At 48.2% G+C, this 71,933-nt stretch overlaps 1 long non-coding RNA gene across 6 annotated transcripts; it reads right to left on the bottom strand.

Moving 5' to 3' along the window:
* Positions 1 to 25,745: 25,745 nt before the first annotated feature.
* Positions 25,746 to 68,219, bottom strand: LOC307190772. 6 transcript variants are annotated; one of them, XR_013829536.1, is made up of 7 exons: positions 67,647 to 68,219; positions 36,168 to 36,714; positions 34,472 to 36,051; positions 34,296 to 34,387; positions 30,758 to 30,914; positions 27,087 to 27,175; positions 25,746 to 26,444 (listed from the first exon to the last, which is right to left on the bottom strand). It is a non-coding gene; the product is annotated as an uncharacterized lncRNA (long non-coding RNA). The 6 variants fall into 6 exon arrangements; XR_013829537.1 differs by having other exon boundaries at positions 34,472 to 36,304; positions 36,566 to 36,714; XR_013829535.1 differs by having other exon boundaries at positions 34,472 to 36,714.
* Positions 68,220 to 71,933: the final 3,714 nt, after the last annotated feature.

The following is a 71,933-nucleotide window of genomic DNA, read 5'->3' as shown; positions in this document are numbered from 1 at the left end:
CAGACACACATAGAGGAGAGACCACGTGGAGACACAGAGACAAGACGGCCACCTATGAGCCAGGGAGAGAGGCTACGGAAGAAAAAGGCTGTGGACACTTTGATCTCAGACTTCTAGCCTCCAGAGCTGTGAGTAAAGCAATTTCTATTGTTTAAGCCACACAGCCTGTGGTACTTTGTTAAGGCAGTCCCAGCAAACACACAGCAGAACAACACCAGGGGCAAATCAGAGGGAAAATGAGATGCATACTCTAAGAGTTCCCAGTGGCAGACTTGGATGGACGTGGTTAAAATACTTCCAGCTCTGAAACTGTGACTGGGCTGCAGAGTTCACCCTTTCCTCGCCCTCACACAGGCTCCTGGCTCCTTTGTTCAACCCCAGCTAGCCTGCCCCACCCACCCCTGCCTGCATCCCTGCTCTCAAGAGCCATCCATCACTACCAAGGGGGTCACATGCCAGCCACAGAAGGAGAAAAGATGGGACCAAGTATACTGTTGTCAAGGCTGCACTGTCTGATTTCCAGACATTCAGGACAGCTGAAGGCAGCACAGCTTGGGTCTGGAAATTTACTTCTCTCTTCCCTTCTTCTTAGTCCGTCAGGCAAGCAGGTTCTGGTCCTTAAGGGCCAAGGAGAGTCCAACTGAAGAGAAGGGATGTTCATTTATGTGTGTCTTTGTGTGTTTGTTTCATTACTGTCTTTTTAAGAGCAGTTTTGGGTTCGTAGCGAAATTGAAGGGACCTTGCAGGGATTTCCCACATACCCATTGTCCCCACGCATGCATAGCCTTCCCGGTAACCAACACCTGCCTCCAGAGTGGGACGTTTGTCAATTTCTTTTTTTTTTTTTTTCTGTTTTTGGCCATATCGCGGGGCTTGTGGGATCTTCGTTCCCCAACCAGATATTGACTTCCGACAGCAGTGAAAGCTCAGAGTCCTAACCAATGGACTACCAGGAACTTTCCAGCTCAATTTCCTTCTAGCGGTTGAAACACCATCAGTTTTTTCCCTTCAAGTGTCCACAAGCTCAGAAAAACTAATAATAGTTGGTAGCATTTTTTGAAAACCTATTATGTGCCAAGCACTGTACTAGCCAATTCATTTACATGACTTCTGATCCTCCCAATCACACGTATGTGGGGAAGACCACTCCCTTCCTTCTTTTTTTTAATATTTTCAAAATATTTAGTTTATTAAAAAATTATCGTACATTAAAATTGACCTTTCTTGGCATGGAGATCTATGAACATTTCTTGAAGTACAGTTGATTTACAATATTGTGTTAGTTTTAGGTGTACAGCATAGTGATTCAGTTTGTTTGGGTTTTGTTTGTTTGGTTTGCAAATTATATTCCATTATAGGTTATTGTAAAATACTGCATATAATTCCCTGTGCTATATAGTATATCCCTGTTGCTTATCTCTTCTATGTGTAATAGTTTGTATCTGCTAATCCCAAACTCCTAGTTTTTCCCTCCCCACCTCCCTGTCCCATTTGGTAGCCATTAGTTTGTTTTCTATGTCTGTGAGTCTGTTTCTGTTTTGTATATAGATTCATTTGTATTATTTCTTAGATTCCATATATGTGATATCATATGGTATTTGTCATTCTCTGTCTGACTTATTTTACTAAGTGTAATATTCTCTAAGTCCATCCATGTTGCTGGAAATGGCAATACGTCATTCTTTTCTATGGCTGAGTAATATTCCATTGTATATGCATACCACATCTTCTTAAGTCAATTGTTTGTTGACGGGCATTTGGGTTGCTTCCATGTCTTGGTTATTGGAAATAGTGCTGCTATGAACACTGGGGTGCATATATCTTTTTGAATTAGAGCATCCCCTTTCTAAGGATGTGAAAACTGAGGCATAGTCAGATGAAGGAACTTGCCCAGGCAGGCAGCTGCTTGGAGGCAGAGCAAAGACAGAAAGTTAGCTTCATCTGATTCTCTGCACTTTCTACTCTCCCCCTCTGATGAGAAAACATACCTGTGAAAGTTCATTTATAATGTGAAGTGCTATACAATGAAAACTGTTGTTTTTGTTTCAATTCCTATTGTTAATAACTGGGAGATTTTAAAGAGAGAGAGAGAGAGAAATCTTCAACAAACATAGAAATCCCGTGACTTCTAAAACTGAGATCTGATCTCCAACTTAAAAACCTTCTATGTCTTTGCCTGAAGAGAAGTCTAAATTCCTTCGGAGACCGGAGCTGCTCCCCAGTGCCCACTGTAACAGCACTCTGTACCTTTCCTTCCTAGTACCTAGCACAATTTGAAGTTATATATTTGGATGATTGATTAATGTCTGTCTTTCTGCACTGGGCTGAAGGTATATAGTTAGCATGACCATATAATTTATAGTGTAAACAGAAACACTTTTGAAAGTCAAAGGAGTGCTAGTAGTAAGTATTCCAGGACAAGAAGAAACCTGGGATATATGGCCATCCTATGGAGGAAACAGAGACTGACTCGGCTTTGCTTGCCATTAGAGTCCAGTGCTGGATTCCATACTTGGCACATAGGACATGCTCAGTAAATAAATCTGCTGACTGATTCAGCAACATGTCTTTCAAAGATTTCTTCACAATTTTGTCCCATTGTTGGGCTGTACCCCACAGGCCTACAAGCCTTGTACTTGCCCAGCTTCAAGACTAAAGAAAGAGCCCAAAGTCAGTGACAGAGACATCAATGGTTTAATGGATGGGGGAGCTTACATGTCTGAAGCAAAGTGCTGGAGTGACACACCGGCAGGCAGGTTACCAGTTATAGGGGGACTTGACATCATGTTGACTCATCGGTTACCAGGCAAACTAGCACAGGGGCATGCCCCTTACCGCCCCTTTGATAAGCTATGATGGTGGAGATACGCTGATCTAAAGATTAGAACAATCACTACCTGGGCAGGAGCAAGTATGTAGCAAGGTCAGTCATGTGAGCAAGGTGTAGGTATGCAGGCACTGGCCAGTAAGGGGATGTACAGAGAGCAAGAGAACAGTTTTCTTGGTGGCCTCAAGTGACCACATACCCACCATATCCCTCAGACCTCATCTACTGCAACTTCTCACATACCCCAACTCTAGACACACGGGGGGTCTCTGTTAAGCCCATCTTGAACACACCTTACACTTTCACACCTCCAAGCTTTCCCCAGCCTGCTTCTTCTACCCACGATGCCTCCTGCTTCACACTCTACCTACTTGAATCCTCCCATTCTTAAAAGTCATCTCAGCTCAAATATTGCCTGTTCTCTCTGGAGTCTTGCTTCCGTTTCTCAGAACACTTGAATATACCTCTCTGCATCCCACTGCATTGTAGTTTTTTATGTGTCCTGTCCCTCATGAGACTGTGAGGTCCTCCAGGTTGGAGCACAAGTTTCATTCATCTCCCCAGAATCCATCCTGGTGGCAAACACAGATGAGGCAGAGAATAAATGCCTGTTGAGAGAATAATAAAAGGTTAGAGTTCTCTGGGGTGTCAGCAGTAGAGAAAGATTGAAAAGGAGTGCCCTTGCATTCTGAAAGAATCATGTTTATGTTGCTGAGACTAGACTAGACTAGACTTTGTACATCAAGCAGTACTGGGCACAAAGCAAGCACATCCTCAATCAATATCATCATCATCGTCACCATCATCATCATCACTATTCGCATTGTCAGTCTTTTATGGTGATGTGTCCCCTCGTCTCCATCTTTCCTGTCTTCTACAGCTCTAATGCCAGGTCTCCACTGGTTCCTCAGCTCACCATCAGCACTTTCTTTCTGTCGGAACCAACCTTCTCCCCTGCCTTCTGGCAGCCTGGATATATCTGAGGAGTCCATCCTTGACAGGCAGACTTCCTGGCATTTCACACCATATTCCTCAAAGTGCATCTGATGCAACAGCTGCTGTCAGACTCCTTGGATTCTCCATCTTCCCCTCCGCCAGGCTGTTTGTATTCTTTAAAGACCTTTCGTGTAACGCTTGTGCTAATATTTATATCCCTGCTTAACTAGGCTGGCCTCTGCTGCCCTGGGCATTTCTTAGACTCAAGCAAAATGGAGTTGCAATCTTTCCAAGCTACTCAGTAGCTCTTTTCCCACTCAAAGCACAAAGCATGATAAGAGCTGGAAGTTGCTTAGTGTGCAGGCTGCCTGGGGGTTGGGATACGTCCCGTGAAAGATGTGCCGGGTTTAGCCTAGTCGTATATAACTAGGGGCTTTGGAAACAGACAGTCTTGGGCTAGAGCAATGCTCAGCCACTCATCAGCTCTGTGATCAGCCAGTGACTTAATCTCTCCAGAGCATTACTTTCCACATCTGTAAAAAGGAAGTCATAATATTTCATAGGGCTGGTGTGAGGATTAAATGGGAGAAGGAAAAGAAAGAGGCACATAGTAATTGCTCACTAAAGGGTATCTATTATTTTGAAAGCTAGACAAAAATGTATTGCAGACCTACTATATTTAAGGTGTATAGAGTACTAAATTCCGGTATTGGAGCAAAGGAGAGAAAAAGATGAAGAAGACAATCCCTGCCTTCCTCCAATTCAAAATCAGATCTCAAAGCAAGCATGATAACAGCTCTACGAGATACAGGCAGCTGCAGTGGAAGCAAAAAGGAGAGCGTGGCACTGGATGGGACAAAGCTGGGGTGTAGGCTGGGCCTGGAAGATTGAGAAGAGCCTTGCAGCTCTGATGAGAGAAATTCTTGCAGAAACAATGATCCGTGCAAAATCTCAGAGAAGGTCTGGAGAAAAACAATAGCAATGGCTGCTATTTGCATTGATTGCTTCCTCCAATGTTTCACATCATCTCATTTAATCCGCTCTCTCAACAGCCATGCAAGGGGAGACAGGTGCTACTGATATTCCCATTCTACTAATAGTCCTGAGGCTCTAAAAGGTAAAGGGACATGCTCAGGATCGCAGGGCTAGTGAGTGGCCGAGTAGGACTTGAATTCAGGTCCGTCTGATCCCAAAGCCAGAGCCTGTAATCCTATGCTGTGTGTGCTGGGTGGGGACACGTGGGATTGTGGGTAAAACCGGTGTGGCTGAAGCGTAGGTAGGGCCTGTACATGTGCACATGCCTGCATGCACACGACAGGAGTATAGCTCAGGGGTTAATCTGAGAGAGAAGGCTTGCAGGAGGGGGGTAGGAAACTACTGAAGAAGATTCTGGAGTCCAGGCGGAGGGGGCCAGCTTCAGTCCTTGCCTCTGTTCCACCCTGGTAGGCCCCGGAGGTTATTAGTAACAGCCTTGATCATGCTAATTAGTGCAGTGGGAACAGTCCAGGGAGGGAGGGCGGTGCACCGGGGCAGGTACCGTACCCACTCTTGGGGGAAAAGGCCTCCACCTCCCATTTTGCAGGCTTCCAGGTCAGGCCCAGGGCTCCAGATTGACTTTGACTTCACAGGAGAGCTCAGCAAATCCTGCCAAAGCAAAATACCGGGAGGAATCTCTCTCCCTCTCTGGAGTTTTGGCAAACTTATTATCCCAATCAATATCTGAGTAATTACGATCCCCTGTGATCAAAGGGGTGGGGGCTGGTTTTCCCTTCCTTTGGCCTCTTTAAAGGCCTCTCTTATCTGGAAAAAGACTTCTTTTTTTTTTTTTTTTTTAATCTACTTTCCCTGAATGCCCTGAAGGTCTGCGTGCCACAGAGGCCCCAGAATCCCCTGATTGCTTTTCACTCCTTAACTGCTACCTGCCCCAGCTCGCAGGCAGTGCTGGTAGGAATGGGCCTTTCAGTTCAGGCCCTTCGGCTCGGGGCCCCCACATAACCCCCAAGGGAAGGAGTGGGGTGGGAGCTGGGACTCCGGGAGCCCAGAGAACAGAGGTGAGTTTACTTCCCTCTCCATTTAAGAGGACGTGGGGAAGGGTTGGAGGGCGGGGCACCAAGAAAGAGGGTAAGCCAGCATCATCCCTCCTACTAGGCACTGGCCAGGCTTTCAACTACTTTCGAGGCCTAAATACTAGCGAGAGGGGGGAAGGGACTTCGGGGAATTAGAAGGAAGTAGGTTGGAAGTTTTCCTTTCAGTCCTTGACAAGGGATCACGAGGCTGAAAGGCATTTTTGTTCAGTTATCACAGCCATTCTTCTGCTGCCATGAACCCCTCACCCATGTGCCACCCAAACAAAAAGCCATCTATCCAGCTGGTAGTGTCCCACACCAGGCAGGAAAGCCGCTTCTTACCTCAGCCTCCCTGGGCCTCTCAGTGACCAGGGTTTTCTCATGTGGGTCAGGGTGGGTCTTAGAGGGCTGAATGTAACACATGAACGTGAAAAGAGGGGCTGCCCACTATCTACAATAGCCGGGACATGGAAGCAACCTCAGTGTCCATCGACAGATGAATGGGTAAAGAAGATGTGGCACATATATACAATGGAATATTACTCAGCCATAAAAAAGGAATGAAACTGAGTTACTTGTAGTGAGGTGGATGGACCTAGAGTCTGTCATACAGAGTGCAGTAAGTCAGAAAGAGAAAAGCAAATACCCTACGCTAACACATATATATGGAATCTAAGAAAAAAAAAAGGTTCTGAAGAACCTAGGGGCAGGACAGGAATAAAGACACAGACGTAGAGAATGGACTTGAGGACATGGGGAGGGGGAAGGGTAAGCTGGGACGAAGTGAGAGAGTGGCATGGACATCTATACACTACTAAATGTAAGATAGACAGCTAGTGGGAAGCAGCCACATGGCTCAGGGAGATCAGCTCGGTGCTTTGTGACCACCTAGAGGAGTGGGATAGGGAGGGTGGGAGGGAGACACAAGAGGGAGGGGATATGGGGATATATGTATACGTATAGCTGATTCACTTTGTTATACAGCAGAAACTAACACCCCATTGTAAAGCAATTTTACTCCAATAAAGATGTGGAAAAAAAATGTTTTTAAAGAGGGGCTGCTTCACGGCCAACAGCCCTCCAAGGAGTGGGGAGGTGGGCAACAGAGGGGCCTTCGGGGCTCAGCCTGGCCTGATGTATGATTTAGAGACCAGGTCCTTTCTGACTCTCCATGATTTAAGAAGTTCCTGCTTTCCAGAAACCTAGTTACCCCCAAAGATTTCCTTTAAGTCTTCTCAGCTTTGCTTCTGAAGAGGCCCTTCCAAGAACGCCGCTGGGTTAGAGTCATTATGCTGCCGACCACTTGCCGGGCCATTTATTGTATTTTTATGAGCAGAGCGCTATGCTGCCTAATACATTTCCCAGGAAAGACTCTGAAGAGGGGGCTCCGGTGCTGCAGCTGCTAATGGGGGAGGGGCAAGATCAACATGGACCACAGTCCACATGCACGTCCCCCCCAGGAGGAGGGAGGCATGAGCCCGGAGGATACAAATGACACAAGCAGGTCGTACACACTTATGAGACAAGACGGTAAGCCAGCTGAATACCCACTGCTGGGACACCTTGATAAACATTCCAGAGGCCAATCCTGTCCAGCTCCCTGCCTCCAGGCAGATCTGTTCCAATTTACCCCAGACCGCACGGGACTCTGCATCTCTGAGGCAGGCAATTTCTCCGTTCCAATGGCAGACCACTCCAGTGTTTAACAGCCCTCCTCCCATGAAGCATTTTCCTTCTGGAATTAGCAATGTTTGGGCCAGAAGGGAACTTGGAAATCACATAGACAAAGCCTCTCGTTTTAGGAAGGGCAGAATCAGAGGGTCTCCGTTCCTGGAGAAATCACTCCATCCTATAGTACAGACACGCTTGGCCTAGGAGGGGATCAATCACCCTGCAAAGCCCTTCAGCTTAGCTCAGAGCCGAGGGGGTGGCTCTGTGATCCAGCCCAGCTCCTGGGTAGGTGCATCAATTTTCATAATAGAATGACAGCCCTACCCCAGGGTTGACAGATTCTAACAGTTTGTGTGTTTGTAAGGCATATGGGTCCATATTAATTGGCAACCCAATAGCTGCACTTTAGGTATTTGGCAGGGAATATAGTCTCAAACTCACTGCCATGCAGTGTCCATCAAAAGCCTAGCTGAGAGAAAGAAAATGCATAAAAGTGCCTGAAGGATGTGTGGTCCCTCCCTCCCTCTGGAAACATGAACAACGAATCGGCCCCAGGATTAAACCAGGTGAGCAGAGAGCTGTCTCCTGGACCATGTCCTTCTGCTCTCCTATTTTCCTGAGTTAAAGTTTGGTCTGTGTGGAGGATGATGTTATGGGGAGCAACCTAAAAAAGTGAGGTGCTGCATCTCCTGTGAGGCTGTTGTTGAGGACCTTGATCATCAGGTCACGATGTTCATTCGGTAGAGCTCTCCCGAGGAAGGCCCCCAGGAAAGCGCCTTCCTGGGTCAGCATTGGGAAAGTTGGGTTTCTCCTAAACAATCTTCTTTCCTTTTTTCCTCCCCATCTCCATTCTTTCCTCCCTCCCTTTCCCTCTCCTCCCCTCCTTTCTCCAACCCCTCCTTTCCCCTCCTCTCCCCTCCTTCCCTCCTTCCTTCCTTTTGTTCTCCCATCTTACAGACACTGTAATTGTGAGACTGATCACATTACCTTGCCCAGGTTGGCTGCCCAAAACCCTAGATTCTAAACTCAGGCCCTGGTCACCAGTAGTAGGTGCTTAGGATTTCAAGCTCTTTATGCTTATATTAGCCTCATTCCTGATCCCGTGTGATATTTCTTCCTCTGTTTTCATATTTTCCTTTCCCATTTGCTTCTAATATATATTATCTCACTCTGTTTCACATATCTGTGTAAGCCACCATAACTCCACTTTGGCACAAGGCAGTATAAGTAAGTACATTAATGAATTAATTAATACAGCTCAAACTGTGCTGCACACACAGATTATATTTACAAAACAGTGCATTTACCGAGCTGGTACTGGAAGGCCTCCCAGACCATATGGGCCTTGAGCTAAGCGTCTTGAAAGATGTGTAAGATAAAGAGAAGCAGAAAAGTGGGGAAGTCACAGTTCAAATTCTATCCCTTCGCTATAATCTAAGGCTGCATCTTCTCATCCTTCTCTCAGCACCAGTGGAGCACTTCTCCAGTAACTTTACCCAGTCTAATAGCTCTTCAGGAATTTTTAGGCTTAGAATAAAAAAATAAAAATTATAGTCATAGAAGGTATAAATCAACGATACTTAAATACAAACTTTTTTAAATTTAAAAAATAAAATGAAATCATAGAAGGTAAGCTCCTGAAAGGAATCAGAGAAATCATCTCATCTAACCCTTTATTTTAACACAGAAATTAATGAAGGCCTTGAGAGGGCAAATCTAGTTCCTGGATCACTTAGAGCAAGGTCTGGGTCAAGCACCCTTAGTGGTGGTAGTTGAGGGGGGAAAGTGTTAACTCCTCTCTTTTACAAATGAAATGCAGCAGCCCAGGGGAATTCGGTAATTTGGCCAAGGGAACTAGCAGAACCCCTGAGTTGCCTGCTCCGAAGTGAGACCTTCTCTGCTTGGAATCCCCGAAGTGTTAGAGCATCAGCACTTGGATTTCTCATTTCCCGATCCCTCCATCCCCACCTCCACCCTATCTCTGGCCCCTTCCTGATCCCACTTCCTGCCTCTGCCCACCAGCTAACTCCCTTTGCATAGATCCCATATGCCTAAGTACCAGTACTGATACCAAAATGCCTAAATCAAGGTTGACCCTTGAGATAGTAACCAAAGGAGGTTGTACCATCTCTTTTGGGCTCTTCTATCTGGGTCAGAGGCAGGAGGATAGGGACAAAGGAATTTTCCAGGAATATTTTCAGGCTAGGGACTCTGTTGGTTCTGTTTTCCTTTGCCTGAGCTCAGGCTGCTGAATCTTGTTTTGGTGCCTTGAGCAGAAATGTGAACATCTGGAGCCCTCGCTGAGTTCACACTTCAAAGCCTTGAAGCTCTGCCTTCAGCCTGAACCACTCTTCCTTCCTTCCTCCCCTCCCCCCACCACTCCCCTGCTCCAGACACTGGCACAGGAGAAGGGAAAGGTGTGATGTGGTAAGATGAGTGCAGAGACAAGGGGATATTGGCACCGCAGGCATTTCCCAGGTGCTGTAGAACTGCTGTTCGTCTTTACGATCAGGAAAGGGAGAGAGTGAAAATCAGCTACTGATAAGAGACTCTCGTGTTTGCTCCACTGGCACGTATTTTCTCAGAGACTTAGACTGCACTCACCTCGCCTGCTACCCATCCACCTCTCAGAACCTCAGGATTCGTTGGTCGGCAGCTCTCCTCAGATGGTCACACCCAAAGGCCCAGGGCCGAAGCCCAACGTGCAGTGCGACCAACCAACTCTCAAGGCTACAATCCATGGCTTATGTGTGACCAAGCTAGACCCAGCACATCTCTCAATGGACATGTCCCAACCCCCAGGCAGCCTGCACACTAAGCAACTTCTAGCTCTTAGCATGCTTTGTGTTCTGAGTGGGAAATAATTACTGAGTGGCTTGGAAAGATTGCAACTCTGTCCCGCTCGAGTCTAAGAGATGCCCAGGGCAGCAGAGGCCAGCCTAGTGAAGCAGAGTTATATATACTAGCAGAGGCGTTATGTCAAAACGCTCTAAAGAATACAAACAGCCTGGCCGAGAGGACGAAGGAGGATCCAAGGAGTCCAACAGCAGCCGTGGCACCAGAGGCCTTAACCTTCCCTCACACCATATACAAAATTTTACCCCAAAAGGAAAGTGAAAGCTAAAGTAAACCTTTAGAGCTATAAAACCTTTAGACAGAAATATAAAAAAAAAAATTGTGACTTTAGGTAACACCAAAATCATGACCCATAAAGGAGAAAATTGACAAATTGGATTTTATCAATGCTAAAAACTTCTCTTTAAAAGACATTCTTTTTTTAAAATTAATTTAATTATTAATTTATTTTTTGGCTATGTTGGGTCGTCATTGCTGCTCGTGGGCTTCCCCTAGTTGCAGCGAGCGGGGGCTACCCTTCGCTGCGGTGCGCAGGCCTCTCGTTGCGGTGGCTTCTCTTGTTGCGGAGCACGGGCTCTAGGCACATGGGCTTCAGTAGTTGTGGCACGCAGGCTCAGTAGTTGTGGCTCGTGGGCTCCAGAGCACAGGCTCAGTAGTTGTGTCTCACAGGCCCAGCTGCTCCGCGGCATGTGGGATCCTCCCGGACCAGGGCTCGAACCCGTGTCCCCTGCGTTGGCAGGCAGATTCCCAACCACTGCACCACCAGGGAAGCCCCAAAAGACATTCTTGAAAGACTTAAAAGACAAGCCACAGACAAGGAGAAAATATTTCCAAAACACGTATCTGCCAAAGGACTTGAATCAGGACTACATAAAGAGCTTTCAAAACTCAACAATAAGAAAATAAACCTCCCATTTCTTAAAAATGAGCAACAGACATTTCACCAAAAAAAGATACACAGATGGCAAACAATCACATGAAAAGATGCTCCATGTTCTAAAGTGAGATAACTCTGCATACCTATTAGAATGGCTAAAATTATAAATGAATGAATGAGTGATGATACCAAGTGCTGGGGAGGATATACGACAAGGAGGACTCTCTATCATTGTGGGTGAGAATGTGGAATGATACAGCCATTTTGGAAAACGGTTTGGCAGTCTCTTATAAAGTTAAATATATACTTGCAAATGATCTAGCAATTCCAATCTAAGTATTTACCATATGAAATGAACTGACATATACACGCAGCCTGTATGTGAATGTGTAGAGAAGTTTATTCATGATCACCCAGAACTGGAAACAACCCAAGGTCCTTCATCTAGTGAATGGGTGTAAAACTGTAGTACAGCCATACAATGGACTCCTACTCGGCAATGACAGAAATGAATTGCTGACATATACGACAGCATGAGTGAGTCTCAAACATTATGTTAAGTGAAACAGCCAGACCCAGAAGGCTACATACTGTATAGTTATATTCACAGGATACTCTGGGAAAGGCAAACTATAGGAACAAAAAACAGATCAGGGGGCTTCCCTGGTGGCGCAGTGGCTGAGAGTCCGCCTGCCGATGCAGGGGACACGGGTTCGTGCCCCGGTCCGGGAAGATCCCACATGCCGCGGAGCGGCTGGGCCCGTGAGCCACGGCCGCTGAGCCTGCGCGTCCGGAGCCTGTGCTCCGCAACGGGAGAGGTCACAGCAGTGAGAGGCCCGTGTACCACAGAAAAACAAAAACAAAAAAAACAGATCAGTAGTTGCCAGGAGCTGAGGATGGGAAGGTGATTGAATGAAAAGGGACTCAAGAGATATATGGAGGGTTGATGGAACTGTTCTGTATTTTTATTGTGGTAGTGATTACATAACTTTACATGACTTTACATGTCAAAACTCATAAAACTGTACACTGAAAAGGGTTAATTGTACCATATATAAAGTATACCTCAATCCAAAAAAGACTGAAGCTCTTTGTTCTTGACAAACATATCCTATGAGATGTGTACTAAAAATTGTTATCCCCATTTTACAGACGAGGCAATGGAGGAACGAAGAGATTGATTAACTTGTCCAAGGTCACAGAGCCCACAAGTGGTAGAGTTGTGACTGGGATCCAGGCTCTAGAGCCCCAAGGTCCATGCTCTTAGCCATCAGGCCACACTGCCTCTGACACTTGGGAAGTTATTCTTAAGTATATTTTGGCTCATCCATTGGACTTTAACCAACTTGAAGATACAGTCTAAATCATTTTATGTGTGTTTCAAATACATGAGAATAACTTGAAGATACTGTAGTCTTAAAAACACAGAAAAAGAGTACAGAGAGGAAAGGGTGAAGGGCCCCTTCCATCACTCCTACCCCTGCACATACCCCTGCTTCAGGAGTGTTCTTGTTGACAAGATGGCCTTCCACCATGGACGGATATACTTACATATGCACATCATATGTATTTCCAGTATCCCACTCAATCTCCAGTCATGGACACGTACTTGACTTGGAAACAAAAACCATGATAGGTTCATAACCTAGCTTTTCATAGACTGGCTGTATGATCCGCAGGAAGCTAGGTCACCTCTACGTACCAGTTTTTTAAATTTCTAAAACAGAAGTGATAATACCTACTTTTAATAAGGATAGATCCCTTATCATATAGTAACAGTTCAGTAAATGCTATTTAACCCAAACGTGTGGGTAACTGAATTGCAAGATGGCAGCTCCGACGGCAAATACCAGGTCTCCATTCAGTCAACTCCACTGAATGAGGGTGATTCACACTCAGCTAGGTCTGAATTCAGCACCTGTTGTTTTTTTTAACAATCCACTATGCAATCCTAACCAGCAATCTGGGTCTTATGTCACTCAAGGTATGACTGTAGGAATTGAACGGATCGGAAGTACTTAGCCTAGAGAAGCAAAGATTCTTCAGGGATATGAGCATTGGTTTAAAATATGTGAAGGTTGTCGTATAGGAAGAGAAGGCAGATTTGTTCTCAGTTGCTCCAGGGCAGAGCCGGAATTAATCTGGATGCAGATTTTGTATTATGGAATAAAATTGTCCAACAATTACTCTTAGCCAGCAAAGGAGGAGCTGTCCGTGAGGCAGTGAGCTTCCCACCACTTTCAGGTAATCAAGCTGTGCAATTGTTTGTCAGAAAGCCAAAGAAAATTCCCAGCAAGTCAATTCTGGGATCCCATGCCTCTCGGTACAGGGGTGCACATGCCCAGAACATATGTAGGTGTATATGAACACTGAAAGGGGCCAGTGTGCCCCATCCATCCTTTCATCCTCCCCAGTAATGAGGGTAAGTGGGGTTACATGCATCCAGGAACCAAGGCGATACACAGATAGATGGTTTCATCAGCTTGTCTTGCATTAAAGGGGAGCAAAGGAGAGAATGTCCTGCCCTCCAAAAATGCAGACCTATTTGGATCCTAGCTGAGGTCCCTTGGCGGCTGACACACATGCCCATCTGCCATGCTGGCACAGTGCCCCCAGCAATGGGAGCTCTGCTTCCTGCTGGTGGGCATAGGTGCCAGGTGGTTGCATATGCCTGCAGGGGGGGCCTGGGTCCCACACAGCTCAGGGCACTTGCAATCCCCATGCCCACCCCCCATCTTCCCCACCCGGGGCATGGAGGCGCCCCGGAGCTCCAGAGAGTTTAAGTGAGAAGCCAGGCACTGGAGGGGCTGGGGTTACCAGATGAACAGGCCTTGCTTCATCCAGCATGTCGTGGAGCCAAGACCACCCAAGGAACAACCAAATGGACGCTTGGAAGGAGAGGCCGAGGCACACATGACACCAACTCAAAGGGCATCACAAGGGGTTGGGCCCTTGAGAGGAAGATGGGATGTTAGAGGATGCCCCGGGGCTCTGTCATTCTCCTCCAAGGATGCAGAGGAAGAACTCCAAGGGAGGATCCTTATGTTTTTCTACATCTGACCTTGGTGGAGAAGTTCATCCTCCTCTGCTGTTGAATGGGAGTGTCCGAGCCTGTGGTCACCTCTGCCTAGCTGTGTGGGAGCGTGTCCACTGTGCTGGCGTGTGTGTGTGTGTGTGTGTGTGTGTGTGTGTGTGTGTGCGTGTGCATGCCCACATCTGAGGGTTGCAGTCATTGCGTATTGCTGATGCTGCAAAATCACATAAAGGCTGGGCAGCTAATCCAATCATTCATGCTTCCCTTGTTCTGACTCTTGGATCTGATAGATAAAAATGCCCAGGCAAATGACCAGTTTCATGGACTGTTTCCTCTTTTGTCAATACAAGGAATTATGAGCTGTCATCTTGTCCCTCCTCTCCAGAGAGAGAACTCAAATATTTATGACCTGCTTTTATAACACTAATTGTATTTCTAATTGTTTTTCCCTCTCAGCAGCATTGCTTCCCTCACCCCGGTGACGATGGGCAGTTCTGAGGTTTATGAAGAGTGGTTTGTCACAAATGAAAATCAGAAGAGATTTGGAATGAGGCAGCCGCAGTTCCTGCTTAGCGGTCCTCCTCCGTTCTGAAGCCTGGGCTCTGGCTGGACCCCAAGGCTACATGTCCAACGGGCCCTACAGAAAGGATGGGATTGGCTCTCGTCTCGCCGTCCCCAGACATGCGGCTGCCAGGGAAGCACCAAGGGCAGCTCCTTGTGCTGGGTGCCCTTCGACCACAGGGCCAGGCAAGTCCCTGCTTCAAGTCCCTACCTTGAAAATCTCTTCCCTCTCCCCCCCACTCCCACACTGCTTCTTGTATTTCCTCTCAGCAAAAGGCCCATGGGTGGGTTTATTTTTAAGGTCTGAAGACTGATTTTTACATTTTCGGATCAATGAAAAACTGCTGGAATGAGAGTGGTGTCCTGGGCAGTACATTTGACTAGGAATCGGGAAAGCTGAGATCTGGTCACTCCATTACTCAGTCATTCATTTATACATCAAACATTTATGGGGGCTTCCCCGTGAGAAGCATCACCTGCCTCTTGGGGGTAGAGAGGCCACTGCCTCCTGTCAAGCTCCTGGAACCTTTCACCTCCCAGACCACAGCCGCTTCTTTATCACCACCAACACCGCCTTCCGAGAGCCACCGTCACAGCATTTCACAGGACAGCCGGAGGAACAACTCTGCTCAAGTGAAAAGAGGGCTGGACCAAGCATTGGGAAGATCCTGCTCTGCTTCTTTCTAGTTCATGACCTTGAACCAATCACCTGGACTCTCTTAGGTCCAGTTTCTTTATTCCTTCATAGGACAGGAATCAAAATAGTCTTGGACCCTACATTGAATTTGAAAACTAGATGAGATAATGTAGGTAAACGCTGTCTGTAAATGACAAGGGAAGCAACCCGTGTAAAATGAGAAATCACTATTAATAATAATCCCAGAGCCCTAGCTATCTCTTCCGGTCTCCCCATGCAGGGTAAAAAGTGGACATTAGGATGTGATGTTGGGCAAGAAGATTCCCTATTGACTGCCCCCTTTTCAAAAGAGGGAGAGAAATCTTCTCTCCAGTAAATCTTGGAGGGTCCCCCCTGAGACTTGGCTGGAGCTAACCAGCACTCCACAGGTAAAGGACCTAAGCTCAATCATAACTAAAAGAATAAAAGAGGTTAACTCCAGGGTGGACTCACCCTAGGGAGAAGTCTTTGACTACTGCTGAGATGTGTAAGCCCGGCCTCACAGAGCCCTGGATCTGTTGTCCAATCAGGGTTCCAGGGAGCTGATAGGTTTCCTGAGTTTCCTGAGCCAAGGAGGGCAGGGGTGGGGCAGCAGAAAACCATGATGGGGAGAGAGTGTGGCTACTCTCAGGGCTCCACCCCACAACCCAGACCCAGCCTCTCTGTGTCTCCTTCCTGATGCTCTTTCATCTGGAGGCACCAGACTAATTTGTGACCATGGTGGTATATGAAGAAAGGAATTCTCTAAGCAAGTGAGGTTGGAAAAGAAAGTTAAAGTAACACAGCACGTTTTACACAGAAAAGACCTCGGTTATCAGCTCGTCCCAGCCCTTCCTTGCACTGATATGATCTGAACAAGCAGTGGTGTTGGCTGTAGTGACTAGGATAATCTGTATGACCTTGGAACAGTCTCTTCTCTGAACCTGGGGATCTGACTTCTTAATTTGTAACTTGGTGGTAACAGTAAGTAACCACCTTATGGGATTAGATGTGTAAAGCCCTTCCAGAAATGGTATGGCCTAGAGGAAAGAAAGCATATAGGAGAGAGCCTGGATTTATGATTCAATTGTTCTATCTGCCTGTGGCCTTAGTGAAGTCATTTAATGTCTCTGAGCTGCATTTTTTTTACCTGTGAAATGGAAATAATGATAATGATGCCCACCTCAAAGGGTGAAGAATATCAAGTAAGATAATGAAAGTCCTTGATGAGCTGTGAAGTGCATCTCAACATTAGTGATTGCCCTTCCGATAAAGACACTAAGGGCCAGGGAGGCCACCTGACTTGCCCAAGGCCCACAGCTAATGTGGAACCTGACCCACATTCAGCAGCCAGCCAGGCCCTGACTTCCAACAGGTCCCCTGTCCACTCCTGCCCTCCGGGGAGGAGCCAGGCCCCCCTGACAGCCCAGGCTTGCGGCACGGACCTGCTGGCAGCCACCCTATAACCAAATGCAGTGGGGGGCAATTTACCTCTATTTGATCGCTGCTGTTTATATTTGCCTTCCCTCAGGAGTTAACTAGTCCTTGCAGCATTGATTACCTCTATCAGGTTTCCTAATGGAGTAAACACAGGGCCCCTTGGATATTGACGAGAATTTAACAAATATACCCCTTACAACTCCAAAGTCGGTCACGGGACACAGCATTTATACGCACAGGCCACTTCTGCCTGAACCCCCAGCTGGAAGTGAGCTGTGACTTCCCCTTGGGCTGCTGCTGCAGAGGCTCTGAGCTTAACTCATGCATCTATGGGACTGTTTATAGTTTTTCCTTTTTTAATTTTGAGGCAGAAGTGATTCATTTGAGGCTTGTTGAGGCAGAGGACAAGTATGTGTGGATAATGGCGAGGCAGAAGAGAAGCTGAGTTCCTGCCAATGTCTGGGCCTCCCAGAGCTTCTCCGAACGGGCTGGCCTCCTTTGCCACCCTCTCCCTACCCCCAGCCCGGGGACCACTCTGAGCAGGGATATTGCAGCCCCGCTTCAAGCCGACACCTGGAGTTCGGACTGAGCCCTTCAACCACCCTCCACGTAAACTCAGTCTCCCGTTCCCCAGCTCAGCCTGCACCCCACTCTACAGGCCCTTCTCCCCACAGCCTCCTCGCCCAAGCCTGCGGTATTCCTGGGCCCCCACCCTCCCCCAGCAGAGTCGAGGCCTACCTTTCAGCTGCTGCCTCCTGACCTCCGCCTGCTCCTCCCAGAAGACTGGAGCGAGGAGGGGCGAAGGCTGAGATCAGCCAGGTGAGCTGCGATGGGGCCGGGATGGTGGGGGCGGGCGGATCTGCTCTCATCTGCCCCGCAGGGAAATTCCAGATTAGGCTCAGGGCCTGTGCTCGGACCCCCAAAGCTTTTTTTTTTTTTTCCGCGGTACGCGGGCCTCTCACTGTTGTAGCCTCTCCCGTTGCGGAGCACAGGCTCCGGACGCGCAGGCTCAGCGGCCATGGCTCACGGGCCTAGCCGCTCCGCGGCATGTGGGATCTTCCTGGACCGGGGCACGAACCCTCGTCCCCTGCATCGGCAGGCGGACTCTCAACCACTGCGCCATCAGGGAAGCGCCCCCCCCCCCCCCACCCCGTAACTGTGAACAGGGAAGAACCTCTGGCATGACTCATTGATGAGGTCTGGCTGGTTTGGGAGAAAGGGTTCCTGCTGTCTTTTGGGGAGCGGCACCATGCACCCGTTCTCTCCAGGCACAAACTCCCTTCCAGGGCCCCCTCATCTCACTTGGTGCAGAGGTTCAGAGCCAAGCTTCTGAGCATCCCCAAGGGTGTGCAGGTAGCCACTGCCTCCTTCTGAAAAGAGGCCCAGCCTGGAGAGGAAGGGGAGGGAGGGGACACTGCCTTCTCTGCCCACTCCTCCTGCCCCAGCAGGGGTTCCCTGGTCCCTGCCTGGTTCCACCTCCCCAGGTCCCCAAGCACTGACTCACCCCCACGGCTTCCTAAGGAGCCACACAATAGATTTATTGAGGGAAGCTATAAATTTCAGCAAGGTCGACCCTGGGAGGAGCCCGTGACCTTCTGAGGGGGCGCCCTCTGGGCTGACTGTATCCAATACAAGAGGGTCTTTCATAACCACTCAGCCTTGGCCACGGCATAGGGCCGGCCCGTGCAGGGGCGGGTGCTGAGTGCACCCCTGACCCCCCTAATCTCCCCACTACCACACCCCCATTCCCAGACAGCAGCCTCGGGAGGGCAGCGGTCACAGGAACAAACACTTCTGCTTTGAAGGAGACTATTCGGATGGCTGCTTCATTGGTTCCCCCCATTTTTGGCCTCAGCCCAAAATCGAGTTGAGGGAAGGATGGAGAAGAATAAATAACTATATCTTGCAGGCCTTTTTTAAAGTTATGACACATCAGGAGATGCCGGGAGGGGAGGGGAGGAGGGGGAAGGGAGGAGGACCTTTTCCCTCTTTATTGGGGGGAAATGGCTACATTTTCTAATACCAAGTAACTAGAAAACAGCTGAACCTGAAAACTTCAAACTTCAATCAAAGTCACTCTTACAGAGGAGTAGGTGGTTTGCAAAGGCTAGGAAATAAGAAGAAAAAAAAAAGGACAATTGGTCTGGAATTAATCAAGATATTAATATTAGAAAAGGTAGCAGAACAGACAGGCTGTACCCAGGTGCCTGGGTGTGAAGAACCCAGAGCCTAGGGTCCCCTCTCAGCCCATCCCTTGCCCCTGAGAAAAGCTCATGCGTTAGGGACAAGACCTTGACTGGGGAGACGTCAGGGCAGTGTGAAAAGGACGACCCTCCCAGCCGCCGGCCACCAACCACCCCGCCTCTGCTCTGCAGTGACAGGCCAGCAGCATGGGTGGGGACATCTGTCCCCAAGGGCAGGTAGCCATGGGGCAACGTTGACTGACAGCTACAACCTACAAAGGGACTTATTTGATGGGAAACAGACACTTGGGCTCCCCATGGCTGTCAAGCCATTCCCTAGATCTCAACTCATTTAAACTAAAAACCCAAGTATATTTATTCCCTCATAGACCTGATACAATCCAGTGCTCCTGCCAACTTGCTTTGCACCTTTGCACACAGCAAATCAATGTGTGCAATGTAGGAACAGAGAAATGAAGACTTCGGTGAAGACCGGGGGCGGGAGGGTAGGGGCGGGCAGGCTGGGGGCTTGGCTCCGGCTCACGGCCCCCCAACCCTCCCTCTGAAAACTCTTGCTTTCCCCCACCCACCTCATAGCACTGATCTCTGGGCCTTTAAATGGGGGAGAAGGTCTTTGAGGTGTGGACACAGAAAGACAACACTTCCACGTTACCCAGAACTGGCATCTTTTTTTCATGTGCCTCACGTATAGTACGGGACCGTGATCATAAGTTCATAAAAAAAATCCATCCACATGTCCTGTTCTGAAGGGCACCCTGTAGAGCTCAGGTCCCCACTCCCCCTGCCAGCCCAAGGAGCTCCCAATTCCTAAGCAGATATTAAGCTACGTGGGGCAGGTGACATAATGTTGAACAAATACAGATGCTATTTACCCTGCATCCATTTTCCTGACTATTCTTAGGGGACTCAAAAAAAAGTTTCACTCAGTTCTGCTGTGAAAGGAGCTTGCAGAATCTGCTGTTTTTAAGAGAGTGATTCTAGCAGGTTTTGGAAGATCCTTCTCCACGTTTCCAACCTCTCCTATCACGGAGACAACTCAAGGGGAGACGACTCAATTCTGCCAGCTGGTGTTAAAACAACAGACCTGAAGCTCATTTTCATAAGGTCACCAGCAAACTCCCTCAACACTGAAGCAAGGCCTTCTGCCCACTTTCACATACACCCTCAGGCTGAACATGCCTCCTTTTTCCCAGCGAACTTGCCCTTGATGTTCACTTCCAGCTGAATTCACTTGAATGGTGACCCCAGGGAGAGGGGCACGGTGAATTTTGCTTTGGGGTGCACAACCCCTGCTAGGAAGGATATGAATGCCTAGTAGGGTTTAGATGAAGCAAAAAGGATTCTGCATCTGCTGAGTACAGAGCTCTGTGATGTGACTTTGTGTACATTTCTAGAGTCTTCTACCAGTATCACCTCCCCACCCCTGCCAAAATTCCCCAAACCACAGATGAAAACCAGTTAGATCGATTTACCCACAGTCACACAACATGTGAGTGATAGCACTAGGATTCAAAACCAGGTTTTCTGACCCCAACGCTAGGGCCATTTCCTTGAAAGCACCATGATGTGGAGGAAAGACGGGCTCCTGGCCCAGGCAAACCTGGATTCAAATCCTAGGTCACATCTCATTCCAGCACTTGCTAATGGCATGGCCTTGGACAATTACACTCTTTGGGTATTAGTTTCCTCATCTGTGAAATGGAGGACCTAATACCTATCTCACAGGATGGTTGGGAGGGTTACATGAGTTAACGCCTGTAAAATCTAGCATGACGGCAGGCTTGAAGTAGGTATAAATCTGTTACGTCCCTTTCTCCTGACTTTCCTCCATTTTAGAAGAGAAAAATAAGTTGAAGATTTGTTTTATGGTAGTTTAACATAAATGGACAACTCAGTGGTTTTCACCAAATGCACCATGACATCAGACAAAGGAATATTTCCACTTGCCCTACCCAGGGGCTCCCCTTCTGCCTCTTCCCACTTACCATCTCCCTTCAAAGGTAACCACTATCCTGACTTCTGACACTATAGATTCGTTTTACCTGCTTCTGACTTATATACATGGAATCATCTAGCATGTTCACGGTTGTGTCTGCTTGCTTTCACTCACCATATTTATGAGACTTATCCATGATGCTGCATTGGTTATGGTTTGTTCTCTCTTTTCTATATAGTTTCCCAGAGTGTGAATGTACCCAATTTATTTATCCATTCCATTTTTGATAAATATTTGGGTTTTTTCCAATAGCTTGCTTTTACTAAAATGCTGCTCTGAACATACTTGTGTCTGTCTTTTGATAAATACATATGCTTTTTCTGTTAGCTCTAAGAAATGTGTACGTTTTGTATCAGTAGAAACCGCCAAAATGTTTTCCCAAGTTTTTGTTCCAATTCTCACTCCTACCAGTAGTGTTTGAGTTCTGATTGTTCCACATCCTCACGAAATACTTGGCGTTGTCTCTTTTTTATTTTAAACATTCCACTGAAAATGGGGTGATATTTCATAGTGATTTTAATTTACAGACCCCTGATTATCAAAAGAGGTGAGCACTTTTTCATATGTTTATTGATCACTTGGAGATCTTTTGAGAAAGGCCAGTTCAAGTATTTTGTCCATTTTTTCTATTGAATTATCTGCCTTTTTTCCTATTGGGTTGTAGTGTTCTTTACATATTCTGAATATGAGTCCTTTGAGAGAGATATATTTTGCAAATATCTTCTCCAGCTCTGTGGCTTGCCTTTTTTGCCTTCTTAGTTGTGTGGTTTTATCTTTTTTTTATTATTAATTGAAGTTATTAATTTTAATATAGTTTAATTCATCCATTTTTTCCCCTTATGGTTAAGTATTTTGTGTCATGTTGAAGAAATCTTTATCTAGCCTGGATTCTGAAGATATCCTTCCATGTTTTTTTCTAAAAGCCTTTATAAATATATAAATAATTATATATTTATCTGTTTGGTGTGAGGTAGGGATTTAAAAAAAAATTGTTTTCAAATAAGGATATCCAGTTGACTTAGCATCACTTATTGAAAAAGGCCATCCTTGTCCCCACGGCATTGCAGCCACCTTTATCATAAACGAGGTGACTGAATATGTGTGTGGGCCTGATTCTAGACTGTGCCATGTTCAATTGGTCTATTTGTCTATCATTTCATCTGTAGAACACTATCTTTATTATTGTAGTTTTAGGTAAGTCTTCAAGATACTTTCTAAAAAACTAATACCAAGATCTTCCCAATCCAGGAATTGAGGAAATCTGTGCCCCCTTCCTTGTCTCAGGTAGATTGTTCTGGTGCCAAACCATCCTTCCAGTTAGTTGGCTGGGAAGAGGGGAAGGAGTAGGGAGAAAGTAGAAAAATTTGTTTTGAACATTTCATCTTCAGACTAAGTGAGATTGGGGTAAATTGCCATGTGTCCTTCAAGGTGACGGAGCTGCAAGGTGAGGGAAAAACCTGAAGACATAAGAAAGTTCATAGAGCAATGGGAAGAGCTTGGGCCTAACAGTGAGAATTCCCAAATTCTAGGCTCAATCATATCACTCATTAGCTGTGTGACCTTGAACATCCCAGTTCCTCTGTCTGGGCCTCTTTGCCTTCTGTAAAAAGAGGGGATGGAACTAGCTGTCCTCCAATGTCCCTTCTATCTCTGAGAGTCTATAACTCTGACTCTTAGCCAAGGAAAAGAGAAACTGGTGTAGGAAATGACTCTCCAGTCTATAAAGGTATTTTCTATTACAGCAATAGAACTTTCCTATCCTTATTCATCCCCAGTGCAATATCTATTCAAAGATGTGGACTCTGTTGGGCAGGACGTCTCCTCTGTATTCAGCATGGGGCTGTTAATGACTTCCTCTGTGCTGAGATTTGGTCTAGAAAGAGACAGGTGTGGTTTTGATGTGAGACAGCCATGGGGTTCAAATCCTGATTGTGCAACTTACTTGCTATGTGACTTTGGGATAATCACCCCACTTCTTTCAACCTCAGTTGCTTCATATGTCAAATGGAGGCTAAGAATACTTCTCATGTAATTTTTTTAATAGACCTTTATTGGTGTATAATTATTTCACAATACTGTGTTAGTTTCTGTTGTACAACAAAGTGAATCAGCCATATGCATACATATATCCCCATATCCCCTCCATCTTGAGCCTCCCTCCAACCCTCCCTATCCCGCCTCTCTAGGTTATCGCAAAGCACCAACCTGATCTCCCTGTGCTATGCTGCTACTTCCCACTAGCTATCTATTTTACATTCGGTAGTGTATATATGTTGATGCTACTCTCACTTTGCCCCAGCTTCCTCCTCACCGCCCCCACCCCCGTGTCCTCAAGTCCATTCTCTACGTTTATGTCTTTATTCCTGCCCTGCCACCAGGTTCATCAGTACCATTTTTTTTTTTTTTTTAGATTCCATATATATGCATTAGCATACGGTATTTGTTTTTCTCTTTGACTTACTTCACTCTGTATGACAGACTCTAGGTCCATCCACCTCACTACAAATAACTCAATTTCTTTTCTGTTTATGGCTAATATTCCGTTGTATATATGTGCCACATCTTCTTTATCCATTCATCTGTCGATGGACATTTAGGTTGGTTCCATGTCCTGGCTATTGTAAATAGTGCTGCAATGCCTTCTCATGTACTTTTGCCAGCCTAGAATATCTCCACAAGGACAAGCTACTATTTACAAGCTACATAGTGTGGCTGCAGTGTCTAAACTCACTGTCAGGTGTCTCATCGCTTCTGACCTGTCCAGTTGCTTTCCTGCTTCTCATCCCCATCTGCCATAAGCCAGCCAATAAAGGTATCAGCAAATTAATCATTCACCTGGAGCCAACCCAAGGTTACACACACCTGCTCAGAGATTACTTGGGTTTATTTTTGGTCTGAGTTCCCAGATGCTTCAATCCTGGGGAATGTGGTTGTGAGTGTTTGTGAGGTCAGAGGAGAAGGGCTAAGTCAACAGGAAGAGTTAATGGGGGATCAGAAGTGATTATGTTCACAAACTATTTAGCCCAGGGGCTGATGCATGGTAAACACTTAATAGTGATATCTGCTGGTATTTCTATTATTCTTATTATACCTGTTCAGTTAAAGGACAGCACAGGTGTTCTTATGTGAAAAACACCTATGGTCCTGCCCCTTAGGTGGGGCATACCTAATGTGGCATTGCCTCTTTCCATGAGGAGAATAACCACAGGATTCCATCCCCCAAGCCAATTCAGCTTTTGGTTGAAACTAAACCACTGTAGGTTACTTCTTTGGCAGGAGATGGAGAGAAAAATGAAGAGATGGATTGTTAGGGAAGATGTCTGTGTCCTCCACCCAGTGGCTCCTAGGGAGCACTTCCTTCCCTATAGAAAACAGGATTCTCCTATAGTTGGACTCTCTGAGCTGTCAAAGGCCCCTGTGGCCAGAGAGTAGGCCTCTGGTCACTAGTCTCTTAGCTTCCACTGGTCAAAAAAGGACCACTTTATCTTTCCCACTCCATCACTGTGCCCTGCAGAGGTGACTGCCTGCTGCTCAGTTATGTCTCTGTGCTAGAATCACCCCCCAAACCCCATCAGACGTTACAGAGAGGTATTGCCTTCTTCTCTGTCTCTTCTTCTGTGTGGCTGGAGGGGAGCAGGTTGGGCACACAGGCCCTCAGCAGGATATAACAACAGATCTGTGCATTGCATGCAGTTCCCAGCATATTTGTTTGACCCATGTCCAGGTTCACTTAGACATCTGCTTCTAAGCTGACAGCTGAACATAAAAGCGGTCCCAAGTGGCTGTTTTCAGGTCTTCAGCACTGGTTAGCCGCAGTTGGGAAATCTTCTCCTTCCCTGTGCCCTTAAGTGAATTATCACATGTTATCAAGTCAGAGCTTCGGGGTGGCCGAGCCGTAGCTCTGCTGCTCCTCCTCTGATGATCCATCACCCACCAAGTGGGTGATTAAGATATTCTCTGCCTGGGAGTGTGCATCAATCTGTGGCTTGGCTGTCCTTTCAAGGGGGCATGGCAGAGGAGCGCCTGGCATTCCTGTCCCCTAGATGTTTGAGTTGCACGCTCTGTACCTTGAATCCACTGAGAGATCCTGAATCTGATCACCAATCCACCTCCAGCCCATACTAACTCCCTCCCAGTCATTGCCCCTGCATCCAAGCCATTCAAGGGACACCTTATTCCAGCACCAGCCCTCCCAGAGCACAGGATGCCAGGTCTGCCCCACAGTGCCCAGGGACGTGCCCTCCAGCCCCTCCTTGCCCCTCTGCAACCAGGTCATCCCTGCTGCTCTCAGCCCCCAGGCCACGTGGAGGATTAGATTGCACATGAATAAGCAATATTCACTTGGCTCTGAAAGCCTAGAATAAATCCCTTGAGCTGCTGTACGGGAGCAGTGCAATATTTCCCATCTCCTCCCCATCCCCTACCTCCCCCCTCACCCGGCTCCTATTCCATTTGAAGGCCTTTTTTTCTGGGATGTACCTGCAGGTGGGTAACTATATTAGAAAAACACCATCAAAACAAAGCATTCAGAGCAGAATACCAGATCCCTAGGAGGAGTCACTCGACTAACAATAAGGAGAGGTGCTGGAAGAGAGCATCCCCCATCTGACCTCTCTCTCGGCTGGGAGGAGGATGGTGGTCAGTCCTTTGCTTTCTGCACAAACTCCTACTGGTCACCAGCCCCACCTGTGGAAGGAAAAACCTCCCAGAGGCTTCACAGGAGCCACCCACCCTGTGAAAATCCTGCCCTTCAGAAAGGGCTGGAAACGCAAGGCACCCCTGTGGTATGACGTCTTAGTTAGCTCAGGCTGCTTTAACAAAACACCATAGACTGGGTGCCTTAAACAACAGACATTTATTCCTCTCAGTTCCGGAGACTGGGCAGTCCAAGATCAAGGTGTGGGCAGATTCAGTTCCTGCTGAAGGTCCTCTTCCTGGCTTGCAGACGGCCGCCTTCTTGCCGTGTGCTCTCACGGCCCTTCTTTGGTGCTTGTGCATGGACAGAGTAGGGTCTCTCTGTCTTCTTCTTCTTATAAGGGCACTAATCCCATCAAGAGGGTCTCACCCTCATGACCTCATCTAAACATTATTACCTCCCAAAGGCCCCACCTCCAAATATTACTATCACATTGGGGGTTAGGGCTTCAACAAAGGAATTTGGGGAGGATGCAAAAATCAGCCCACAGCAAGGTGACTGACACTTTTTACCAACTCACAGTGAATATTCAACAAAAATTGTAGGAGTCAAATCCCGCCTACCACTTACCAGTTGTGCTTCCTTAGGTAAGTGACTTTATCTCTCTGTGCCTCATTTTTCTTACCTGTCAAGGGGGAAATAATGCTCTTCATTGTGATGCTAAGTCACAGTGAAATGTTTAGAACTGTGCCTGACCCATATTAAATGCTTAAGAAACATGAACAATTTTTAAACTCCTTTCATCCTGCCGCCTCCACTCCCCATCCCAGGCCAAATTCCAACAGGTATGCCAGCTACAGCAGAAGTAAATAAGAGGGAAATTTTATTTTGTTGTCTTTGATGAAGTATCACCACCCTCTCAATGGTCCTTCATCAGGCCTGGAAAATGTCTGTTAAACTTCTTTGTCTCTAGCACATGATGGGTGCTCAATTAATCTATTTCAAGAGAAGAAAGAGACAGGAAAAGGAGGGAAGGAAGGGAAAGGTAAGAGGGAGGAGAGAGGAGGAGGGGTAAAGAGGAGAGATAATGGAAGGAATTAGGGCAAACCCAGTCTGTACAAAATTGAACTCATCGGCTATCTCCTCCCACCCTGGCCCCAGCCTGCTTTCCCTCCTGACTTCATTCCTATCAGTGGTATTAACATTTTCTATTGTCTGAGGCTCAAAACTTCAGGGTCATCGTCAACTCTCCCCCTTTCTTGTTCCCCTTATGCATCCAACCACTGACCCATAGTAACCCTTTTTTTTTGAAGTATAATTGACTTACAATATTATATTAATTTCAGGTGCCCAACATAGTGATTTGACACTCTCATCTATTCCAAAATGATCACCATGACCAGTTCCAGCCACCATCTGTAACCATACAAAGTTATTAGTATATTATTAACTGTATTTCCCATGCTGTACATTACATTTATTTATTCATTATTTATTTTATAACTGGAAGTTTGTACCTCCCAATCCCTTCCACTTATTTCACTTATTCCCCCATCACCCACAGCAGCAACCTGTATCTCTGAGTCTGTTTATGTTTTGTTATGGTTTTTCTCCTGTTTTTATTTTTTAGATTCCACATATAAGTGATATCATACAGTGTTTAACTTTGTCTGACTTATCTCACTTAACATAATACCCTCTAGGTCCATCCATGTTGTTGCAAATGGCAAGATTTCATTCTTTATTATGGCTGAGTAATATTCCATTGTATATATACATCACATCTTTTTTACCCATTTTTCTATTGATGGGCCTTTATGTTGCTTCCATATCTTGGCTATTGTAAATAATGCTGCACTGAACATTGGGGTGCATATATTTTTTCAAATTAGTCTTTTGCTTTCTTTGGGAAAATACCCAGAAGTAGATTTGCTTGATCATATGGTAATTCCATTTTCAATTTTTTTTAGGAACCTCCATACTGGTTTTTATAGTGATTGCACCAATTTACTATCCTACCAATAAGTGTACAAGGGTTCCCTTTTCTCCACATTCTTGCCAACACTTATTTGTTGTCTTTTTGATAATAGACATTCTCATAAATGTGAAGTGGTATCTCAACGTGTTTTTTTTTTAAATAAATTTATTTATTTATTTATTTATTTTTGGCTGCATTGGGTCTTCATTGCTGCATGTGGGCTTTCTCTAGTTGTGGCGAGCTGAGGCTACTCTTCATTGCCATGAGTGGGCTTCTCATTGCGGTGGCTTCTCTTGTTGCAGAGCACTGGCTCTAGGTGCACGGGCTTCAGTAGTTGTAGCACACGGGCTCAGTAGCTGTGGTTCATGGGCTCTAGAGCACAGATTCAGTAGTTGTGGCGCCTGGGCTTAGTTGCTCCGCGGGATGTGGGATCTTCCTGGACCAGGGCTCAAACCTGTGTCCCCTCCATTGGCAGGCGGATTCTTGACCACTGCGCCACCAGGGTAGCCCTCAATGTGGTTTTGATTTGCATTTGCCTTATAATTTGTGATGTTGAATATTTTTTCATGTGTCTGTTGGTCATCTAAATGTCTCCTTTGGAAAACTATTTGGGTCCTCTGCCCAATATTTAATCAGGTTGTTTGTTTTTTTGATGTTGGGTTGTGTGAGTTCTTTGTATATTTTGGATATTAACCTCTTATCATTGTTTGCAAATATCTTTCTCCCATTCAGCAGGCTGCTTTTCATTTTGTTGATAGTTTCCTTCACTGTGCAAAAGGTTTTTAGTTTGATGTAGTCCCATTTGTTTATTTTTGCTTTTGTTTCCCTTGCTTAAGGAGACATATATTTAAAAAAAAAATGGCTAAGACCAATGTCAAAGAGCATACTGCCTGTGTTTTCTTCTACGAGTTTTATGGTTTCAGGTCTTACATGTAAGTTTTTAATCCATTTTGAGCTTATTTTTGTATATGGTATGAGAAAGCAGTCCAATTTGATTCTTTTGCATGTAGCTGCCCAGTTTTCCCAACGCTATTTATTGAAGAGGTCGTCTTTTCATAGTAACTCTTCATAATGTTTCTCAGACATATTTTTTTTCCTTTTCTGGTAACTCTCACTGTAGTTCACAGCTTTGTCATCTCCCCTTCCCCATAATGTGATGGTCCTGCCTCTAATCTGTGTCCTTGCAACCCATTCTGTCTAATGCATCCAGGTTAATCTTCTTAAATTACCATTCCCACTGCATTATCCTCTTTCAGAAACTGACAGTGGCCCTTTCCCATGGGCCCCCGCATCATTCCAGCCTCATTCTCCGCTTCTCTTCTGTACAGATGCCCTCCTCCAGCCTGATATGTCTTCTCTCTGTTCAGGATGCATTAAGTGCATTTGCATCATGAAAAATTTCAATTAGGTGCTAGACCTGAACTGTCTGAAATGGTAGCTATTAGCCATGCTTGGCTACTGAGCACGTGACATCTGGCTAATGCTACCAAAAACTGAATTTTTAATTTTGTTTAATTTAAGTTAAAAAGCAGAAGCAGTGTAAAATATTTTGGCATTAGACACGCTTTTATTGTTTTGATAGAAGCCCATTTCACTTTAACCATCGTATCCTGTGAGATATCACTGTTGTACTGTAGTACATGTATCAGCAACGTGTGTCATTTCTTGTACTGAAAACACAGCACAAAGTGGGAGAGAGATAAATTAGGAGTTTGGGATTAACATATACATACAACTATATATAAAATAGATAAACAATAAGGACCTACGGTATAGCACAGGGAACTATGCTCAATATCTTGTAATAACCTATAATGGAAAAGAATCTGAAAAAGAATTGATATAAATATATGTATGTATAACTGAATCACTTTGCTGTACACCTGAAACTAACACAATATTGTAAATCAACTATATTTCAATGAAAAAATAAAAGATAAAAATAAATAAATAAAAACAACACTGGTTGTGTCAGTGTCAATGGATTGATTCAGTTGGAATGATTTTATTTTCTAGGCACTGATATGCCACCGTAATGTGATTTTCAAAATATTTTATGCAGATAGCATGAGCTACAGTGACACCTATTCCTTTTGGTTTCTTTTAATGTACCTAATAAAACACGTAAAAATACATATGCGGCTTGTATTATATTTCCATCGAATTGCTCAGTAGTAACTCTGCGTGATGATGACACGCAGGAACCTAATGGTAAGGGAGGTGGGAAACGGGCCTCCTGGAGATGGTTACGGCAGCCTCTATATTGATCCAGTCCTGCCTGTGGCATCTAGAAACCAGCTTAGGCACAGTGGGGACCTTCAGTAAATGCTGCAGAAGGTGGTAGAGTGTGGTGAGTAGGAGGAGAAGATTGGAATGATCAGACGCTGAATTTGAATCCCAGCTCTGACAACATGATGGATGACTCCAAGCCTCAGTTTTTCCATCTGCTAAACTGGAGTGTTAACATTACCGAATTCAGAGGGTTAGAGAAAAATGACATAAGATAATACCTACTCTTAGCATGGTACTTGCCGGTAACGAGTGCTCAATAATTGAGCACTAATAAATTAGTTTTGGAGGCCCTTCGATTCCTCTTCTCTGTGATTCCCAGTCACATGGTTGCTGCAGAGGATGACCTTCTGACTCACAGATGAGGTTCATTGCAGCAATAAAATCCCCTCATAGAGAAGTATGTTTTACCCACAGACTCAGCACAAAATGCATTCTCAAATGCCCATCAGCTAACCACAATGACCTGCCCTTGCAAATCCCATGATCAGCTCTGAGCTCCACCTCCAGCCGCCCTGGGATGGGGCGTGGGGGTGGGGTGGAATGGGCCCTGTTTCTATGCAGTTCCCGTTTGTCAAAAAATAATCTTCAGGATGCCTAGCCCTCCTCCCAAAGCACACCTCCAGGCTCTCCCAAGGTCAACTGAACCCCCAGGCTAGAAGTCACTGGAATTGTGGTATAAGTGACTCTCCAGAGAAGTGCTAAGGAAAGCCTCTTCTCCTTATTCTTACCTTGCTCTCTGCCGATATAAGAGGATGTGCTGGGTCCTGGCACAACCCCGCAGACAGACCAATGTCTTGGAAACCTCTCCTGGGGTCTTGCCAGGCAGGAGGAGAGGAAGCAGTTGTATAGCTGAGTCATTGGAGCTCATATTCTCTCCCAGTGCTTCTAAGTGGAGAAGAGAAACAACAGTGATTTCAGACAACACTCGAAGAAACAAGAAAGCAGAAACCAACTCCAAGCTCTCTGCAATGTTCTGGGACCCAGAACCAAGGAGAGAGCCAGAGTCTTGGATTTAGAACCAAAGAGGCAGAGAGTAACGCAGAGAGCAGAGCACCACAACCTTCTCACAGTGAACGCACATGGGAGCCAGTCCTCTAGTTAAAGTAACCAATAAACCTACAATGGCTGTTAGAGTCCCTCCAGTGTCACAGGGAGCTGTAAAGGGGTCTTAAAGGAGAGGAATAGCAGGACCCTTGTGGCTGTGACTGACACTTTTTCTAATGAAAGAAAGAAAAGAAGGAATTTATTAAAAGGATCCTGAGTATCTCCCATAATCAGAGCTAAGATTAAATAACCAAGCCATGGGAAATATAGAGATGTGACAACAGACCAGCTTCGTCTATGTGGCAGAATTACTCCAAGGAGCAGAGATTACTGGGAGCCTAGGACAACATGCATTCCTCCTTTCCTCCTTAGAACCCCAGTTTTATTGGGCAGCAATGGTTCCCAGCTAAAAGATTACATTTCCCAGCTATCTTTGCAGCTAGGTTTGGCCAGGTGACTAGGTTTGGGTCAATGAGATGTGAGGAGAAGAGTTAGGCCTTCTAAAAAAATGAGAGCCATGCTTTTTTCTCCCTTTTGTCCTTCCAACCTCCTGAAATGCAAATAAGACCACTGAAGTTCCTGCACCCTTACTGGAACAGGAGGTAACTCAGAGGCTGGAAACTGCCCTGAAGATGGAGAAGCAGAAAGATCGGAGCCTGACCTTGGAGCCCTCAGCTGGCCCTGCACTGCCTACTTCTGGACTGTTTTTACAGAAGAGCAACATATATGTCTATTTTATTTAATTACTATTTTTGTTTAGTTGTGCTTTTTTGTGGCATGGGTGGGATGGGGGTTTCAGTTAAATGCAGCAAAATCCAATCTTAACTGATATACTACAATTAGGCTGTCTCCTATTTACTGTATCTTTAAGCAGACATGGTCTGACTAGCTTCCTCAGTTCTTAATTCAAAATCCTGGGAAAGCTCAGATTGGCCCAGCCTGGGTCAGCTACCATCCCTGGACCAAGCAGCTATGGTCATGGGAGCATATCCTGAGAAAACCAGGAGCTGAGGGGGGAAAGGGTGGAGCCCATGCTGATCTCTGCCCACAGAGGGAGGGGTAGCAGGTCATAGAAGTAAAGACAGAAATGAGTAGACAATGCCCGCAAGTCTACTATAAGAAGAGATGGGTTTAAATTACCTTAATCTTGGACGGACCTAGAGATTATCATACTAAGTGAAGTAAATCAGACAGAGAAAGACAAATATCATATGATATCACTTATATGTGGAATCTAAAATATGACACAAATGAACCTATCTATGAAACAGAAATAGACTCACGGACATAGAGAACAGACTTGTGGTTGCCAAGGGAGAGGTGGCTGGGGGAGGGATGGAGTGGGAGGTGGGGTGAGCAGATGCAAGCTATTATATATAAAATGGATAAACAACAAGGTCCTACAGTATAGCACAGAGAATTATATTCAATATCCTATGATAAACCATAATGGAAAAGAATGTAAAAAAAAGAACGTATATATAACTGAATCAGTTTGCTCTATGGCAGAAATTAACAGAAGATTGTAAATCAACTATACTGCAATAAAAAAGAAAAATAATCCTTTAAGGTAGTTGTGTAATATCCCCATTTTACAGAAACAAAACTGACACTGAGAGCGGTTAAAGTCACTTGTCCAATGGCTCACAGCCAGGGAGTATTGGAGCTAAATTTCAAGTCAGGGTACAATTTCTATCGTATTAATTATTTGTCAAGCTCAATTCATTATTGAGCTTCCCTTACAGAGAGAACTGGATTAGAGATGACATACCTCCCCTCCCATCCCTACCTCCACCCCCTTAAAAAGACACAGCTCTGTAGTCATGTCACTTAGAATCTAACTGGGGGGAGGGAGCAGACAACAGTGAGCCTATGTAAAATTACAAAGCAGGAAAGTAACTGTAAATTAGATAATGTCTCCAGGAGGGATGGATGTGTAAGGACTGCCCGTCAGACCCTCCAGGAGAGTCGGCCATGATGCTGGCGTTAGCCAGAAAATCTGTGAACCTGGCAGCAGAGCTGTGAGAGCAACAAATATCTTTACTGGAGCTTTTTTTAAAGAGCTTTTGATTAGCCTGAAACATTAGTGTGACTTATTTTCTCAGCTCTGGTAAATATTTAATTATCAAAAATAATGGTGTCTTTTTTTTTTTTTTAACCTTTTTGAATCTAAATCACAGTGAGAATTTTATTAAGGCTGTCTTGGCAGTGAATGGCATCCTAGTGTGGCATCTTTTAACTGACATCCCTATAATTAGAAAGAATTGTCTTTTCATACCACAAATTTGAACTGGCTAATTACTCAATGAATATTTAGCTTCTCACGTAGGCAAATATTATGTGAAGAGAGGAACTTTACTGAATAAGTTTTCAACCCAGAAAACTTCCCAGCAGCCAGTTATGACCCTGTCTATCTGAGGTCTTCTCCACTGCTCTTCACCCCAACTATTCACCACCCACCTCTGCCATCTCAGACTCACATACATGGATGTACACACCATACACACACGCGCACACACACACACACACACACACACCACGTCCTGGCACTTCTGAGGAAAGCCGAGGGGGTCCTTAGTTGTTTGGATTTTCACATTTTTATTTCTTAATACTGTAAAATATTTCTGAAAATATCTCAACCACTCAGAAAATTTAAGGAATAGTATGATAAATACCCTTGTGCTCATATCCCAGCATCAAAAATAAAACATGACCAATAAGGTTGGATGCCCACGTACTGCAGCCCCTTCCTCCCAACCCTCCCTCCCACTCCCTATTCCCGTGCTCCTAAAGTTGACCATCTTTGAATTTGGTGTCTCTATCCCTATGTATCATTCATAAACAGTACATGGCTTGGTTTTGCATAGCTTACAGCTCTTATAAGTGGTATCACAGTGTATACACTCTTCTGCAACATGCTTTTTTAGCTCCATGGTGTCTCATAGAGTCATCCATGTTGATACATGTAGTTCTACTTCATTTTTATTGCTGAAAAGAACTCTATTCAATGAGGATTTCACAACTTACTCAACTTATTCATTTCATTCTCTTGTTCATAGAAATTTAGGTTGTTTAGGTTGTTTATTATTAGAGCCTGTGCCTGGAGTACAGTTGCCCAGTTGTAGGGCAATGTATCTTCAACTTTACTAAATACTTCCAAATATTTGTAGCTCAATGAGCAACAGATAAACCACTCAAGAAAAACTGATGTTTTTAACCCACCTTACAGTTTTTGGCCTGAAGGACTGTGTCAGCATTCCTTTCCAATACTCTCCCGTGGCTTCAGTAACGTTCCAGAAGCCTCTTCTATGTTCCTGTCTCAAAGGATGCTGGTGTCAATGAACTGCCAGTCACAGGCCCAAAGCCATGACCCCAGTGAGAAGGCTGAGAAGGCTTACCTGCTTCATGTTCAAGCTGGTCTCCTTCGAGCTCTCAGAGATTTGCAGCAGGCAGGGCGGCGTGATCCCCAACTCTGTCTGACACCCACCAGCACCAGAAGTACAGAAGATCAGTGACATATACCTCAGCTTCCCAGGGCCTCAGCAGGGACTGCAAGTCCTCAGGAAACTAAAACACAGCTCCAGGGGAGGAATATATTGGTTCAGTTGTCCTAAGGAGAAAGCTGAGAAGTCTTAAGGACTTACCTTGTCTGGGGCTCCATTGCACTAGGAGGATTTCAGAGAGGGACAAGCCCTCCAGATCAAAGGAATGAGTGACTGTCTTCTGAAGGATGAGCAAGCACTGTAGTGATGGGAACAGGGGAAAGATGGAGGGAGCACAGGTCGGCCTGATCCCCCAGGAATCTCCTTCTATAAGAAGCTGCTGGGTCAGTCCTTCACCAAACTCTGAAGTGTGGAGAAAAGGGGCTCGTGTCTTGAGAGCTGACCTCTGGTCTCATCAAGGGCAGATTGAACCAGGCATCCAGGATGTGCTCTGGCAGTGTCACCACCAGCCCCATCCAAGAGCTCCCTTCATCCCAGGCTTCCCTGCCCCTTCTGGGAGGGCTGCTTCCTTCCCACTTAAGCACACTGCCAGGTCAAAGTCTACCGGGCTTAGGGGAGCTGAGTGCCAACCTTGAAGAAAACTGTGTTTTCTGCAGCCCTGCAAGCCAAGAAGGAAACGCCCAGGGCAAACTGCACCTGACCCCGGGCGACCTGTCCACATAAGGTCTCCACGTAGCTTTGCAGCCCTGAGATCCTCCGTCCACCTCTGCCACCATATAACCCCCAGCACTTCACAGGACCTAGTCCCTCACCCTGCAGCTGGGGGGTGGTCTCTTTACGGACCTGGTGGTCTCATGTCTCGCTGCCTCTTCGTAAACCTGGGGAGGCCGAGGCACAGCCCTCAGTAACTGAGTACTTCCTTCTGCCTTGAACTTCATCCTCTTCCTCCTTTCCCACTGGGGCAGGAACAAGCCCTTCTGACAGGCCCAGTGTGGCTCAAAACGGAAGGTAGTTCCCAAGCCACTAGCCAATAGCAGAGCTGGAATTTGCCATCAGAGTCTCATCTACAGAGGGAGGAAAGTTCCAGGATGCTGGGAGCTAAACCCCAGGAGGACCAGGGGAGCCTTATCTCTGGCCCCCGGCTGTACAGTCCCCACTCGCACTCAGCTCCGCAACAATGCCTGGACTAATTTCATCCAATTCTACTTTAAAAAAGAAAACCCCGGAAATAATTACTTTAGTCAGCCATTATTTACTTAAGTAATTCTTTACTCAAACGTCTTTAGGCTTTATTTTACTAATACTACATAATTACGTAATTGTGTAATTAGGAAGAAATTAAATGACAAATGTTTGCTGAGAACAAATGGAAAAAAAAATAGATCCTTTATTTCCCTGAGTGCTCTCGGCTCAGTATGTTACATCTCCTTCCCCTCCTCCCAGCTTTCCCCGGTCTCCCCACCCCCAGCCTCCCGCAGTGGGGATCAAACAGGAGGGGTACCTGGACACGTAGCAGCAGGTGTGGGCACCCTGAGCTGGAGGCAGAAAGCAGACACCTGTTAGAACTAACCTGTGTATCTCTCTCTACAGCCCGACCTCCCTCCCCGGGTGGGAGGCAGGAGTCAAGCCTCCTTTGGTTTCAAACGCTTACTGGCCCGGGAGATCCACGGAGCTCCATCCCACGGCAGCCCGAGAAAAGTAAGCACAGCTGGCCCTACGGATTACCCTCCTGTAAGCAAGTCCAGTTCAGCTCATCCTGCAGATTCCCGGGGCGGAGAGCTTCCCTGTCTGAAGAAGAGGAATGAAGGGTCTACTAGATTGAGAGGGGGATGGGAACACATCTGCTTTGCCACCTTCACAGGGACCCACAGTGTCTGCCTGGCACTCTACCCAAGGAAGAGGCGTGGCACACACCCCAGGACTGAGCTGCTCATAGGGGGACCCATTCCCGTGGGCCACCACGCCTCCTCCCTCCTTTCCTTCTCCAACCTCAGCAGCTGTGGAAGCCAGTGGAGCTTCCTGCCAGTAAAAATCCAATCAACCACCTACCCAACACCCATGGAGTGTGCCTTTTGTTCAAGTTCTGAGGGGGACACAAAAGAGCAGGCAGGCCACAGCTCTGCTCATTAGTACGTCAGCTGCTTGGAGCTTGGCATGTAGATCAGCGTTATTCACAGTAGAAAGTTTCCTAGGCCAGCCTGCCAAAAAAAAAAAAGAAAAGGTCACTTTAAATGTCCCCAGCATCCGTACAAACAAGGAGGAGTCTGCGCCGCGGATGCGGTTATGGAGGGTCACATCTGTCTGCAACACTTCCAGGCTGTGCCCCTGAAGAAGTCACTAATCTTGCCGTGCCTCCATTTGCCCATCAGTAAAATGGGAATGGAGCACACCCTACCAGATTACTGGGAGGATTAAATGAATCGGTAGCAACAAGGCACTCAGAACAGCATGAAGGGTTATTAAGCAGGAGCTGGGAACTACAGAAGCCAACCCAGAGTAGAAAGGCTGCGGGGCGCGGGGGGCGGGGGGAAGCTCCTCCCCAACCCCACCAGCTCTGAGCTGATGATGACTCAGGAGCTGGGGCAGGGCCAGCAGGGCAGGAGGTTGGGAAAAGTTGAGAAAGGTCTTAAAGGGACTCTGGTCCCCAGGGGCAGTGCCATGGTGCCCTGTAGGAGGGACTTCCTGCTGACTGAATGCTCCAGAGAAACTTCTGCCTGGGGCCTCTTACTTCGGGGGCCGACTGTAGGAAAGAACACAGGGCCCCACTCTGTGACATCCTTGAAGGAAACACTTTCTGAGTTTGTCTTTTTTTTCCCCTCAACAAACGGGATCAAGGGATTAAAGTGACTTCCTCCAATGTCTCTATTCATTAGTTTCATATGAAACAGACAAAGAGTCTGTCCAAACACTAATGGTGGGTCTTCAGGTGTCCACCGAGGTGAAGAAACCCTGCTTCTGGCCATCTCAGAAGGGATCGGAGGCGGGGAAGGGGGATAATAGACGGGGCTGGGCACCCTGAGCCCTTGCGACAGCAACAGAGGGAGGAACCAGGGGTTTTGCCTTCCCAGCTCCCCAGTTCTCTCTGGAGAAGAAAGAACGTCCCCTTCAGAGTCTGAATCCCAGCGCAGCAACTTGCTATCTGAGTGGCCCTGGCAAGTCGTGTGACCTCTCGGAGCCTCAGTTTCTTCTTTTATGAATCAGGTCTTATAAAATGATTAAATGATCCTTCATGAGATTGTTAGAAGTATTACATGAAATAATGCATTATAAAGCACTTAGCTCGGGGCCCTGGCACATCATAAGGACCTAACAGATGGTCATTCATTCCTTCATTATTATTACCATTCTTACCTCATGGCACCGCTACTAGTCCTGCCACCACAGATCAGATCTTAGAGGGGCGTCCAGAGCGGGTGCCTAGGGTAGGGGTGGGTTCCAGGCGACCGCAGGCAGCCATGAAGTCCGTAGAGGAGAGGGGAGGGGCAACCAGGAAGACAGGGGAGTAAAGAAAATTCTAACAGTTGGAGAAGATGGGGCAGTTCGGAGCCAGGGCTGCTGTCCCCATGCACTGTCCAGATATGAGAGACAGACTGGTTGGTAGTTCTCGGCAGAAGACAAACATACACCCAACACGGAGGAAATTCTACCCTTTTCTTTCCAGCATCCTCCATGAAGCTTCGTATTTCTAGGAGCTCCTTTGGGGTCTTTAAATTACAATCTGCTGGGGTTAAGAGTCACTTGTTCTCTGTCAGAGGCTAGCCTCAGAAAACTGCACTTTTTAAGATTTTCCCATATTGACATTCGGCAAACCAGTTGCCCACACCTCCGTCACCCTACTCAGTCTTCTGGGCTTCTGTTCATGGGGCCCAGCCTGGACATGTTCTGTGTGATGCTCACCAGGGCTCTTGCTGTGGCCACGCTCCCACCCTGCATTTCCTTGAAGGCTGAGCTTGGGGTCTTGTCTATGTTGTCCCACCCCTGGCTGCCAGCCCGGCTCCTATATTTCCTTTGCTCCTGCCCGCTCATGGCCTCAGCCACCCCCTAGCTGAGGCAGGTCCTCCCACCTCGTTCTGTGTTGTCCTTTGTTCCAGGCAGCTACAGGGTCAAGCAGCAAAGGAGCCAGGGAAGCCAGAGGGAGAAGAGCCACACCCCTTCTCTCTGGGTTCAATTTCAAGTTTAATTCAATGCCACGGATATTTATAGACCATCGAACACCAGAAGGCTCAGAACCAAGTGTGTGTGAGTGTAAGTGTGTATGTGTGAGAGTGTGTGTGTGTCGGGGGGTCCTCTGATGGGAGAGAGGGAGACTCATCTTTGTTGGTTCAGCTCATGTCTTTCAAAAACATGAAATTCGGGACTCCTTCTGAATGTTCTATAGAACACATTGCAGCCAGCCAGTACTGACCGATGCATGAGCTGAGTTTTTGAATCCCAGGGCTTTCTCACAAGTTGGGTCCCCAGGGTAGGGATGAAACTCTACCCCAGCAGGCATCAGCTGCTCCAAATCTCCCCACTAAGCCTTGCTTTGCCTCCTGTGGCTCGTTGGCTGAGAGCCGGTAGTAACCAGGGTAAGTCTGCAATTAACAAGGTCTCCCCCGTCATCTAACCTTAACAAGGACAGAGACAGCCAGCGCGCAGCCTGCCCTCGCTGCCTCCTCTGTGCTGTTTGTTAGCCTCACAGATTATTATTAGAGGAGCCACAGAGCTAATCACCTCCCTGGTGGACACCCTGCCTCCCGCTGGCTCCGGCTCCTACATCGTCTGCGTTTGACCTGACTTCCCAGGGCTCCCAGGCTGCCTGCTGGCGGCTCCCAGGGAGGAGCAGAGGTGAGCCCACCGGGGCAGGACTGGAGGATCGTCTCCCCCAGGAGGGTGACCTCTGCCCTGAGCCCCCGAGGACAGGGGCTGGGGAGGTAGAGAGGTGGGAGAAAGGAGAGGGAGGAGGAAGTTTGGGGAAGTACTATAAACTAAAAATGCTTTGGCACTTATTCATCTCTGGTTAAGCCCTTGTTAGTACATCCAGAGGGATGTGCACAGGGAAAGGCAGGAAGACCAAGCTACGGCAGAGCTCCCCTCCCACAAATCAATGTCGGGTAATGGAGGAAGGTCATTAGCAATTCTCTCCTTCCCCCAAAGACTGCAGAGGAGAAAACAAACTTCAGTTCCAGCAGAAGGAATTTAAGCAGCCAGAGGAAGAACCCCCTCACTGCGAGGAGGCTTTGCATCCTTGGATAATTTCCATGCCTCCTTCTGCAGCCCAGCTAGCCCTCACCAGTTTTCACCTGGCTTTTCCCCTGCTCAAACCTCCTGGGTGGCCTCCACTGGGCAGGAGGAAGTCTGAAGACAGGAACCTGATGTTGAAGCCATGCCCTTGCCACTTCAGGGCACTGTCTTGGCCTATCTAAGCCCAACTTTTCCTGCAAAGCCAGCTCAGGGTCACTCCAGTCTTCTTCTGGCCTCGGCTCACCTGCCCCGCAGCCTTGTTCCAGGGGTAGGACCCATCCGTGCGTCACACATTTCTGAGCTCTTCCCTCCTAAGTGCGGTATCTCACACAGAGACAGCGATCAACGGATACCACGTGCTTAACACGAGGGACAATGTGAGTCCTGGTTGTTCTGGTCATTTGTAGGATGTTATAATCAGAGTTTTAGAATCACAGGGAAGAAGAGCAAGAAAGGGAATGATCAGTTACAGGACCTTATTACCCCATGTCTTCCTTGTGACCACCCTATTTGGTAGGTTTTTTTTTTTTTTTTCAGTACGCGGGCCTCTCATCGCCGTGGCCTCCCCCGTTGCGGAGCACAGGCTCCAGACGCACAGGCTCAGCGGCCATGGCTCACGGGCCCAGCCGCTCCGTGGCATGTGGGATCCTCCCGGACCGGGGCACGAACCCACGTCCCCTGCATCGGCAGGTGGACTCTCAACCACTGCGCCACCAGGGAAGCCCCTGGTAGGTATTTTTATTCCCATTTTATGTATATGCAAACTGAGGCTTACAGAGGTAATTTGCACAGGCCCACATAGCCAGTAAGTAGCAGAGCTCTGGGATACGAATTGAAGTCTAACCCCAAAGCCTAAATTTCCTTCACTATAGGATGTCCACCTTGGTCAAAACTCCCTTAGATGTGAGGTCAATTTGACCTAGGCTTCTATTACAGAACTCACACAGGATTTGCAAAAAGGTGGAGTAAGTGAGACATCACATTTCATATCACGTCCATATCCTCACCACCCCTTTGGAAGAATCCCATTTCATTTAGTGATTTCTGAAAATGAAAGGTACTCACTAATTCAACAAATGTTCAGTAAGGAAACTGAGTGCATGCAATATGCCAGGTTCTGTTTTAGGTGCCAGGAATACGGCAGAGAACAAGACAGATAAAAAGCCCTGCCCACTCATCAACAACAAAACAAATAACCTGATTAAAAAATGGGCAAAGAACTTGAATAGATATTTCTTCAAAGAGGAAATACAAATGGCCAATAAGCACATGAAAAGATGCTCAACATCACTAATCATTAGGGAAATGCAAATCAAAACCACAATGAGAAATCACTTTACACCCATTAGGATGGCTATTACGAAAAACCAACAAACAAACAAAAACAGAAAATGAGTGTTGATGAGGATGTTAAGAAATGAGAACTCTTGGGCTCTGCTGGTGGGAATGTAAAATTGCATAGCCCCTATAGAACACAGTATGGCGGTTCCTCAAAAATTAAAGATAGAATTGTTACTGAGTCCCGACTTATACCGCTTTACACACGACAGACCAATAAATCGAGGGACAAATTGTTGGGGCAAGGGATAGCGACTTTATTCAGAAATCCAGCACACCAAGAAGATGGGTCTAGCATCCCAAAGAACCATTTTACCTGAGTTAGAATTCAGGCTTCTTTTATACTACAAGGGGAGGGGATGTGGTTGGTTGGTGCCAATTTCTTGGTACCAGAATCCTTTGTTCTTGCAACTGTCCATGTAGATCTGGTCACAATGTTCCTCCAACAAGACAAATGTTATTCTCTGTTCTGCAACTTTTTATCTCTATATGAATGGGAAAGTGTTATACCTTTAAAGGTCAGAGGCTTGAGAAGGGGCTATCCTGTATATTTCAGGCTACAGGCAACATTCTTTTAGAAAGGTGCAGAGCCAGCATGACTAAGCACAGGCAACAGTGCACAAGGGTTAGCGCTAAAGCAACAGATCCAATGTGGAGTCAGGTTTGTTCTTCTTTGTTACAGAATTATCGTATGATCCCTGCACTTCTACTCCTGGGTGTATATCTGAAAGAATCGAAAGCAGAATCTTGAAGAGATATTTGCGCTTGCATGCTCATAGCAGCCGCATTCACAACAGCCAAGAGGTGGAAGCAACCCAAGTGTCCATCCATCTACAGATGGGTGGATAAACGAAATGTGGTATTTACATACAATGGAGTATTATTCAATCTTATAAAGGAAAGAGGGCTTCCCTGGTGGCGCAGTGTTTGAGAGTCCGCCTGCCGATGCAGGGGACACGGGTTTGTGCCCCGGTCCGGGAAGATCCCACATGCCGCAGAGCGGCTGGGCCCGTGAGCCATGGCCGCTGAGCCTGCGTGTCCGGAACCTGTGCTCCGCAATGAGAGAGGCCACAACAGTGAGAGGCCTGTGTACCACAAATAAATAAATAAATAAAAATAAAATAAAAATTAAAAAAATTAAATTAAATTAAAAAAAGGAAAGAAACTTTGATTCATGTTACAACATGGATGACCCTTGAGGACATTACGCTAAGTGAAGTAAGCCAGTCACAAAAAGTCAAATACCATATGATTATACTTACATGAGGCACCTAGAGCCGTCAGCTTCCTAGAGACAGAAAGTAGAATGGTGGATGCTAGGGGCTGGGGGAGGTGGGGGTGGAGAGTTGTTTAATAGGTACAGAGCATCAGTTCTACAAGATGTAAAACTTCTGAAGATTGGTTGTACAATAATGTGAATATATTTGACACTACTGAACTGTACTTAGAGACAGTTAAGATAGTAAATTTTATGTTATGTTTTCTTAACAACAATTAAAAATAAAAAAAAATTAAAAAAAGAAAGAAATCCCCTGCTCTTGTGGAGCTTCCATTCCTGCACTGAGTTCATGCCCTGCTGGCTTTCTCCTCCCGGGCCTCCTTCCCCTTCCATGGGTGAGAGGGGCCAGGCAGGAAGTCAAGTAGCCATAGGGTTCCTACCCCTGCACTGCACACTCACGCCTGACACCCCAGCATTTCTTTGCAGGTCTCCTCAAGCTGGGAGGCTCAGGCCAGCTCCTCTCCTAACCCCTGTGGCTCGCCTCACTCTCACTGGTGCCCCCTGGAGGAGGGTCATGATAGTGCTCATCACAGCCCAGATGGAGGCTCCTTGAGGGCACATCTGGGGTTCACCTCTGGAAACCAGAGGCCTTCTCGGTTTCACCCCCCAGACTCTCCAGGGCCAGGAGTCTGTTGACTTGTCACAGATCCCCCAAGGGGCGTGCATGCGGTGTGTGTATATGTGTGTGCGTACACACAGAGTAGGGGTAGGAAGGTGGACGCGGGAGGAGTCCTTCCGGTGGGACCACAGATGTAGCCAGCTGCGCGCAGGCCTCCAGCAGCCGGCCCTTTCCCCAGGGGGCCCACCTGGCGCTAATCGTGTGTTGTTCTGCCGTGGATGCAGCTTCTCCCCCAAAGTCCTCTCTGTCCAGATGTTGTCATCCGCCAACCCCATCAAGGGGGGCTGGCCTGGGGTCTGGCTGTCGCCTGTCAGCCCTGACATCTTCAGTGGATAATGGAACGCGAGGATGTGAGAGGCAGAGCAGGTGCATGCTAATGAGGAGATCAATTTTAATTATGATTTTAATTAAACACCCGATCCAGTAGGAAATATGACAAGAGCTGGGCTGGGGCTATGCAGCCGGGAAGGAGGGAGAGCTGTATGGGGAGGGAAGGAGCCTCCAGGAAGCCTCAGGATTTAAAAGAATAAAGGGCAGCACAGTTGGGAAACGGAGAAAAACCTGTGCAGCCTGAATTTTGCACCTAGCGAGGCTCTTCCTCCAAAGAGTGCTCAGACATCTCAACTCCTGCAGAGAGGGTCTCGGCCACGAGGAGGCCTCGGAGAGGGCCAGGCCCGCCCTCTGTTCACCTGGGGAAATCGAGGCCCCGGGAGCGGGGAGCTGTGACTGTCTCTGCTCTGTCCCCACAACATGCTGCCCAGGTCTCCAATCAAGTGCTGATCACACCGCATCCTCCTCGACTCCTCCCAGCCCCCATCTGTTTATATCAAGTGTTTATAAAGTGAGGGCTGTTTGTGCGATGCAAACGCTTCAGGGGCAAGGCCACAGGTGGACACTTAGAGGGTTGTTGATGCTCCTGGTGGCCATGCCTCCTACCGCGAAGGACTTCGCTGTCATAAGGGGTCATCCCCAAACTCCACATTCCACTGGTGCTCTGAACAGTACCTGGCATGTAGTAGGCATTCAGGAAATGGTGTACAATGAATAATTACATGACAAAGAAAGTCCCTCAAATGTAAGGAGAAGTCAGGAGTGCACCCAATTAGTCAGTTGTTCTCAAGTCAGGCTATCAAATTTCTCAACACTGCCCTGATTGGAAGAAAGCATTGTGTGCCGTGTGTGTGTGTGTGTGTGTGTGTGTGGGGGGGGGGGGGGGGGCATTGCTGTGTTGTGTAAGTGGTGGCAGATGACAGCAGCTGGTGGGGAGGAAACTCAAGGGGGCAAAGGAACTAATGCTGCGGGATTCTTGATAGCAGGCAATTCTAGAATAACGCAATAGCAGAATTGCCAGAGATGTTATGGGTGAGCGCTGCCCACCAGAACTTTTTGCAGTGACGGAATGTTCTATACCTACATTGCCTGATGCAGCAGCCAGTGGCCACATGTAGCTATTGAGCATGTGAAATGTGGCTAGTGTGACTGAGCTGCTGAATTTTGTATTTAATCTCAATTCATCTCAATTCAAACAGCCACACGTCACCAGTGGCTACCATATTGGACAGCGCAGTTGTAGATCACCTAATCAAATTCTCTCTTGGTCCAGCAGAGGAAACTGAGGCCCAAAGAAGTAGTCCTTGGACATCACCCAAGCTCACGCATAGGCCTTCACAGCCAGCGCGTTAAGGCTCCATCCTCTATGGCTTTCTGGTGCATAAACAGAGAGCTTGTCAGCGGCTTCCACTTCTGGGAATGTTGATAAAGTCCCTCTATAAGGCCTAAGGGCCAAGTGCAGAAAGATTCTGCCCAGTTCCCCAGATAAAGTTGCACTGGGAAGAGCTGGAGGCCAGGGCAAGACTTGACTTAATAACCCAGCTACTTCTGCCTTGTCTCCACCACCACCAGTGCCCCAGCAGGCAGGGCCCTTCTGGTTGTTCCCACCTAGGTAATGTGGGGTCTTCCCAGCCTGTTGGCCTGCAGCTAAAGTCTTGTCACTGGCGTGAACAGAGAAGCTGAGATTGGAGATGGTGGCAGAAGTTAATTGGGATTAGATGCGCATGTTCCATGGTTAATGAAAGCGCAGATGGTCCAGAGCTACTTCTTAAGCCAGATTATCTTCTAATTACTCTCCCCTCCTCCCTCTCTGCTTCCTCTTCACCCTACCTGCAGCAGTCCGCCTCCACAGGTGCTCTGGAGAGGTATCGATTGGGCTGTTTCTCCTTCTTGCAAGTTATGACTCAATATCTAAACCTTTTCCATAATAAATGAGGTCATTTGCAGGAGGAAAGGAGAAAACAGGGACTCTGGGCCTCACTCTGACACACCCATCAGCCCCTTCTTTCCTTCCCTCTTGTCTCCTCTGCTGTTTGCTTCGTTCTCGGGCTGCCAATGGAAGAGACAAAGGCAGGGTACCCACAAATCGCTCCTATAGTCAGAACACAAAGGATGTCTGCTGTCAACACATTTCAGACTCCCAGATTGGCAGTGACTGCAAATCAGGGAAAAGCATGGGCTACAAATCCCCAGAGAATTCCCCCAGCCTACCGCAAAGCCCCCCACTGTTGGAGCAACTGAATTCCAAGCTTCAGATGAACTCTGGTTCTCAGACTCTGGGAGCTAGCTTACCAGGAGCACCTTCTTAGAAAAGACCAGCTCCGAATTCTCTCTTCCTTTCACATGAGGAAGAGATGGAGAAGGACAGAAAGTTAAGCAATTTGCATCTGTGATTCAAATTTGCTCCTCCCAAATCTGAGCAGGTTCCCTAGCAGCCAGACCCTGGTGTGCGGTCACACTGTCCTTAGACCCAGCTCCGCTTGGTGAGTTCAGGACCCTCAAAGTAGGACAGAGGCAGCCTCGCTGTGGCCACGGCAGTCCTCCTGGTAAGGAAGGACCCTGCCTGTCAGAGACCTGTTAGCTGAAACAGACAAAAGCGTGAGAGACAACCTGCTGACCTTCTGGGGCACAGGGGGAGAGAGGTGCATCCAGGGCGAGAAGGCAGCGCGTTGTGAGACAGGCTATGAAGCCGTCAGCAAGCAAAGGGCCAGGGACAGACACAGCGTGTAACCTTGTACATTGGCCCTTCTCATGCTAACTGCGGTCTCCGTAGGAGAAAGAAATTCTCTCTTTAAAAGAACTGACAAAGTGGTTTTGCAACTCCCAATCAATAATTCCTTTTGCCCCTTTTTTTTTTTTTTTTTTTTTTTTTTGACAGTACACGGGCCTCTCACTGTTGTGGCCTCTCCCGTTGCGGAGCACAGGCTCCGGACATGCAGGCTCAGCAGCCATGGCTCACGGGCCCAGCCACTCCACGGCATGTGGGATCTTCCTGGACCGGGGCACGAACCCGTGTCCCCTGCATCAGCAGGCGGACTCTCAACCACTGCGCCACCAAGGAAGCCCTCTTTTGCCCCTTTCTTAAGGAACTCCTTCCTGAGAGCGGTGTATCTGCTAAAGGAACCAGCCAGCGCCCCTCTGTTTGCTGGTGCCCAGCCCTCATGCCTTCTTCAATTCATTTCAACAAAGTCATTGAGCATCTACTCTGTGCTTTCTTTTGTGTCTCCCCGCACCCCCGGAGAACAATGGCTCTGGAGAGTGAAGTGGGGGTGGGGGTGGGAGTGGGGAGCCAGTGGCAGGAGCAGAAATGGAAGCAGAGGAGAGCAGTGACGGACACCATGTCTTAACGGGTATTCAGATTCTTGCCTGGCTTGGTTTTGTCCCCAGCATTAGCCTGTCTCCTAGGGTTCTCCTTGCCTTGGGTGACACCTTGAGCCTCCCCCAGCTCGCTTACATGTACTCAGTCAACTGGGGATGACACCAGGCTCCAGACAAAATCCAGGTGGGAATGCCGGCCACCCATCTCCAGGGTAGTACATTCAAAGCCAAACAAATGTAGCATTATTTTAAGCTGCACACCCACACAGCGCTCCTAGGAGCATCTAGGCAGGGAGACCAGCAGAGAGATGAAGATTTCAGCCTGACAGCCAGAGAGACCCACATCTTGCCCCTGACCCTGAACGAACATGTTTCTTCTCCTGCCTGGGACTGTCTTCCCATTACCGTGCTCTGCAGACAATTAGCAAGCCCTGACCAAGAGACAAGAACTTTATTAGCACTGGTAACATCTCACATCAACCCAGGCCTTGCTGCCCAAGATCACCATGTACCCTGTAGGCAAGAATCCTCTTCTGCCCCCCTCCTCTGGGATGGGGGAAGTGTGGATGGAGTTGCTCCTCTCTCAAATTGACGATGTTGCAACCAGCGCTCAGAGCTTAAGGAAAACGCATCCAGTTAGAGAATAAATTCAGGTGGAGCCTTGACATCCTCATCTTTGAGTTTTCTCACGCCTACTGACTGTGGCAAATCCATTAACAAGTATTTAATGAGCAACTATTATACGTGAGGCATCACAGGACACTTGCAGATGTCTAAGATAAGACACCTCTTCTTACTTGAAGAAATTTACACTTTTCTCGAGGAGATACATCCAGGGACACTGGTGGCTACTCCAGTGCACACTGGGGAATCCACTCACATGGAGCACAGCAGAGGGGCCCTTGGTGGTGATGCCCATGACCGTGACTATGTTACTCACAACAGGAGGAGGGATGAACCAAACACTGTAGGACTGGGAGGGGGTCATTGTGGGATGAAGGGATGGAAAGGCTTCACCAAAGTCATGGGGCTTGAGTTTAGTTTAGAAGGATGATTTGGGTTTAGTTGAAAGGAGACAGGTGAGGAAGACATTCTGATGGGAAAAATCCCATTAGGTAGGAGATCTGGTCAGAAAGACCCAGAAAGAGTTCAAGAGACACTGAACAGAACAGTTTGGCTGGAAAGGAGAGCTTATGTGAAGCAGAGATGGGAGACCTGTTTGCACATGTAAACTGGGGGCCAAACACCACTAAAGAACCCCAGGCTGAACTTTGTCCTGTCAGAGACCCACATCCCAGGTCTTCCTAGTGAGGACAGAGGGATCTTGGGTTTGCGTTACTGGATAAGGTTCAGATCTGGATTTGTGGCTGGATCCCCCGAGTGGCTGGCCGTGCTCCATGGGCTGCAGGGCTCCATTCAGCCTCCACCTTGAGGACCTCTCCCCCACTTCTCCTCACCCGGAGCCTGGCGCCCAGCATCTAAGGACAGCAGGAGTGATTGGGCCTCTCACTGCTGGGGCCTCTCCCGTTGCGGAGCACAGGCTCCGGACGCGCAGGCTCAGCGGCCATGGCTCACGGGCCCAGCCGCTCCCGGACCGGGGCACGAACCCGTGTCCCCTGCATCGGCAGGCGCACTCTCAACCACCACGCCCCTAGGGAAGCCCAGCAGGAGTGATTTCTTAAATCACTTAAGATTTATGTGACCCCAACAAGTATTTAATATCTGTAAATTCCCTTGAAACCTCTGTTTCCTTAATTGTAAAGAGGGGGTAATAATAATACTTATCTTACAGGGCTGCTGTGAGGATCAAATGAGCTAAACCACGCAAAGTGTTTTGGCATATAGTAATTGCTCTGTAAGATTGGGTATTATGATTATTATACCCAAATCCCTAATAAATTGTAGCTGTTCTTTGTTACGATGGCACTTAATTTCATTCCTTTATCTAGCAAACGCTCAAACCTCAGCTGAAGTATTATGTCTTCGGGAAAGCCTTCTCCATGTCTCCCAGCAAGAGGTAGTTAGTTATTTCCCCTGTGCATTCCTATAACACCCAGCCCACGTTTCTATTACAGCATCAGTACACTAGATTGATTTAAGTGTCTGTGTACACCCCACTCCACCACAACCACACATGCAGGAGTCTGAGCCACTTGAGAGTAGATTCCATGCCCCCGTTCATCAGCATACAGCCAGTGTCCACTTCAGGGCCTCAGCAATACGACGTTTAAGAAATGTTCATTGACTGTTTAGAAATTACCATAACATAAAATATTTGTTAATTTATGTGTCTAAACATACATAATAACACTTTATTCGTATTCCAGTCGGTGAGGTGCATGCTTTGTTCCATGGGAGCAGCATTCCTTGGAGTTTGAGCAGAATTGGACCACCGAGGGAGCTGCAGCCGGAAAGTAGGATTCCCGCGTGTCTGGCCCCACTCTCAGAGGAATCCTCTGGAGCGTAGCGTCCCTCAGACCACCACTCCCACCTGCAGCTTTGGGGCTTCCCTTCCCTGCTTCAGCAACTAGGCCCTGCAGAAAAAGTCTGAAAAGCATATTTTCATGGTAAGTCAAACCTCCTCTCCTACCTTAAATGAAAGGTATTATTTTTGAGAAGAGAATGTCACACTCTACCACCAAAATTCTGCTTCCTCAGCAGAAACCCTGGCAGTTTCTCTGCACAGCTGGCAGCTCTCCACCCAAGGCCAATGCTGGGAAATTCACCAGGCCTAACGCAAATCATGGGAGCACAAGCTCCTCTGTGATTAAAACAAGGGAAAGCAAAGTCAAGGAGCCTTCACTTTGCAGAAACAGGGCAGGGGTAGGAGATACTGTCCAGACATTCCACCCCAGGACCCAGAGCAGGTCCTAACTCTTCTTGGGAAATTCACGCATCACTTTGCCAAGTAAATAAACTATCCCTCCCAGCTCAGCAACCTCTGTGCCTTTCCTGTAATAGATGATATCCTTTCACCTTCATCTTTGGTATCGTATCTATAAAAATATACACTTCTTAGCTGCCAACAAGCTATCAGTCCCTCATCTCTAAGCAATTCATTCTAGAGACAGTGTGATTCACCCACACTGAACCTGCCCTGGGTTAAAAAGCTTTGTACAGAGCTGGGAGGGTGGAAAAGGTGTCAGGCAGTGAGTGGGTTCAAATAAATGGGTAACTGTCTCTACTTTTTTTTTTAAAAAACATCTTTATTGGAGTATAATTGCTTTACAATGTGTGTTAATTTCTGCTGTATAACAAAGTGAATCAGCTATACATAAACATATATCCCCACATCTCCTCCCTCTTGCGTCTCCTTCCCACCCTCCCTATCCCACCCCTCTAGGTGGTCACAAAGCACCAAGCTGATCTCTCTGTGCTTTGCGGCTACTTCCCACAAGCTACCTATTTTACATTTGGTGGTGTATATATGTCCATGCCACTGTCTCACTTCATCCCAGCTTACCCTTCCCGCTCCCCGTGTCTTCAAGTCCATTCTCTACATCTGTGTCTTTATTCCTGTCCTGCCCCTAGGTTCATCAGAACCATTTTTGTTTTTTAGATTCCATGTATCTGTGTTAGCATACGGCATTTGCTTTTCTCTTTCTGACTTACTTCACTCTGTATGACAGACTCTAGATCCATCCACCTCACTGCAAATAACTGTCTCTACTTTTTAATGAGTGAGAAGGCACTTGGAGGAACAGGTCAGAAGCAGCCTTCTGCCCCTTGAGCTTCCTGTTGTGTCAGCTTCTGTGTGTGTGGCCTAGGGGCTGATGAGCTTCCAAGTCCCCAGGCGTCCCAGAAGCACTGGCTGCTTACCTAGCCCCCAGCTCTAAGTACGGGTGCAAGGGCACCGTGGTCACATTTTCCCAGACCTGGATGATTTGGGCCCTACTTAGCCTCTCCAGCCACTCCCGCAGGCTCCTGCTTCCTGACAGAAATGTGAGTCAGCTCTGGGCAAAATCCAGCTGTTTAGCTCAGGTGTTCTGTGTCTTCTGGAGGCCCTATGGCTGCGCTCAGGTGCCGACCTATTCCATCCTGGCACCCTCTGTACGGATTCAGCGTCTCTGAGGCCAGGAGGACAGATGTTTTGCCGAGATGGATTCAGGGGCACAGGTGGTGACCTATGCGTGGCCTGTAAGGTCTCGTGGCAAGGCACCCCCCTCCGGAAGTTCCCCCCTGCAGGCACCTTGGCCGGCAGGGCGCATCATGTCATCGTGCAATGCTTTCCAAGGGGCCCATCTCCTCCGGAAATCTCCCAGTGACCACAAGTACCCTCCTTACCAAGGACTCTCCACTCAGAAATCTCCGGCCTGCTCCTCACTCCATCTCGGGATGGGGCTGTACGCAAACATTTGCTTTGATTTGTAAAATGATCCATATAATTAGGGAAAAGAGTTAAATGAAGGGACTGATTTCAGAGAGCAGGCTCTTAATGACACTAATACCTGACAAAAGGGGTCATTATGATGGGCTAATGGGCCTTGCGTGGCAGCGTTCAGCTCTCTCAGGACACAATCCAACACACTCAATTATCTGCTAATCAGGGCCATTTTGTCAGAGGTTATTGCCCTGAAGTATCAATTATAGGAACATTATTAATACTTTATGGAGAAACCGCTTGCATGAAAGTGTTAAACCCATGGGGCGAGCACTTCACCCTTCCCCTCCCCACTAGGACCCATCATCTGCCGTCTCTTTTCACCCCCATTTAATTCCCCAACTGGGTAGTTTTCCCAGACCCCACTGATTCTATTGGGAAGGAGCCAGGGCCATGGTGATGTTCCCAATCCTGTCACCTGTGACCGAACTGGCACTCCCAACTCTTAATGCCACCAGCTGGCAACAAGTGGCTTAATCTGAAGCCAAGGCATCACTGCCTCAAGATGAGGGAGGGAAGCTGAGGGCCGTAGGGTTGTAGGAACAAGAGGTTTGTGTGTGTGTGGGGGGGTGTCTGTGTGTATGTCTTTCTCTCTGTCTCCCTCTCTCTCTCTCTCCAGTGTTGTCCTCTCAAAGAAATGGAAAACAGATACACAGGGGCCCTCACTTCCGGATACAGCCTGTTCAGGATGCCATCTTTGTTGTTCCCTAGAATCCACTTCTGCTCCGTGCCGGACACAGGAATGTCTCACCACTATGAAGGCACCATCAACACAGAAACTGGAGGAATAACTCTAAAACCATGCAAAGGACTTTAGAGTCAGATCAATGAGAATTCCAATCCCATGACTAACTGGCAGTGGGATCTCAGGCAAGTCACCTAACCTCTTGGAGCTGTGGTTGTCAGATCTCCCAGGACACAGCGTAGCTTAGAATACCAGCTGGGCCACTTACTAATTGTGCAAACTTGAGAAAGTTATTCCACCTCTCTGAACCTAGTTTTTCACACATAGCATAGAAATAGTTCTGTCCATATGCTGGAGCTGTGACGAAGGTTAGATGAAAATGTGCACATAAGCACTGGTCCTGCGCCTGACACATTCCATCCACGGGGAGCAGGATACTTACTCTGCAGTGGGGCTCTGGGGTTGAAATACTTGCTCCTAAATAAACAATGAACATAAATGCTCAATGGAAGTAAGTTCTCTCTGTTCCTGCACTCCTGAATAATTAGATAATGGCCAGGAGGGGGAGGGTTAAGCACTTTTTCCAGCTAGAACAGAAAGCAGGAGTGACCCCTTGAGACCCCTCCCAGTGTTCTGGCGTCGTGCAGAGGTGCCCAGCCCACTTGGGAGAAGCTGGCCTTTGGGAATGGGTGAGAATCTCCACTGTCACGGCCCAGCAAGTCTAGACCTGCCCCTCACAATCAGGCACCTAGCCAGCAGAAAGGAGATTCGGCACCGTGTGGGAATCTCCTGTAATCTGGCTTAGAGGCAGAGTTTAGACTCATGGGAGAAAAGTAAGAAGGAAGGAAGGGGGAATTTGCTTTGGCATTTAATGGTCTCTCTCATCACTGTCAACCCTACTCTGTGGTTTAGAAAAGAGAAGTAAAAACATGGCTGTGCTCATGCCTTCCCCAACTGTTGTTGAGGACCTGGCATGAGTTGAGCAGTGTGATCACAGTCTGAATGGGAAAGGCCAACTCAGGAACAGATCAGTTCTACTAGAGTTTGATCTATGCGCTAATATAAGCATTTATCTATGCATGTTTAAAGCTTCCTGTAACTCCTGGTTAAGCCAAAGGACTGTGAGTTATTCCATTTGGGAAGCAAAGATCAAGAACAGGAATGTAGGGCTTTCCTGGTGGGGTCCGCCTGCTGATCCAGGGGACACGGGTTGAGAGTCCGCCTGCCGATCCAGGGGACACGGGTTCGTGCCCCAGTCCGGGAGGATCCCACATGCCGTGGAGCGGCTGGGCCCGTGAGCCATGGCCTCTGAGCCTGCGCGTCCAGAGCCTGTGCTCTGCAACGGGAGAGGCCACAACAGTGAGAGGCCTGCATACCGCAAAAAACAAACCAAAACCAAAACAAAACAAAAAAAAAAAAGCAGGAATGTATAAAAACAAAACAAAACAAAACAAAACAAACAGACAGGAATGTATAAAAACATTCAAGTGGTGGAAGAATTGGCACAACTGGTGATCGTCCTCAGCTCAACTGAGTACAGACATTGAAGAATGAATTTCGTTCATAACTGTGAGATCTGGGGTCAAGAGTGTGAATCTGAACGTAGTTTAAAATGCAGAAAAAGCCTGCCACCTCTTTCCTGGAGACCAGAAAGCAGTCGAGGCGTTTGGTTGACTCAAGGAGAATCCCGTCCAGGGGAGAGAGATGGTCAGCATTAAAGTCAGTATCCTCCAGATGCGGCCGGAAAGGAGGAACAGACACGTATAGACAAAAGGTCTCCACATCATGCTCAGGGCAGCCTGACGCGGGGCTCAATGGCGAGCAGTGCTGGTTGAAGGTCTGAAGGTGCTGAGAATCAATCCTTCCGCTCCTTGATCATGGGGTATAAATGTGCTGTTCAGTGAGCCTGGGTAATTAGCGTTTGCGGTAAGAAGTTATGGGGTTAAGTGCTACCAGGGGTTTGAGCTGGGCTGACAGAGCCTGAGCCGCAGAGTAGGGTGGTTGCCTAGCAACAACACCTGTAGCACATTAAGCAGCCAGTCAGCTTTGTCAACTTCTAGCAGGGGCTTTGTAGAGCGGAAGATGGGGGTGGAGGAAGGATAAGGGGGCACAGAAGTGGAAAGCTGGACAGTGGCTCTCAAGATGAAAGAGGGGACAAGATTGAAGGTCCCACCAACAAGGCTTTATGTCTATTTTCCTCAAGCAGGAGGCAGGTAGGCAGCTCAGGTGGAGTCCAGGGTAGGCTCTTGTCTCTTCCTAAGACCCTCACATGAAGCACCGAGTGAGGCTGGAACCCTCTTCCTCAGCCCAAGCTCTCTCTCAAAGAAGGCATCTCAGGATTTGCTGACTTGGGGAGGGGGTGGGAGAATGCTAAGAAGGAGGTGCCTTGTGGGTTTGTTTCTGGATTGGGGAGGATTGAGAGCTCTTTCTGCTGACTCATCTTTGAGGAAGGGCCACAGAGAACAAAAGCAAAGACCCTGAGAGAGTAAAGTCTTTCTCACTGCCTTCCTTTCTCACCTTCCCATGCACCCCTCTGGACTGCATCTCACGCACAACTGAGATCTGACTGAAAGAAAGAAAAGATTTGGGGAAGGGCAGAGACCTGAACAGTATTGTTGCCACTGTCTTCATAGAATTCATGGTCTAGCTAGCCCCTTGACTTTTCTCAGAATTCCCAAGCTGCCTCTGTGGGGGGGCGGGGGGGGCGTGGAAGGGCAAAGAGCCGTGTACCATATGGGAGGGGCCTATTCAAAATGTAGCCCCAGCAATCAGAAGACTTGGGGTCAACCCCACTGTGTTACGTGTAAGCGACGTAGCTGTTGGCCAATACCTGTACTGAGGCTCAATTTTCTCATCTCTAAAGTGGGTGATAATTATATCTGTACTACTTACCTTATGGGGATCAAAGAAGGCATGTTACAAACGCTATAAATCCTCCTATGTGTATAAAGTATTCGTAATACAGAGAAGACACCGATGTATCTGCTCTTTGGAACTGGCCTGAGCTATTTGCTATTTGGCCCAAAGCAAAGAGAGAAGCAGCCACGTGACTGTTGCTGGGTAACTCAGTGGCAGAAGGGCTCTGAGAGGAGGCCTATTTAACTATTCTATTGTAGGTTCACTGGTTCAAATCCAGCCCTAGGCCAACAATTATAGTAATCATTGGGTTTGGAATTCAGAGAGTCTGACTTTCAGAAGACCTTTTGCTTATCTATTACCCACTGAGTTTTTACCGGAAGCTTATGCATGAGGTCACGAAGGAGGCTGGAGAACCTGACTCATGGCCCTAAACATGCATCCGCCCACCCTCCCCTCGGCAGATCAAGCTTCTCCTTCTAGATTATCTTAAAAGGCGGTCCAGTGACAAGGGGCACGCGTGTGTCCTCTGGGTTTGGAAATCCACATCAGCATGCCAGCCGGACCTGCCGCCGCCTGAGCGTCCCCCTCCTAACTTGATCCTCCCTTCACGTCTGAAAAAGCAGGAAAGTCTCCCTTTCCACACATCACTTAAGATAGATCCTCCCCAACTCTTTAAGTCACACCACATCTGATGAGGAAAAAGGAGAATCTATGCAGAAAGCAGCAGAGAGAAGGCCCACCCAGGCTAACGTAGCTAGCTACTCACCGGCCCGAGGGCACCAGACCTCTGTGGGGTTTTGTGGGCTCTCTGCCTGGGCGGCCCTGGGGTCTGCAGTTGCCCTGCCACCCCCAGGGTGACAGACAGTGTGACTGTGTGTGAGCTGCTCACTCCATGGCTTCTCCGATCCCCATGTTGTGCTGTTATTTTCATGCTCTGGGTTATATTTAACTCAAGTCATAATATTTGGGGTGTGGGGGGGGGGGCGGGTTGGAAGCCTGCTGTTTCACCAAGAAAGGCATTTGAATATTCTCAGTTCCAGAGAATTCCAAGGGCTCCGGGAAGAGAGTGAGACGGTTGCCCCAGATTTGTCTGACACATTGCGGTCACGTGGACTCCATTAGCGGATGACTGAGGCGGTGAGCAGGCAGCCTAAAGGAATGTTGTAGACACGATGAAGAGGAGCTAGGGAGTGATATCATCAGGAGGCTGATGCCTCTGGGGGTCCCAGGGCACTCGCCCCACACATCCCCAAAGGGAGGGAATCTCTAATTGGCAATATGGCCTGCCTTGTTACCTCCCCACCTCTTACGGCTGGCAGCTTTGACGTCTGATGCAGAGGCAGAACTCGAGTCCCATGTGATGTGAGAGGCACATGCAGCTCATCCCCTCCAGAAGCTCTCATTCCTGATGCCTCTGATAAGAAAAGAAAGCATCCAAAGGGAGCCCATCCTCATCCCGGGAGTCAGTGTCTCCCCCAAAGAAGCCCCGGCAAGGTTAGCACGGGGCAAAATCCAGGGCTGTCCAAAAAAATGTGGAAACACACATAATTCTATTTTGTTCCTTACAGGATAAAGATATCCTTGAGGACACAGATGCACCTGTTTCCAGATTGTAGGGACACTCTGTATGTACTTTTAAATTCTGAATCTCTATTTTCCAAAAGTTCTTTCTATGTTACATTATATAACACATTTCTCTGAGAGACCCCAACTTTTTTCTTTTCTTTTCTTTTCTTTTTTTTGGCATCACTTCCCTGAGCCGGGAAGGGCAGTTCAGGCACAATCCCAAATGCACGGAGATGGCGTCTCTGAGTAGATGGAGAGTGAGGACAGGCAGGCTCGCCACGTGTTTCTCATTATGGTGTCTAGACACAGGCAGGTCTCAAAGCTGCAGGAGAGGAAAGGTGTCATGTCCCAGGGCACCAAACACTTTCTAGTCTGAGCAGACACCAATCCCCTCACCAGTGAGGGCAGCTGGCAGGAGACCCACAGAGTATTCCAGGAGGACAGGTCCTACTCACGCCTGTGATTGGAGGGGTCCAGAAGTCAGTGACTCAGAGGGCGGAAATTAAGGAGGCCCTTGCAGTCAGAGGCTATCTTGGTCCCCAGCCGTGGAGAACACCATCTCATCTCCAGTTGGAACTAAAGCACTAAAACCAGCCTTTGCTTCACATTCATGGAAACTGACATATGGTATAATTTTTTTTTAAATCTTCTAAGTTCCCTAGGCAGCTCTGACGTGAATATTAATACTAACATAATTTCATGATGATTAGAGAACACAATTAGGGGCTATTAATAATGACACAAATAATGACATTTAAGGCCTCATTTTTAATTTGAGTAATATTCTGTCTGGTGGTATTTAAACAGTCCTGTCTGGCACAATTAGGGCAGTGCTAGGGTGCAGTCACTGCTCACAGAATCTGTCAGACCCCCCTCCCCCACTCATCTGCATGGCAGAGGAGATAGATGGGGAACGTTGCCCCAGACCTGAGATGCTCTAGCCGAGGCCCCTTGGACAGAGGGCCTTGTGAGCGGATTGCAACAGAAGAGTCCAGCTCGAGGAAGATGGCTGGTGGCTGGATTGGAGTCCACTGAGAAGCTGGTTGCTTCCATCCTTAGGTATCACTCTCCTCCTCAGAGTTGGAGGGACGGTGCAGGTTTCAATGTTCCCATATCAATCATACTTGAGCTGCAGAATGTAGCTCCCATTCCATCCCAGAAAGAAGCCTCTCCAACCCTTTTTCCATCACATTATCCTACTCCTATCATAGCGTCTAGTACATTCGATTCTAATTATCTGTTTACTCATCCACCTCCCCAGCAGACTGCTCACTTGTCGAAGGGCTGGGCTGTCTATTTGCCTTTAAACCCTCAGTTCCCAGGCACATAGTAGGCTCTCAGTGTTTGTTGAATGACTTAATGACCAAATGACAGTGTTCTACCTTCCATCCACGGGGTGCATGTTGGAAGCTGAAATCCCATCACAGCATTATACCTGCAGGAGCTCTAAACTGCATCTTTGGGGGCATTTCTGACCAACAGCAAACATGTGGAAGATGACTGGACTGGTCAAGGGGGTACAGAGAGAGGAAATGTCCGTGAAGTACAAAACTTCAGGGGCTCAATGGGTAGAAGCCAGGGATGGTTAGGACTTAACCCAAAGACCTTGACCTTGGTTAAATGGCATTAACCCACTGGAGAAAGCATACTCTAGTTTCATAATATATTTTGGTGTTGTAGACCCAATTCTGTCTGAAGAGAATTGATAGATAAGCCTGGACTAGAAACTAGGTTTTCTCTCAATCCAGGATTCTATAGCAGAAAGAAGGAACCAAACCAACAAACTCCCTGATAAGTGAGGATCTTAGATGAATAAGTAGGAAGAAGAGGAGGCCAAGAGGAGGAGAGGAAGGAGGGGGGAGTTGAAAGAGGTGAGGGCGCGGGGAGGAAGGAAAGAATATTGGTGAGCATTTACTCTGGGCAGGCATTTCAGTCACTTTACACCATCTTCTCTGATCCCCATAATAATCCTATGAGATATATATTATTATTATTTTCACTTCACAGATGGTGGAACTGTAGTTTAAAGAAGTTAAATTAACGCTCCAGGTCCCACAGCGGTACGTAGCTGATTCTGGCTTCAAACCCATGTCTGTCCTACGGCAGAGCCCAGATTGTCACCACCCACTGAACTGGGATAGGTGACCGAGGAGGAGGACATGTAGGATGGCTGATGCCTCACAAGAGGGACAGGACAGCCCCCTGATGCCCCTCCCACCTAAGGATCCTGCGGGGTCTGCAGGAGGACCAACGGAAATCCTCTGGCCAAGAGCCAGAGCAGGCATCCCTGGAGCAAATGAGGGCAAGACACTAGACTCCTGGATCCGGTGGCCCTGGACATGTCCGAGGACACAGCTGGCAGGGAGCCGGCTCCAGTGCAGGCCGACGGTGCTTTGGCCGAGGCCAGCGAGGCTGCAGAGGCCGGGGCAGGATCTGCAAACAGCAGGGGAAGTTAAGTGGAACCTTTCTGGGTAATTGACTCTGCCTGCCCACAGGGCCCCCTGTCAGGCCCAGGCAGGCCCGGGCCTGACACAGTGCAACCTGTCTGGCGTCTGTTCTGTGGGGCAGGGCGCCTGGTTGACAGCAGCCTGGTAATTTCATTATAAGACTCCCCCTTCGGTTGCAAGCCTCCTTTTGTCTGAATCCCTGATGCCCACAGGCATGATGGGATTGAATGGAGGATGGAGGACTGGGGATGGGGGGTCCAGGCTGAGCCCCTGTACTCACCAGAGGCCCTCCAGCCTCCCTCAGCATCCCTTCCAGCTGGTGAGCTGGTACCCACACCCCTCCCAATGCCACGTGCACACTATCAGACAGGCGTGGGGAATTCAGAAGGGCACTGGGTCCCCATCAAGGGGTTCTGGTAGCAGCAGGAAGCCCTTGGAAGCCCCCAAAGCTGGTCACTCACCAATTTTCTCCTCCTAGGGCAGAATACTTATTTCCTGCTGCTATGTACCACCATCCCCCAAATCCTTCCCTCCCCCTCCTGATCCGCACAGCCTGGGCCTTCTGCTCACCCATCCCTCACACCCAGGCTTCCCAAAGCAACAGCAGGAGATGTGATCTGCTTTGACAGGGACCCAGGGTCCCTGTGCCCTGACCATTTGGGGAAGCAGCTGCAGAGGGCATGTGGGGGACTCAGGAAGGGCTCAGAGGAGACGGGAGCACAGGAATCAAAGGTAGCGTGAGGACAGAGCTTCCCAGGACCCAGGTGGGGGGATAAAGAAGCAGAGCAGCCATGTAGTAACAAGCCAGGGGCAGGGCTAGACCGAACCCCCAACCCCAGCTCCTCTTTTGGCTCTGGGGTTGCTTCTCACTCTAGTTTCACATGGGTTTAGACCAACCTTCTCGTCTTCCCCTACTCACCTGCAGCTTCTCCCAGTGCCGAGGTCTAGGACTGACACTGCCATTCTCCCAGCTGCGAGTGACCTCAGGGGGCTCCTGAGTGCACCTCCACAGCCAATCAGAAGCAGAGTGACACTGATTCCCCCTCCTGGTGTTTCACTACATTCCATGGGTACCAGTCAAGGTGAAGCCTTTAGACCCTCTTGCCCAGACTGTTACAACTGCCCCCTAGCTAACATCTGGGCCTTCTATCTCTCCCCATGTCACCCCCTGCTATATATACCATTATCAGAATTAAATTCCTGAAGGGTAAAAGCTATATCCAACATTTACGAAGACCTTACTGTGTGTCAGGCATTATTCTAAGCACTCATTTGATCCTTACAACGGCTCCATGGGGTAAGTACTGTTTATCATTCCCATTTTACAGATGAAAGAACTGAGGCGCAGAGAGATTAAATAATCTGCCCGAAGTTGCATAGCGAGGCAGCGACAGGGCCAGGAAGCAAAATCTCCACTCTTTGTCCTATGAGTAGCAATGCTTGCATTCAGACTCCCTCTTTCTTCAAAAATGTTTAGGGTTTTCTCGCTCTCTATCCCACCCCAAATCCACCTCAGTAGCTTCCACGCCTTCAAAACCCTGTCCTAACCTAGCTTCCCAGTCTCATTCTCAACCCCGGCTTTCCAGCCCGAGCTGCTACGTTTTCTTCCCCCAGAGCTATTGCGCCTGGGAAACTGCTCTCGGTGTACCTTCTATCGTCCCATTTCTGCCTGCCCAAATCCCTCCCTTCTCATCCTCTAGCCCAGCCAAGTCAGTCTTTGCCCTTTCTGAACTCTTCTTAGGAAAGCAGATTGTTACAGTGGCAAGAGAACTGGCCTGGGACATACTGGGTTAAAATACTTATTCTTAAATACCTATTCTAAAATACTTATTCATGGCTCTGGCACCTTGAGAAAGCAAATTCGCCTCTCTGAAAATCAGTTTCCTTGTCTATCAAAAGGGGGTGATGATAACAGTACTTATTTTCCAGAGTTGCTGTAACGATTAAGAGATGTGATTTGGGGAAATGACTACACGGCTCCTAATGGATCCTCAGTCAAGGTTAACATCCCCACCCGGCCCCACCCCCCAGCTTCCTGCCCTCACAGCATTCACCATGTCTCCCTGGCATTTTAGCTGTTCAAGTCCTCAGGAAACTGTAAGTTACTTAAGGGCAGGGGCGACCCATCAGTCTCTGAATTCCCCTGTACAACTTGCCAAGTACCAGACATTGCCGGGGCTCCATCAATGAACGAATAAGTGTATGACTCCATCTAAATGCTTGACCAGGGCCAATTCAAACGTGAGAGAGAGGATCCACCTACCAAAGAAGCTAGATCCAGACGATCTCTGAGTCCCCTTCAACCCTGAGAGTCCATAACTGGAACAATCTCCTTCCTAGACAGAATTTGTGCAAAACACAGAATTCTCTCCCTATCTCACTAACGACATCAGTGTGAGGTCACATTGACTCTTCAAATCCGTTTCAAGCCCACTCATTTTTCTCCTCCAAATTCTTTTTTCCAGGGGTCTGGCATTTCCAGTCCATACTAGGAGGCTGAGGTTCTCCGGCGGCCCCAAAGCACGGCGGCCCCTGGCGGAAAAGTCAAACCAGCAAATAGAAATGTCACTCAATCATTTCCCCTTGCTTTCCTCTCATTGGCCTTCTCTACCGCATATAATGAGAACTGCTTTTTGCCCAAATATTGTTTGAATTTCAAATACACAATTTCCCCGGGGTGACCAGATGAAAAGAGAACTCGGGTTTGCAGCGTAAGACCTCTATGAGGAAGCTGCCTTGAATGAACACCAAAACGAAATTTTTATTGAGTTCCTTGAAATGATAGAAGCACATCAAGGCAACCGGGCTCCCTTCGCACTGTGGTGTGCTAAAATTATTTTAAATGAACACCACGGAAGCACCCCTCAAGGGGTGAGGGAAAAAGGAAAAGATTTTAAACGCAGTGGGCAGAATGATATATCCGTTCATTGTGTCTACCCCATCCCTACCAGAACCCCAGCATGTGCCTTCCTACGTGCCTCTCTGTACAGGCATTGACTGTCCACAGCTGGGGTTCTTAATCAGAGTGGGGAGGAGAGTCTAAGGGGCCCTAGGGCAATGGTTCTCAATCTTGGCTGCATTAGAATCTCCTGGAGTGTTTTAGAAAAAATACTGATGTCCAGATCCCACCCTGGACTGTTTCAATCAGAGTCCATGTGTGTAAGGCCTAGACCTCAGAATTTTATCAGAGCTCCCAGCTTATTCAAATGTGCAGCCAGGATGGGATGTATACATAGATTCAGAGGGTGTAACGCCCCCAGAAATGGCAGCTAAACTTTTGTATACATCAGAATATGTGTGTTTCTGGGGTGAGGGGTCATAACTTTCAGACAATTCTTTAAAATATCTGCAACTCCAAACGGGTTTTAAAAATAGACCTATTTGGGGGCTTCCCTGGTGGCGCAGTGGTTGAGAGTCCACCTGCCGATGCAGGGGACACGGGTTCGTGCCCCGGTCCGGGAAGATCCCACATGCCATGGAGCGGCTGGGCCCGTGAGCCATGGCCGCTGCGCCTGCGCGTCCGGAGCCTGTGCTCCGCAACGGGAGAGGCCACAACAGTGAGAGGCCCGCATACTGAAAAAAAAAAGACCTATTTTTAGGTCTACAGCTTGTGTCTTGGGTTGCTTCCAGCTGGAAAATGATATGAACCTAAGACGTTGTTGAGGGTTAAGTGCTAATCAGCAAACAAAAGTTCTCTGGTTCCTCGAGGGGGTGAGTTTGTTGATCAAGATCCCACAGGGCAAGAAGCTGTCAGTGAGGGGCCCAGGGACACTGACGGGGGTGTGGGGGGAAGATCCACTGAAAAACAGAGGGGAGCATTCTTGCAGGCAAAAACTGGGCACTGGGCACTCGGTGTAATTTACTATTTCGGCAGCCCTGCCTGTGGCTCAGCTGACAGCTGTGCCCAGCTTGGCCTCGGAATCTGGACATCCGAAGCCAAGACCATAGAGAGGGTCGAATGCCCAGGATCTCTTATTTTGGGAGCTCCAATATCTCTGGCTGACCAGTGCACTCCATAAAACTGTCCTGAGAGCCAGCTGGTAAGTGTGTGTTGGGGGCTGGAGAGAGGCAGATGGGGGTGGAGCCCCTGAACAGCATCCCCAAGACCAAAGAGGTCCCTTGGAGCCTACAGTACCATCAGAGCATGATTTCAGTAAATCCGGGAAGGGGGCAGGGGGAAGGCTGTGCAGGGAGGGAGGGCGCTGGGCTCATCAACACCCCAGAAGCCCTCCATTAAGCCCTGGAGGCCGTCCTGTCACCAACACCACTCACCCGCCCTCCTCCTGTCCCGCCCCCACCCCCATCCCCCAGGGCCTGGCGGGACCTCAGAATTTGGGCTCTGCCAGGGTACAGCCAGGCCTGCCTGCAGCTCTGCCACTGGCAAAAGGAAAAAGGGCCAGGCTCAGGGGCTTCCCAGCTCCAAGTCAGCTGCCTAAGTGCTCAGCCCTGCTCATGAAAGGGCCCCCTCTTCCTCTCTTCTCAGCCCTGTGCTCTAATTTATCCTCCCCTTTGATAACCAACTCCAAACACATTCAGTCAAGGCCGGGCCATCAGCGCACAAAGGCCTGTGCTCTCCCAGCTGAATGCGACACTTCACTCTTGGGGGGATTTCTATAGAAGGCAAAATCCACCAAACAAGCTATTACACTTAAATCAGACAATGCCCGAGGTGAGGAGACCAGCGTTAATGACTCAGCTAGCAGCGGGCTTCTCTATTTGGAAGCTCTACCCCAGCATGGGAGAGCAACCCGCTGCCCTTCCCAGCCTCACGGCCAGATGCCTCTCCTGCTGCCGGACTAGAAAGTTGACCCTCTGTGTCCGCTGGTTCTCTGAATCCTGAGGGTTGATTTTCCCCAGGCCTGCATAGACTGACTCTTGATTCCCTTTCTGCCTAGGAAAAAGAACCGAGAAATGAAGTCTGTCTGCCCCCTTCTCTAGCCTTCATTCTGAAGATGAGGAAACCATGGGAATTGTTGAAAGTCACACGGGCAGCCAGAGGCAGAGCCAGGATTAGAATCCCTCGTTCTCACCTCATTCAATTCATGCAAGAACTAATATCAATTAGGTGATGCACAGAACGCACTTTGCATAGTTTCCGGCAGAGGAAAACACTCAATAAATACCGGTTGTTTTTTGTTGTAGTGGTAGCAGCATTTTTATGTGCCATTCAACTACTCAGGCAGCACTTCTCACGAGCCAGACAGTCTTCGGGGTGAACATGACACAGCGCTGCCCTCCTGGAGCTTACATTCTAATAGAAGATTTGAACTGGTCAACGGACAGTTGCGATACAGAGTGGTAAAAGATAGCACAGGGGAAGTAAAGGATGCCTCAGGAGCCCACAGGAAGCGCACCTAATCCAGACTGTGGGGCTTGGTGAAGAGAATCTGGTGTTTTAGCTGAGACTGAAGGAGGAGTTGGATCTAGCCAGGTGAAGGGGGGTAGGAAGGAGGGGGACAGGTTGGGGAAGATAGAGATTTCTAGGAGGAGGGTATAATTGAATGTGCAAAGGCAAAGGAGGTATGTAAAGGTGAATGAGGGTAAGATGCAACGGGATAACTGGGTTTGATGGGGTGAAGACAGGGTCGTGTAGGGTGGAAGGTCAATGGTTGTGAGATGTGAGGCTGGAGAAATAGGCGCAAGTCATCTCATGAATCACATGATAAGCCCTAGAAAGGAACCTGGGCTGTATTCAGAGGAGTAAGGGGATGACAGGATCCACGGGCATGGTAGAGATCTCAGGATGTATTGGGGGAAATGGGCTGCGGGGGAGCAGGGCAGGGAGAACACTTAGCAGGTCAAGTCCCAGTTTAGCACTTGTTCCAAATTCCATTTCAACCCATTACGTGGTTCTAATCTTGAGTCACCAAAGAAGGCTCACCATTAACAAGACTCACGGAAGGGGGAGTAAGCTTAAAGTAGAGAGCTGTGGCCCCAGGGACAGAGAAATCGAAAGACAGGTTTCACTGGCCACTTGGCCCATTATCCAAAGCCTGGAGCGCTATATAGTGAGAGCAAGTTCTTCCCCACCAAACAGATATGTGACCTTGGGCCACCTCCATTTCCCCATCTGTACAATGAGGATATTTACTAAGTGAGTGGTACGCTGCCTTGCAGTTCTCCCATTCTGTTGTTCTATTACTTGAAATATATATCATATATTTTTTTTCTAAGAAGCGTTGCTTTGCATTTTAATGTTTATAAAAACAAGACAAAATGGTTTGCATATTATAATAGAGGAAACACAGCTCATCAAAATCAAGCACGCTGCATAACCATCCGACATTTCCTCTTCTGGGTCCAAGAGAGGCCCAGATTTGACACGGACCAGGGAAAGCTGGTTGGGACCTACGGTCCTGAGTTGTCCCAGCTTCTCCTTGCAGCCTGTGAAACCCTCTTTCCCAGGCCCATTGCCCTGAGGACTGAGGTTCTACAGAAGGCCACAGCACTCTCTCGTCCAATAGCTCTGGCAGCTGCTAAGGTAGAGACCAAAGCTCCAAGGATTCTGGGCAGGTAAACAAAACAACAAATTCAGGCTGGGGTGAGAAAAGAAAAAAACACATTAGAGCTGTTTTTGGCTGGAAAGTTGCTTTCCATCCCGTAGCTTTAGGACGCAAGCAGCATAGTGTCCAGAGGCACACAGCTGTATAGAACAATTCAAAAATTGCCTTGTTGGACTACAACGTGCCAATTTTTCCAATCTAGAGCCATTTTCACTATTACAGTCTGTGCCGTCTAAGCCGAGAGAATTTTCTTCTGGGAGGGAAAATTGATTCCGAGGTTACCATTTACCCCCATTAGCACAGCACGCCCCATTCCAAAACTATTCTTGGGAACCAAGGGGGCCAGAGGAAGCTCTAGAGGCCCCTGGCGAGGTTGGTGCCCAACATCCCGGGTGCTAACAGCCAAAGTCCATTAGCCCCATGTCTCAGGGGGGCAAGAGAGTGAGTGAGGCGGAGAGAGGCGGGTGAGAGGAGTACAGAGGAATCTGGGAACGCGTTTTTCCAGGAATTCCTGGGCTTCGGAAGTTTGCTGGTACAGCTCACTGCATCTGGGTGGATTGGGAACTTCCATGAGCTGCACAGCAGGAACCTAAGCTAAACTCTGCAGAGACCCTCTTTATTTTGACCTGTAGCTCTCACCTGTGACTGCCCTCTCTAAAGGGGGCCAGAGCCCGGCAGAGGAGTGTTCTCCAGGAGCTGGTTTGGAGGTGCCCATCCCATTCACATTCCTTGTACCCAGCTGCTCAGGGCCCAGGTCTTTGCCAGGTAACACAGCTATAAGGCAACTGGCTTTGCCTGCCCAGGTGCTCTATATGGAAAATCACTCCAAGCCATTCTAGAAACAGTCAGGAGCCAGCAGCCTTGATCATGGGGTGTCCTGTGACCTCCATCTTCCCAAACATAGAGCAAAGACCCATCAGCCCAGCAGAGAAGGCAGTGGTGACAGCGGCTGCTACAAAACAAGTACAGAAAGACAACTGTGGGAACAAAAGGGAACAGCAGGCAACGGAGGAAGGCAGCACATCCACTGACCTCCCAAGCGTTATTTTTTGCATGCCTATGACAGAGCAGTCGGCACTGGTCTTGGATCCAGCAAGCCGGACTCTGAATTCTGGCTCTGCCACTTGACCTTGAATAAGTTACTTAATCTCTCCCAGCCTCTGTTTCTTCTCCCTTAGCCTGGAAGTAAAAATAACCACCTGGCAAAGTTGAAGTCAACATTAAATAAGATAATATAGCAAAGGAGTGATTATATACTAGTTTGCTCAGCAAATATATATGTATGTGTGTATATAAACAACTAAGGAAGCCCACCATCCACTCAAAAATGTCTCTTTATTGTCTATAGAACGACATAGCCTCATTCTTCTTGCCAGAGTTTGCTTCAGTGTCTGAGATTGTGGCTATGTGGATGACCCGCTCCGAACTGGTCAGAGAGCTTAGAAAGGAGGCCCCCTTAGTGCTGGGGGCTCTGGAGAGAGGAAAGCGCTCCAATACAGCTTGTCTTCCTTCCGTAAACATTTAGAGCATCTGCTACATGCTGGGTCCTGTACTAGGCACTGGGGCTCCCCAGTGAGCCGTATTTGGTCCAGTTCCAGCCCCCTAGGTGCCAGGGAAGCCAAGGCACCAGACCCGTAAATAGAGCTCATTACAACCCTACACGGTGAGGGCAGGGCAGGCTCACTGAGAGGGGGTCATGGGACCGAAGGCGCGAGGAGGGCCTCCCAGGGGTGGGTCCGGGCACAGCGGCTGCTTCCGTCCCTGCAGAAACTGGGAAGTTGACCTCTCTTAGTCATCGGGTGATTTGTGTGGGAGGGGAGGGGAGCGCACGCGCAGGGCTAAGTGCTGACGGGACGTCCCTGTCAACACAATGTTCCGCCTGGCCGGGCCTTCATATATAAAGATATTTAATGAATTAGTTAATTAATGAGAGGAGTTTGATTGATAGATCATATGGCGTTCGCAGCAGGGTGAGTCTGACCCTCGATATCGCCGCCTCGGCTGCAATCCGTCCCCCTCACTGGTCGGGAGAGCGCGGTGGCTCCGGCAATTTGCATGCATTTAATGTAGCTCTTTAATAGGATGTAATGTTAGCGAAAGCCAAAAGCGCAGCAGCTGTAACTTAAAAGACAGCCCCATTACTGCAAGCCTTATAATTAGGGTAAGAGGGAGACTCGGTCTGCCATATGTTAAACTCTTTTGAGGTTAATAGCTCTGTAAGATTTTTGCAATTTAAAAAAATTACACTTGAAGGATGATGACAAGGCTCATCAATGAGGAGCTTCTCCACCGGAGGGAAGGGACAGAAGGAGCCCATGTCCCCCAAGGCCCTCTTTCCCGGGGACGTGGCCAAGTGGCCCCTCTCCCGCCACAAGTCCCTCCTGTCCCCACCTGCTTCCCGCACCCCGGCCCCATTAGCGCCTGGCCGCGGCTCAGCTTCGCGGAATCAGAGCTCGCCCACCTGGCTCGGCGCAGTCCCCGCAGTCCCCGCATCCTCCAGTCCCCGCATCCTCCGAGGGAAGGAGGGAGGGCGCCAGTCGATCGGTGCGCACCGTGCCGGGAGCAGCAAGGCGCGTGCTTACCTTGCAAAGTCCCGGGCAACTCCAGAGCAATTACGGGTCCCCGCAGGTTCCCGGGCGCTGTTTGCACATTCCCGGCCTGAATCAGAGAACACGCAGCAGGCGCTGCCCCGGAGTGGGGAGAGGAATTCGCTGGGAATTTGCTTGGTAATTACCGGGCACAAGGCCCTGGGGGTGTTTGCCATCTCTGTGCCACAGCCCACGCGGCAGGGTTGGGGATGGGGTGAGGGGCGAGTGTGATGCGGAGCTCTAGCTTGGGCCCGATGGACCGTGGAGCGCTGGCCCCTGCACCCCGACCGCGATGTGGAACAGGAGGGCCTCCCTCCACTCACCAAGCCCTTGTGAGCCCGGCTGCACCCTCCCAGGCTCTGGTGTCTTTCCCGAGGGCCCCTTCCTAGCGACCCAGAGGCCCTGGGTGGCGGTGGGGGGCAGTCAGCGGGAGTCCGTCTCTGGAGACTGGAGTGGCCTCCTCCCGCGGTCCAGTCCCACAGCCTGAGCCCGGCGGGGAGCCCGGGAGGGGCAGCCCGCCAGGCACATCCTCTTCCTCAGGAGTTCTGCCGCCGGCATCTTTCCCCTCCCCCTAGCTGCCACGCGGAGTGCGTGGGAGTCGGACCAAATTCCTGATGACAGACATTCCAGACAAAACAAGGGGAAAAAAAAGAAAACCCTTTTATTTTATTATTATTTTTTTAAGGGGACTCTTGTTAAAAGGAAATTACGGGAGCGATCAAATTACTGCTAATTGCACAATCACCTGATTATCTCTGGTACCAAAAATACACGCGATCCTTTTCCCCTCCCAGCCACTTAAAGAATTCTCAGGGACATCTCTTGGGGAAGGACACAGCTCTCTCTGGCCAAAACACCAAAGAATATGAGGAAAGGGGGCTCGTGGGTGAGGGTAGCAAAAGGAAGATTCAGAGGCCAGGGTAGATCTCCAGAGAGGAGAAGGAAAGGTTTAGGACAGGATTAGGGAAGAGATGGAGTAGAGGAGAGAGGTGGCCGCAGAGAGCAAGAATGCATCTTCCGGGGAGTTATATGTCAGAGCTCACAGGGCTCCCAAGAGGTGAGACCCATGGAGGTTAGGTCACTTGCCCAAGGTCTTTGGAGCTCGCTGCCTGCGTGTAGGCTGCCTGAGTGTGGGCCGGTGTTGGGTGGGGCCTGGGGGAAGCTGTTGAAACCCTCTAAACCCTCATTGCATTTGGGGGCAGAGGTTATGGTGGGCTTCTGCAACCCAGGTACAAAAACCTTTGTTCATATTACAGATCTTGATTTGAAATGCTGCTTATTGGGAGCTACTAAAAATGAGCACAACAGGAATAGCTAGATTTTGTTAGTGCTGGTTTATAAAGCATTTTCCCATCTGCTTTCTCACATAATTCTCTCACCTACCCGTTCCATCGGAATCCCCATTTTCGAACGAGCTAACAGAGACTCAGATGATGTGAAGAACTCCTCAGAGGTCATTGGAACACGTAAAACTCCAGGCCCGGCATCTTTGCCCTGTGTCTCAGAGCCCGTCTTGGAGAGATGAGCCAAGGCTTAAGGGATTTCTCTGTGTGGGTCTGAGGCCGTGTAAATAAGGTGCTGAAGTTAGGTTGTATTATCTTCTTTACATTCATTATTTTTTTAAGTCAATGGCCCGGGCAGTCTCTCTGCTTGGATGTGGCTCAGTCATCTGGAGCTATTTTTTTTTTCCCACGGGAAGGGACTTCAGTTGACACGCCAGCCTGAAATGTCACTTTCGGGTCACCAACGATGCCTCAGCTCCTTGACGGGAAAAGGCACGGATAGATCCTGGTTGAAGAGCCCACTTCCTGTTCTCCCCCACCCATTTTGCCAGCCAAGCAGGATGAAGAGAGAGACCTTTCCCCCAGTTCCCCATCCTCTCTGCTGCCACAAACTGGGGAGCAGGAGGCTTAGAGGATGCAGCCCCAAGGACCCTGTCAGTGCCATGCAGACACGAGGGCCACTGCAACTTCCCGGAGACTCTTTGGCTGTCAAGACCCCTCCTCCATAGGCACCACATCCCCACCACTCATTTCCCCTCGGAGCAGCCATGGCAGATTCAGAATTACCGTCTACAGATCAGTAACAGGCCAATGACGGGCGCCTTGCCTGCAGCCAGCGGGACCTCCCTCTGGAGGAGCAATGGGGGTGCATGCAGGAACATAGGTTCCCTTCATTAGGGCAGCTGGCCTCCAAGTGAGACCAGAGCAAGGCTGAAGACTCTCAGGACTGGGGGCTGGGAGGCATCTTCCCAGGAAGGGCTTTGAACTCAGGAGAAGTGAGGAAGATGTGGAGGTGAATTGGCCTAAGAGGGTCTCTCAGGGGAAGAGGCTGACCCCAGGCCTGTCCACCCATCCAGCCAGCTCCCAACATCCTGTCCCCCTACACACAGCCCACTTGAGAGAAGTTAATAAAAAGTAAACAAGCCGATTCTTCCCATCAACTACCCCTGGGCAGAAGGTCCCACGGCCGAAGGGGTCAGTGGGCGGTCAAGCAGGCTATCTGAGGCCAGAGCAGGCAAAGGGCTTGAGCTGAGGGCTATTTCCCAATAAAGCCCTGCTTGACAAAGTCCCCAGGCTCTAGAGAGGCCCCTTCCCCTAAAACCAAGCCCTCCATCTAGTTAGGAAACGTGGTCCCTGTGATATAGATGCTGAGGGTTAAAGATGAATCAGGCTTGCCCTGCTAGGAGGCTAGAGTCTACTGGGAAAGACAGACACGTGGCTGCTTGACTTGGAGAAATCACATATCTCAGAGTTCAACACCCTCAAGTCATAGAGAAGAGGAAACAGAGGTTGGGAGTGAAATGCCTTGAGCCAGGTTTCCCAGTTAGCGGCTGGATCTCGGTGGGAAGCAGCTATCCCGACTCCCCGTCCAGTGCTCTTCCCATCACGAGGCGGAGCTGAGTGGGAGCTGGTGCTGCGCTCAGCCCCACGGAAGAGCCGCAGCCCCCGTCCTCACCTGCCGCCCTCTTCCAGGTGAAGAAGCATGATTAGCAGCCGCTTCTCAATCCTTCCCGCTCGGCCAAAGGTCTGGTGTCTCATTTCTACCCAGCAGAGGAGCCGGTAACATTTAAATTATTTCATTTGAAAGGAAATTTCCTCAACCCCATCTATTCTCAGGCAGGATACCTTGGCCAGGACGGGACATAGGGAGACTGGGGACACGGGGCCGCAAGAGGGGTGGTGGACCACAGCTGGCGTCCTCTCCTGGTCAACCGAGGGGAATGCATTTCGTATTGTGCTCTCTTGTTCGGTGAGAACAAGGTTGGGTACTCGCTGCTGTTCTGCCACGCCAGACCACCTCCAGCCTCAGGGCCTTTGCTCTGACTGTTCCCTTTACCTAGACTTGCCCAGCTATCAGCACGACTCACTCCTTCACCTCTTTTAAGTCTTTGCCCCAAGGGGACATGGTGAAGGACATCTCCCCTGACCTCACTAAGTAAAAGCGAAATACCCTCCTCCCCGTGTTCAGCATCCCCACCCTGCTTTCCAGTTCTCCATAGGACTTCACGACTTCTAGCTTATTATATAATGTATTCACTTGTCATATTTTGTGTATGTCCCACTTCTGCCACCACTAGAAATCAAATGTCAAGAGGCCAAGGGCCTCCTGTGTTTTGTTCACAGTAGCTAGAACACTACTTAGCACGTATTAGATGCTCAGTAAATAATGAGTAAAGGGATGAATCAAGAGTCTTCAAATATGAGAGCTGGGAGAAACCTTGAAAATGAGCTAATCTCAAACCCTCAAATTGTGGGTGAGGAAAACGGGAGCTGGAGAGAATAAGAGAAGGAGGAGGTGGTGACATTTGAGGTAGACCTTCTTTCCCTTCTTCCTCTTTTTCTTCTTCTTCAACTAGTTCATTCCATGCATTTGTTTATTCATTTATCCATTCAGAAAGTATTCATTGGACATTTACTACTTTCTAAACACCGTGCAAAAACTAATCATAATGTTAGACACATATTGATCACTTTGTTCCATTTATCTCATCTGAACAACCCTGTAAGCTTAGTTCTATCAGTATCCCCATTTCACAGATGATAAATTAAGGCTCAGAGAGGTTAAGCAACCTGCCTAGTCACACAGCTAGAAAACGGCTTAGGTGAGACACATACCAAGGTCTGTTTGACTCCAGACTTGTGTGTTGCACCATGACATCTTTTTTCCCTCTTTTCCTTTACCTTCCTGTCTCTTGGGCCAGACTAATGGCCCAACCAAGGTGGCAGCCAAGGTCACCCAGAGCTGAAGCCCTTTTGAAGTGGCACAATCCTGTCGCTC

Source organism: Stenella coeruleoalba, assembly GCF_951394435.1.
Source record: "Stenella coeruleoalba genome assembly, chromosome: 8".
In the NCBI taxonomy this organism is placed as follows: Eukaryota; Metazoa; Chordata; class Mammalia; order Artiodactyla; family Delphinidae; genus Stenella; species Stenella coeruleoalba.
This window is presented reverse-complemented; position numbering and strand designations above follow the sequence as displayed.